General features: G+C 47.5%; 1 protein-coding gene and 1 pseudogene across 1 annotated transcript; one reads left to right on the top strand and one right to left on the bottom strand.

The window, feature by feature from the left end:
* The first annotated feature begins 19897 nt into the window (after window positions 1-19897).
* On the top strand, window positions 19898-23777 carry LOC125517090 (uncharacterized). Its single transcript, XM_087530994.1, has 5 exons — window positions 19898-20834; window positions 20906-21061; window positions 21153-21530; window positions 23583-23619; window positions 23707-23777. Exons 1-5 carry the CDS (start codon window positions 20022-20024, stop codon window positions 23775-23777), a joined length of 1455 nt encoding a protein of 484 aa, XP_087387120.1. The 5' UTR covers window positions 19898-20021.
* Window positions 23778-57620: 33843 nt separating this feature from the next.
* On the bottom strand, window positions 57621-57759 carry LOC125517768 (small nucleolar RNA Z247; annotated as a pseudogene).
* Window positions 57760-72089: the final 14330 nt, after the last annotated feature.

The following is a 72089-nucleotide window of genomic DNA, read 5'->3' as shown; positions in this document are numbered from 1 at the left end:
CCGAACAACATTCGGTCACCAAATCACATAACTCATATAATACTAAATCATCATCGAACCTTAAGTGTGCGGACCCTACGGGTTCGGGAATGATGTAGACATGACCGAGACGACTCTCCGGTCAATAACCAACAACGAAACCTGGATGCCCATATTGGTTCCTACATATTCCATGAAGATCTTTATCGGTTGAACCTCATATGATAACATATGTTGTCCCCTTTGTTCGGCGGTATGTTACTTGCCCGAGATTCGATCGTCAGTATCTCAATACCTAGTTCAATCTTGTTACCGGCAAGTCTCTTTACTCATTCCGTAATACGTCGTCTTGTAACTAACTCTTTAGTCACGGTGCTTGCAAGGCTTCTATGATGTTGTATTACCGAGAGGGCCCAGAGATACCTTTCCGATAGACGGAATGACAAATCCCAATCTTGATCCATGCCAACTCAACAAACACTTTCAGAGATACCTGTAGTGCACCTTTATAATCACCCAGTTACGTTGTGACGTTTGATACACCCAAAGTATTCCTATGGTATCCGGGAGTTGCATGATCTCATGGTCAGAGGAACATGTATTTGACATAGTGAAAGCAGTAGCAATAAACTGAACGATCATATGCTATGCTAACGGTTGGGTCATGTCCATCACATCATTCTCCTAATGATGTGATCCAATTATCAAATGACAACTCATGTCTATGGTTAGGAAACCTTAACTTTCTTTGATCAACGAGCTAGTCTAGTAGAGGCATACTAGGGACAAAGTATTCATTTATCTATTCACACATGTATTTAGTTTCCGGTCAATACAATTATAGCATGAATAATAAACCATTATCATGAACGGAGAAATATGATAATAAACACTTTATTAATTGCCTCTAGGGCATATTTCCAACATCTGGCGGGTTATCAACATTGTCAGTGGGGGCACTTATGTCCTGGCCTGGTGGCGAGTCATTCTGCCCAGGAGCTTCATGAGTCGCCTCAGTTTGGTCCTTGGCGCTATCTCCATGGGGCTCAGTCCGTTCTGAGGATGTGGCAGACCCACCAGTTTTCCTCTTCTTTCCCTGGCTCTACAAGTTTACAAAGATTAACATCAGTGTTAACATATCGTCAACATGGATGAGGTACATAGTTTGCTTACGCATAAACTTACCCTTCCTTGATAATCATTGGGGCTAGCAGACCCCCTGATGAGTCATCAGATGACTGGGTGGACTCCTGATAATCCGAATCAGACGGGTTAAGAGGCTGCTTAAATAAGCCGGCCCGAGGATGAGAAGGAGTTGGACTGAGAAGCACCTCATGGGATCGCTTGTGAGGATTTGGGGCAGCGTCTGAGTCGCCCATGGCTGCGCCAGAGTCGCCACCTTCCACCTGATGAGAAGAGCTGGTGTGTTGTGTCTTCATAGAAAATTTGGGGTCCAAGTAAGCTAGCGGATGGGAGAAAGGGACCTTCCTCACGGTTCTCATTGTTCTCTTACGAACATAAGTATCTGAGTCGGAGGAGATAGAGGTTACCTCAACGTCTTCATCCCGGCTCTCTTCTGCGTCCTCCTGAAGAAAGTTTAAGCAATCACTAGTAGAAGATAGGGCTTTGGTTCGGACCAGCCCAGCCCATTAGTCCCCGTTCAGTCATGAACCGAGACCCATGGGGGGCGTACGTCCCGGTTCATGCGCCCAGGGGGCCGGCCGGGGCCTCGTGGGCATTGGTCCCGGTTCGTCTGGACCCATTTGTCCCGGTTCCTGGCACGAACCGGGACCAATGGGCCTCGCTCCTGGCCCACATCCATTGGTCCCAGTTCATGGCTTGAACCGGGACAAAAGGGGGGCCTTTAGTCCCGGTTCTACGCACGAGCCGGGACCAATGAGGTGGCTATATATACCCCATCGCCGGCGAGCAGAGCACTCCACACTGCTCTGTTTTTTCTGGCCGGCGAGGGGAGAGCTTTGTGGTGCTCTAGCTCACCTCCTATGCACATGAGGTGTTTAATGAAGTGCCCGAGCCACACTAGTTAATCTTTCTCCTCTCGAAGCTCGACCTTCAAGCTCCATTTTCCTCAAGATTTGTCTAGGTTTAGCGGTCCGTCACGTCCCGTCCCCGTCTTCACCTCCATCGATCGCCCGCGCCGATCTCGTCGCCGGCATAACCGTGGTGAGCCTCTTGTTCTTATCTTCTTTCTAAAAGAAAAAAATTCTTACTTGTATGATTTACATAGATACTTGTATAATTTTCTTACTTTTAATATTGTTTGTTATTATATAGTGCGATGGTTTTGGTATCCGCCCCCGTCGGCCCTCGTCCTGTCTATGATTCGGATGTGGTATATATTATATTTTATAACTATTTGGTTCATTTGTTGTTTATGACAATTATGCCAACCAACGTGACATGGATTTTTTTTATCTAGGAGGTATGTGAACCGGAAATTCCAACCGACCCTATTGTCGAGAGGTTAAATTTAGTTGAACAAGAAAACAATTACTTGAAGGAAAAATTAAAAAAAATAGAGGAGGAGAAGACGATATTGGAGTTGCATGTTGCGGATGTCGTCGATGATCACAAGATCAAGATGGATGCAATGCGCTTCAAGATTAGAAAGTATAGAAAATATGTCATTCATATTGAGGCTTGGTATCATTATGCCGTTGGATCAATTGTTACCTTAGTTGCGATTATGATCGCATTTGTTGTTGCATTGAAATGTTTTACATAGTTTCAATAATGTATGGTTTAATTAGATGCTCTGGAGAGCTATATGTTGTTCAATGAGAACTATGTATGTACTTTGGTTTTAATGTGATGATGAACTTTTATTAATTTGGTCACTTATCTATTCATGATGTTTTGTAATGGTTTTTGACACACTTAATTATATATAATGCACGCAGATGAACCGGCAATGGATGTATGGTGACAGACGCACCTCCGAGTACATTAAGGGTGTGCATAATTTTCGCGAAGTGGCTGAGGCAAACAAGCAGAATGGTTTTATGTGTTGTCCATGCCCTATATGTGGGAATATGAAGTCTTACTCTGACTGGAAAATCCTTCAAACCCACCTGCTTTATAAGGGTTTCATGCCACACTATAATGTTTGGACCAGGCACAGAGAAATAGGGGTTATGATGGAAGACGGCGAAGAAGAAGAGGACGATGACAACTATGTGCCCCCTGAATACGATGATGCTGCAACGGGGGAAGCTGAAGATCAAGAGGAACCAGACGATGTGCCCGATGATGATCTCCGCCGGGTCATTGTTGATGCAAGGAGACAGTGCGAAAGTGAAAAGGAGAAGCTGAAATTCGATCGCATGTTAGAGGATCGCCAAAAAGGGTTGTACCCCAATTGCGAAGATGGCAACACAAAGCTCGGTACCGTACTGGAATTGCTGCAGTGGAAGGCAGAGAATGCTGTGCCTGACAAAGGATTTGAGAAGCTACTGAAAATATTGAAGAAGAAGCTTCCAAAGGATAACGAATTGCCCGACAGTACGTACGCAGCAAAGAAGGTCATATGCCCTCTAGGATTGGAGGTGCAGAAGATACATGCATGCCCTAATGACTGCATCATGTACCGCGGTGCGTATGAGGATTCGAATGCATGCCCGGTATGCGGTGCATTGCGGTATAAGATCAGACGAGATGACCCTGGTGATGTTGACGGCGAGCCCCCCAGGAAGAGGGTTCCTGCCAAGGTGATGTGGTATGCTCCTATAATACCACGGTTGAAACGTCTGTTCAGAAACAAAGAGCATGCCAAGTTGATGCGATGGCACAGAGAGGACCGTAAGAAAGACGGGAAGTTGAGAGCACCCGCTGACGGGTCGCAGTGGAGAAAAATCGAGAGAAAGTACCGGACTGAGTTTGCAGGTGACCCAAGGAACGTATGGTTTGGTTTAAGCGCGGATGGCATTAATCCTTTCGGGGAGCAGAGTAGCAATCACAGCACCTGGCCCGTGACTCTATGTATCTATAACCTTCCTCCTTGGTTGTGCATGAAGTGGAAGTTCATTATGATGCCAGTACTCATCCAAGGCCCTAAGCAACCCGGCAACGACATTGATGTGTACATAAGGCCATTAGTTGAAGAACTTTTATAGCTGTGGAATGGAAACGGTGTACGTGTGTGGGATGAGCACAGACAGGAGGAATTTGACCTGCATGCGTTGCTGTTTGTAACCATCAATGATTGGCCTGCTCTCAGTAACCTTTCAGGACAGACAAACAAGGGATACCACGCATGCACGCACTGTTTAGCTGACACCGAAAGTATATACCTAGAAAAATGCAGGAAGAATGTGTACCTGGGGCATCATCGATTTCTTCCGACCAACCATCAATGTCGAAAGAAAGGCAAGCATTTCAAAGGCAAGGCAGATCACCGGAAGAAGCCCGCCATGCGTACCGGTGATCACGTACTTGCTATGGTCAATGATTTACAGGTAATCTTTGGAAAGGGTCCCGGCGGACTATCTGTTCCGAATGACGCTGAGGAACGCACTCCCATGTGGAAGAAGAAATCTATATTTTGGTACCTACCCTACTGGAAAGACCTAGAGGTCCGCTCTTAAATCGACGTGATGCACGTGACAAAGAACCTTTGCGTGAACCTGCTAGGCTTCTTGGGCGTGTATGGAAAGACAAAAAATACACTGGAAGCACGGGAGGACCTGCAACGTTGACACGAAAAAGACGGCATGCCTCCAAAGCAGTATGAAGGTCCTGCCAGCTACGCTCTTACCAAAGAAGAGAAGGAAATCTTCTTTGAATGCCTACTCAGTATGAAGGTCCCGTCTGGCTTCTCGTCGAATATAAAGGGAATAATAAATATGGCAGAGAAAAAGTTTCAGAACCTAAAGTCTCATGACTGCCATGTGATTATGACGCAACTGCTTCCGGTTGCATTGAGGGGGCTTCTACCGGAAAACGTTCGATTAGCCATTGTGAAGCTATGTGCATTCCTCAATGCAATCTCTCAGAAGGTGATCGATCCAGAAATCATACCAAGGCTAAGGAGTGATGTGGCGCAATGTCTTGTCAGTTTCGAGCTGGTGTTCCCACCATCCTTCTTCAATATCATGACGTACGTCCTAGTTCATCTAGTCGACGATATTGTCGTTCTGGGCCCCGTATTTCTACACAATATGTTCCCCTTTGAGAGGTTCATGGGAGTCCTAAAGAAATATGTCCGTAACCGTGCCAGGCCAGAAGGAAGCATCTCCATGGGCCATCAAACAGAGGATGTCATTGAGTTTTGTGTTGACTTCATTCCTGACCTTAAGAAGATTGATCTCCCTCAATCGCAGTATGAGGGGAGACTGACTGGAAAAGGCGCGCTAGGAGGGGACTCAATAATATGCAGGGACGGGCATTCTTGGTCTCAAGCACACTACACAGTTCTACAGAACTCTACCTTGGTGACCCCGTATGTCGATGAACACAAGAACATTCTGCGCTCCAAACACCTGGAGCAGTGTGACGACTGGATTACATGTGAACACATCAGGACTTTCGGCAGTTGGTTGGAAACACGTCTCAGAGGCGACAACACTGTTTCTGATGAGCTGTACTCGTTGTCCAGGGGACCATCTTCGACTATATTGACTTACAAAGGATACGAGATAAATGGGAATACATTTTACATGATTGCCCAAGATCAAAAGAGCACCAACCAAAACAGTGTTGTCCACTTTGATGCAGCAACCAAGAGGGGAAAGGACACATATTATGGTTACATAGTGGACATATGGGAACTTGACTACGGACATGATTTTAAGGTCCCTTTGTTTAAGTGCAAATGGGTCAATCTCTCAGGAGGAGGGGTACAGGTAGAGCCACATTACGGAATGACAACAGTGGATCTGAACAATCTTGGGTACACAGATGAACCATTCATCCTAGCCAATGATGTGGCGCGGGTTTTCTATGTGAAGGATATGTCTACCAAACCGAGAAAAAGAAAAGATAAGGAAGCGAATACATCATACGATGAGCCAAAGCGCCACATAGTTCTTTCAGGGAAAAGAGACATCATGGGAGTGGAGGGTAAGACAGACATGTCTGAAGATTATGAAAAGTTTCATGAAATTCCTCCCTTCAAAGTCAAGGCTGACCCAAGCGCCCTGTTAAGCGATGAAGAATATCCATGGTTACGGTGCAATAAGCAAAGGACAGAAGCAAAGAAAAATTGAAGACAGATGAAGTCAGATGAAGTCAGAAAGGGTTGAAAATTGATGATATGGCTTTGAATGGTTCATTTTGAGCACACAAAAAGTCTGGAGTTCAAATATGTTCAAAAAAATGAAATCCCTTTGTAACAGATGAGTTTTTGTCCGAAACCCTGATACTTCGAAAGAGATTGTCCATTTTGTACATGAAGTGCATCCAGTTTTTGCCGTAACCCTCTCAACTTTTTAGCACATGCTATGTGGGTGAAATGATGATATCATGCCAATTTTCAACCTCTTTAGAGTTCATGTGAAGTGCTTTTCAATTTCAGGGTCATTTAGCTCAAAAAAATCAGGAAATGCATGAAAAATAATAGATGAAGTCAGAAAGGGTTGAAAATTGATGATGTGGCTTTGAATGGTTCATTTTGAACACACAAAAAGTCTGGAGTTCAAATAAGTTCAAAAAAATGAAATCCCTTTGTAACAGATGAGTTTTTGTCCGAAACCCTGATACTTCGAAAGAGATTGTCCATTTTGTACACGAAGTGCATCCAATTTTTGCCGTAACCCTCTCAACTTTTTAGCACATGCTATGTGGGTGAAATGATGATATGATGCCAATTTTCAACCTCTTCAGAGTTCATGTGAAGTGCTTTTCAATTTCAGGGTCATTTAGCTCAAAAAAATCAGGAAATGCATGAAAAATAATAGATGAAGTTGGAAAGGGTTGAAAATTGATGATGTGGCTTTGAATGGTTCACTTTGAACACACACAAAGTCTGGAGTTCAAATAAGTTCAAAAAAATGAAATCCCTTTGTAACAGATGAGTTTTTGTCCGAAACCGTGATACTTCGAAAGAGATTGTCCATTTTGTACACGAAGTGCATCCAGTTTTTGCCGTAACCCTCTCAACTTTTTAGCACATGCTATGTGGGTGAAATGATGATATGATGCCAATTTTCAACCTCTTCAGAGTTCATGTGAAGTGCTTTTCAATTTCAGGGTCATTTAGCTCAAAAAATCAGTAAATGCATGAAAATAACAGATGAAGTCGGAAAGGGTTGAAAATTGATGATGTGGCTTTGAATGGTTCATTTTGAACACACAAAAAGTCTGGAGTTCAAATAAGTTCAAAAAATGAAATCCCTTTGTAACAGATGAGTTTTCGTCTGAAACCCTAATACTTCGAAAGAGATTGTCTATTTTGTACACGAAGTGCATCCAGTTTTTGCCGTAACCCTCTCAACTTTTAGGAAACTCTAATAGCAAAAATAATAAACTAAAAGAATGAACTAGAAAACTTTAATGAAACTCTAATAGAAAAAAGAATGAACTAGAAAACTTTAATGAAACTCTAATAGCAAAAGGAATCAACTAAAATTTATGCAACTAAAATTATTAAGGTATTTTCTGTTCAAAACATTAAAAACAAAAAGAATTTTCATGAAGAACTTTTTTTGTTAGAAACTTTAATAACAAAAGGAATTATCATAAAGATTTTTTTGTTAGAAACTAAAGTAACAAAAACTGTTTTTGAATATAATGATAAAACACAGTAATATTAAATAGCAGGAAAAAGAATCACTCCAAAATCTATTTTTACAGTAAAGTTAATCACAAACTAGTGATTCACACAAATTTCAAAGAATTCAAATTTAAACTATTCAAATTGGAAAACTAATGGCACTAAATGCAAGTTTATAATTTTTATTACCTAAAAGCAAAAGGAATCACTGAAAAACAGTTTATATTTTGTTGTAAGTAGAAACAAAATAAAATAAATAAAGCAGAAAAGAAAACAAAAAAACTAGAAAAAAATGCCACCTACTGGGCAACCACGGCCTGAATACGACTAGAAACCCATGCATGGGCCAGGATTCAGGCCCGCAGAGGCCCAGCAGGCCCATGGGCAAAGAGTAGCAGAGTAGGCCCGAAAGCCTGCAGTTGTGAGGAGCTCGAGAGGGTCGGCGCAGCAGCGCTTATAAACCACTCTCGAGCTCTCTCAACTAGTGAGGTGGGACTAAACATCCCACCGCACTGCGCCAGCGCCAGGCCTTTGGTCCTGGTTGGTAGAACCAACCGGAACAAAAGTGGTGCATTGGTCCCGGTCGGTGGAACAAACCGGGACCAACGCCACACCTTTGGTCCCGGTTCGTGGCACCAACCGGGACCAAAGGTCTCTGTTTCCCGCGTAGTGGGCTGCTGAAAAGAGACCTTTGGTCCCGCTGGTGCCACGAACCAGGACCAAAGGGGGGCATTAGTCCCGGTTGGTGCCACGAACCGGGACTAATGCTCTGTGTATATAAGCAGGACTTAGGAATTTTTCAGTTTTGATCGAACATTTGCCCCCCGACAACGCCGAGCTCATCGACGCCGCCAGGCTGCCCGTGCTCGTCGTCGCCGCCCCGAGGTCGCCGTCGCCGCCCGCTCCTCGTCGTCATCGCCCCGTGCCCCTGCCCTGCCCCGACGCCGACGCCGTGCGCCCCTGCCTCGACCTCGACGCCAACGCCGCCGTGCCCCTGCCCTGCCCCGACACCCCGCCACGCCCCTACCCTTCCGTCAACGCCGCCGCACCAGTGCCCGTCGGCCAGGCCGATACTCCCTGCTCTCTCCCACCCCTCTCCCCTGTCCTTCCTCCATGTATGTGATGATGGTGAAGTTGGTTCAGTGCAAAGTTTCAGCCATGTCCACAAGGTGTTTGATGAAATGCTAGGGCTTGCTAGGGAACTTTGTTTTATGTGAAACTTGGCAGGATGATGTCTCCTTGGATGTTAGTGAAGATGGTTAAGTTGGTTTGATAAAAGGAAAAACTTCTTAGTGCAAGTTTTATTAAAATTTAGTGCTGGACAGAAACTAAATGAATTTTTTTGGTGGACTTGCTAGATGAAATTGGGGCTGCCCTTCTGGACTTAAGGGTTTAGTTGGAAGGACTACAAGATGTAAAACATTCATAATTTTTTTAGCAAGGAAAAATTGGGTTGTAGTTCAATGCCAAGATTGGACCAAAATTGATGTATTTGTTCATAGCATTTTTTTGTTCATGTATGTATGGATGGATATGGATGTATATACAAAATGTTCATATATGATTTTTTTTGTTCATAGCATTTTTTCCATGTATGTATAATTTATGTATGTATGTTCATATATGCAAAGAATATGCAAAAGTTAGAATTTTTATGTTCATAGAATTTTTATGATTTTTTTGTTCATAGATTTTTTATGTATAGGAAAATTGTGCATGATCAAAGTCATTTATGTCAAAGTTTGCGATATACCCCCTCCCCGATAACATTTTTTTTATATGATGAATTTTTTTCATAGCCATATATATGTATGTGGCTATATGTATGTATGGATGTTCATATAATTTTTTTATATGTATGTGGCTATATGTATGTCGTTGTCGATATAGCCCCTCCCCGATAACTTCGACATGAGGGGGGTCGATATACATACCCCCTCCCTGATAACATTTTTTTTCTAAGTTACTAAGGTAAAATGTTCACCCCCCCCCTCTCGATACACCGGGCGACCAACTCTCGAGGCCACCCAAACCCTAGAAAAAAAGCGTAGTCGATCTCCTACCCCATCCCGCCCCTACCCGACAAACTCTCGAGGCCACCCAAACCGCTAGAAGATAACTCCGATAACTTCGACATGAGGGGGGACGTCGATCAACCCCCTCTCGCCCGAACAAGTCTATGTATTATTTTATATCGCGGTGGACATATATCAAAGTTTGATCATATGTCAAAGTTTGAATTTTGACATATATAGATTTATCAAGAATGCCCCCATTATGGATGTGCACAAGTTGATCCAATTTTTTTCTGATCTCATATATATATATATATATATATATATATATATATATATATATATATATATATATATATATTCTTCTATATGTCACGTTGTCTGTCAAAGTATTGAAGAAATCCATGGCTTCATCATTAGTCAGAAGTAACAGGCGTATGATGCTACGAAGCTCTTCAAAGTTGTTTTGGAACGGAGTTCCGGATAGAATAATTCGCCTATTGGTACGAATTTCAGCAAAGGCCTTCCAAATAGCGATATTCGGAAGGCTCTTGCTGAACTTTGTACCAAAAAGCGGTCATTAATGAGAGAGGCGGTCCGGCCCAAACCCTAGAAGCGTTGTCGAGGCCACCCCAAACCCTAGAAGCGTTGCCTAGGCCACCCCAAACCCTAGAAGAGTTGTCGAGGCCACCCCAAACTGTAGAAGCGTTGAGCTAGCTAGGTCTACGTTTGCACTAATATATCCATCTGTCATGTTTGTATATTAATTGCCATGTTGTAATATTTGCAGAAACTATGGAGCACCGAGACATCGAAGCAGAACAGTTCTTGGGGGACATAATCCTCGGCGGAGGTGATATCTTATTGTTTCTCAATGACACCGATGGTCTGGAAGGAGAGGGTGAAGCAGGCTCCGGTGATCGAACAATGGAGGTGGAAGGACATGATTATGATGGCTCCGGTGAGCGAACGGAGGAAGGAGATGTTGCAAAGTCCGGCGAGGTATATATATTAATTAAGCCTGTGCTAACTAGCTAATTGATGCATTAATTGTTTTGGTATGTACACATATTAACTCTCTTCTTTCTTCTTTTCTAGCCCTTCGGATCGAGCCAAACTTCGCTAACAAGACGAGGCCCGAAGAAAAGGTTGCGCCAGGATGAAAGGTTCACGATCACAGCAATCAAGGGCGATGGCCAACCGATTGAACCCAGCCGGACCAAGGAAGCATTCTCTGCTCAGTGCGGGGTTCTTGTTAGGGACATGATCCCGATCAGCATCCACCAACAGAATAAGCCTAAGAGCGAAGACCCTCAAGTGTATTTTGTCAAAGATAGACATAAAGATGATCTTTGGACCGCGCTGAAGGCAAATTTCACCCTACCGCCAGAGGAGGATCCGGATAAGCCAGTTATAGAGCCATTGGTCAAGGCTCATGCTCTTAAGAAGATGGCAGATCTATTCAGGAGGTGGAAGAATGAGTTGAAATCAACATTTGTCGACAAAGGGAAGACTCCAGAATTCACCGGTCGATTTGAGAAGATAAGAGATCACTGGCCCGCATTTGTGGCCCACAAGACATCAGAGAAGAGTAAGAAGATGTCAGCGACAAACAAGAAAGATGCTGCAAAGAAGGTGTATCACCATCGCACGGGGTCAGGTGGCTACCTCAAAGCTCGGCCGTTGTGGGACAAGGCTGAGAAGGACCTGCTTGATAAAGGGGTCGAACCAGAGACACTGAACTAGCCAGACCGTTCAAGGACTTGGTTCTTCGGGGTTGGGGGAACCTTGGACCCTGAAACAGGGAAGTGCCGTTGGACGAAGGAGCAACTTGAAATACCCTTCAAGAAGCTTCAGAAGTATATCGCCGCAGCGCAGGAAGGGACGATCGTTCCCGATAGAGAGAACGACGAGCTCACACAGCCCCTCGGGAATCCTGAGCACCCAGGACGAACACGAGGCACGGCAGGCTTCGTTGCCTGGAAGGTTGGGTTTCCCAGCGCAGGCGGTTACAAAACCCGGGAGAGGAGGAGGAAAGTGGAGCAGACCGAACTGCAGTCGCTGAATGCAAGGGTACGAGCACTAGAGGAACAAGCACTACTAGTTTAGAGCCAGCGACCTGCCGGAGCTACCCCAGAAGCTACCCCTCCATCTCAGCGGAGAAGCAGCGTGGCTTCCACCGAGGTCCTTCAGCAGCCTGACTTCACGGCTCCCAGCTACCCCGTGGATGCTATCACGGAGGCTCAAGATTGCCACCTTATGACGCAATGGCAGCACCTCAAAGTCAAGGCGGCTGTCGGCTCTGTTGCACCTCCTCAACCCGGCGCAACTTTTCACTGCCTTCCGATTCCACAAGACTATGCTATTGTGATGGTCGATGAAATAACGGAGGGATTTGAGGAGCTCCAGCTTGACCACCCTACCGGTGAAGGGGAGACTCAGCTGGGTCTTGCTCTGAAGACTCCATGTCTATGGCGGAAGGAGGTCATCAACCTTCCGAACTAGACGCCTCCGCCTCCTCCTCTGGCGAGTCAGGGCACTCCGCCTTCTCCTCTGGCGAGTGATCAGGGCACTCCGCCTCCTTCTCCGGCTGCTCCGGCGCGTGGCGGCACTCCGCCTCCTTCTCCAGCTGCTCCGGCGCGTGGCGGCACTCCGCCTCCTTCTCCGCCTGCGCCGGCGCGTCCGAGCAGCCCGCCTCCTCCTCCGCCTCGTCAGCAACAACGGAAGACAGCCGCCGCCGCTCCGGCTGCTCCAGCGCGTCGTAGCACTCCGCCTCCTTCTCCGCCTTGTAAGCAATGAAGGAAGACAGCCGTAGCCGCTCCGGCTGCTCCGGCGTCTAGTAGTACAGCCAGAGGCGGGAGGCAATACATATTCGGTCCATCTATCAAGCCTCTAGAGAAGTAACCATACGAGATGACCGAGGAGGAAAACACGCAGATCTGTCAAGCCCAAGTGAAAGACTTTTTTGCAAAGAAAAATCCACCTCCGGAGGAGAAGATAGATCCGGTGAAATTGAAGCGCACTTTGGAGAACCTGAAGCGACCACCACCGCCTCCGTTGGATGACAACCATGTCCGCGCTCTTAAAAAGGCAGTGGGAGGAGCGCGCCGGTCGGGAACTAATTCAACTGACAAAAGGTTAAAAGAACGAAGAAGTGGGAACAAAATTCCCCAGCTCGGAGAACAAGCGAACCAATCGTGCCCCCCGCTCAAGGTGTCTAGCGATATCGTCACAAATCTGCCGGGGATGCTGCCCGGTACCAATCCTGGTGATTACCTGCCCGACGATGCACATTTTGATACAATGGAGGTGGACGAACACAAATACGAGTACGGGAAGCCTCTCGTCAGACCTGGTGATCCTCCTCTAACAACGATGATGCGAAGATTCCATAAGTGGTACATGGACACCTGCAAGTCTGGGAAGGATATTTCGACGCTGAGAGTTAAAGAGGAGCACGACCTCGTTGGAATTGATCTATTGTCTGTTCCATTTGAGGAGTTCTTCCAGTTTTTCAATCAAAAGGACCTCGATAAAATAATCATCACTTGCTACTGTCTGTAAGTACTATACTTCTGTAATTAAGTCTCTATATATAGCTCAGCTCTTTCATTGCATGTATACATAATTATCCTCACTATATTATGCAGATTGAAGATCGTCGAATGTAGAAATGCACAAATCTATGATATTGGGTTCATTAACACAAATCTCATAGAAAAATGGACGGTTAAATATAATCCGAAAGAAACCGAGGCCAACTTGCTACAATCGTTGCTTAAAAATCAAAACAAAGATAAAATACTCTTTCCTTACAACTTCAAGTGAGTGTTACACTGTTACTGTCTTCTACATATTCGGTTTCCCTTATTACTCGAGGTTATAGTAATGTAATTGATGAGTTATGCATGCGTGCGCAGCTTCCACTTTATTCTCCTAAAGATTAAGCTTGAGCAGGGACTAGTAACCGTCTTAGACTCAAAACGAAAAGATGCCAAGGAGTATGTGGCCATGACTGAAATGCTCAAGAAGTAGGTTCAATTGATCATTATCGCACCATATCATCGGCAACTTTGTTCATTTCCTGATATCAAGTAATTATTTTCTTTGTCTCGCAGGGTTTGGAAAGTACTCACCGCAGAAGTTCCGGGACTGCCGGGGGATCTGCGATTTACACACCCGAAAGTAAGTACTACTAGCTAGTTCCGCGCATCTCCCATTGATTCTAACTAGTTTCATCAATACCATTTATAATGCTTGATTATCAGTTTGATTGACCTCTATTTCTCGTAAAGTGGTTGTGGCAGGAAGGCGGGAATATTTTTTGTGGATACTACGTTTGCGAGTACATCTACAACGCAACAACCTCTAAGCGGGGCTACTCTGAAAAACAATATGAAGTGCGTAAGCAATAATATTCACAATTTTATTTTATTACCATCATTTGTGTTGAGTTTCATTCATATATATGTATTGACCCCCTTCTTCAAATTAGATTTGGCAGATGCGGGATGAACTCCTACCACAAGATCGCATAAAAGCAATTCAAGAGGAATTGGCGGGATTCTTTCTTGACCACGTCATCAATCCAGCCGGAGAATACCATGTGAAACTTGACATCAGATGTTAGGGATTGTAAGAGATCTTATATTGTATATATGTAGCTAGTAGCATCGGATAGATATACGAAAACTTGTTGTTTGACCAATCTCTCGGAGAAGGAGGAGGTCGATCACTTCTCTCTGTATATGTTCATGACGATCTTGTGTACTTAATGGTTTCCTTCATTTGCTTACTAGCTAGCGTGTCGAGTCCTCTCTATACATATAGTACGTAGCGTCGACCAAGCACGGAGATAAGAGAAGACACTTCTCTCTATTAGCTAGCTAACACAATATATGAAACCCCTAAATTAACCCTACAAAACCCCTAACCCCCCCCCCCCCCCCCCTTTCAAAAAAAAACCCAGCTCCTGAGCTGCTGACACGTGGATGATCTTTGGTCCCGATTTACCAACCGGGACTAAAGGCCCTCCTCTCTGGGCTCGCCGCAGCGGCCACGTGGAGCCCCATCTGTCCCGGTTCGTATAAGAACCGGGACTAAAGGTGTTGGGCTTTAGTCCCGACCCTTTAGTCCCGGTTCCCGAACCAGGACAAATGGGCCTTATGAACCGGGACAAATGGGCCTTTTTCTATTAGTGAATGATGTTATTTTACACATGTATGAAGAAATCAGAGTCTCCCCTCAAAAAAAATGAAGAAATCAGAGTCAGATTAATCAAAGCTAATACAACTTACCTCTGACGCATCTTCGTCTGACTCGTTGCGGGATGGATCTTCTTCAGGCGTCTCATCATTTAAGGCCTCTGGATCATTGACAGGCTTCTTCTTCTTCTGCTTTGGGTCATCACCCGCCGCGGCCTTGCGCTGTTTAATAGCCGCCGTCTTCTTCATTGTGCTTTTCCAGAAAGGGGAGTTCGCCTGCAACAAGATATCAGAGGATGTTTAATTGACGGATGAAGCAGTAGTAAAAGGTTAAGCAGGATGCTTACGGGTGGTGCCGGGCTACATTTGTAAAATGGTGCTAGCCCGAATTTGCCGACTTCGTCTTCGGGAACTTTAATCAAAGTTTGCACGGCGGCGTCAAGTACGTCTCCCTCAAATTCTTCCGCAGTATGTCTCTGAGGATCAGTGGTCTCCCCAGTGTAAGTACACATCAGACCGCTGCGGCGGCTCAAAGGCAAAATTCGCCAAGAAACCCAGCACCGGGTTAGATCAGCCCCGGTAAGCCCATTGGCTACTAGCGCTCCTACTTTTGAGACAAGCTTCTTTGTCTCAGCTTTTTCAATAAGTGTGAGTTTGCCTGGGTAAACTTTATGATGTGAAAGGCGGGTCGACCTATAACCCGGCAATGGGTGTTCGTCTTCTGGAGCAGTATTCTTGCAGTAGAACCAAGTCCTATTCCAGCCTTTTGGGTGACTTGGCAGCTCAGCTTTGGGAAAAACGGTGCCCCTTCGTCTCTGAAACGAGACTCCTCCCAGCTCCTGACTACGGCCGCCGGCGACTTCTGTCTGCTTATTGACATAAAAGAACTCTCTGAAGAGAGTTACAGACGGTCTACTTGCAGGTACACTTCACATATGACTTGGAATTGGCACAAGTTCACTATGGAGTTAGAGGCAAGATCCTACGGGTGTAGCTCATAAAAATTCAAAATGTCCCTTAAGAATTTTGAGCCGGGCGGAGAGAAGCCCCTCAGCAGGAGATCTTTTACAATACCCCGAAACTAATATGGACCGTCTATTTCTCCCGATCCAATGATGATAGTGATTTGGTACTCCACCACTAGTCATATGGAGTACTAACTCAAAAAGTCACGGAATACCTTGATCCAAGGGGCAAAACTGTAATCATAACAAACCTTTTTTGTGTCTTTTTTCTTCCACCGGTAACCTCCGAGTATTCAGCATCTAAACAAGTCATTCGTTTTTACCAAACCCTATTTTATTCATGGCGGCCGGTGCTTGGATTGCCGGCCACCACCACGGCACCATCACCCTGGGGTTGGAGCGACTTGCATGCCGTCCCAAGGCAGCTCCTGCATGTCCGTAGTGGGCGAGGAGCCGGGGATGAGCCTGAAAAAGACTCACACCGTTCAGGTCCCCATGACTGATCGTTTCCTGGGAGAAATTTAAGTTGGATGTATGAACGAATTAGTAGAAAAATGTCTCGCCTGCTATTTCATCACAGCCATACTCGTTCTACAAATTATTCTAGTTCATCTATACATGAATTAACAACTTCAGTAGTATTCGGGAGCAATCAATTGAGAACGAATCTGCTGCCCCTGATTTCATCCGTACTCCCTAGTTTTCCTGATCCAGACGTCAGCGCGTGAGAAATCAATCTCAAGCAAGCGGCACGAAGACAAATCAATCGGCGTGCCCGGGGCAACACGATATGCCATACGAGCTGCGGAGTTGAGCGATCGGTGCTGGAGGGCAGAGCAGCGTGCGGCGGAGAAGTGTATTCGGCTGAAGGCGGCACCGCCACTTTTCCGGGATTTTCTTGTTCTGATAGCTGAATGACCAGGACGGTAGCCACCAGAGGATGAAAAAAAACAAATTACCATAGAAGAAATGACTAAACAGCCCTCGACCATGGACGGCCAGATATGCTTGGTACTCCGGTGTATGGTTTTGGAGTACCAGGGTACTGTAAAAGAGCTCAGCTTCAAAACCGATAAATCTTAGTTCCTTAATTCTTTAAACCGAATAAGTTTAGTCAGCAAACCCGGTATTGATGCTAACTCAGCATGGTTTTGACCGGTCTTCGCTGACATGGTAATTTTCTCTCTCCTACTCACCCATCTCTTCTTCCTCTCATCTCTCTCTAGTGGGCATTTGCTCGAGCAACTCGTGTGCGCGCCTGCACTTCCGCCCACCGGCACCACTTCGTCATCCAACTAGGCAACACCAGCCAGGAGCACACCGCCGGCACCACCGGCCGGACCTACACGCCTTGGCTGGTCATCGACGATGGCTGTCGGGTCCCGGAGCTTGGAATCTCAACATGTCGACGATGGCTGCCGTTGTAGACGTTGCGGAGGCGCTTGTGTTCACCGGCTTCGTCCTCGTCGTTGATGCTCGATGCTGGCACAGTAATGTTGGCCAAAACAAGAGCCCGGCAGGCTGCTGGTCCCAAGGTGTGTGGGTATGGTGAAGCACACGATGCTGGCACAGTAATGTTCGCCAAAACAAGAGCTCGCTGTTTATAATTTCATAATCACTCAAATTGATGGCCAGAACAAGAATGCTGCCATGTAAAACGACATACATACATAAGTTTTGGAACGAACAGAAGTAGGTTTTTCTTTTTCATCTGAAATTACTGCTGTCCATCCCATGTGTCTGTTGGTTTGTCTGAAAACAACAAGCCCAAAAAAGCTGCACAACTTCAGGCGTCGATCAATGAAAAGGTGGCTCTTGAGTGCAGAAGAGTGCATCATTGAGGTGGAGGGCGGGCTCGGCTGAGGTTTCTCGATGCGGTCGAGCAGGCACTCAATGTGCCCGGCGCGGCGCGGTGCTATGCGTGTGTGGCGTGCTGTCGACGGATGCGCCGCGCCGGTTGCTCCGCCGTCCCGCCGTCGCCGTCGAAGCCTCTATATCTATATATACGTAGATTACATATGGAAGGAGATGGAGCGGCACCGGGGCGCCCCAACCCTAGCAGGCCTCGGCTCCCCACCACCTCCCTCCTCCCCAGCCGCCGCCGGCGTGTGCCGCCAGGCAAGGCCCGCGCAGTGCCGGCGGCGGTGGGATTTCTCTCTGGCGGCGGGCGGCTCCTCGGCGCTCTGGATCTGCGTGTGGCGGCGGCTGCATGGGGAAAGCTCCTCGGTTCATGGCTGCACGGGGCAACGATGCAGCTCCACTTCCTGCATGGGCGTCCTGCTGCGGCGACTTGATGGTCGGGCGGCACAGCTCTCTCACGACAGCAAGACTGCCCTCTGCTGGATGGGCGCCTTCGTGCGACGCCGGCTTGTCTCTTGTTGTGGCTTGGCTCCGGCTTGCTGCAGGGCGTGGAGGCAACAAGGTCGCGGGCTCCAGCGACTCTGGATCATGGTCTGTTCATGACCGATCCGGCGTGGTTGCTCAATTCAGATCTGGACGGCTTGGCGGTGGTTATCCAGATTCGATCGATTGAATGGGGTGTCTGCAGACTGTGTTGCAGTGACCTCTTGCGGCTCCACAGCGATGGTGGTCACCGAGGGATCTTCGGGAGGGTTAATCTCTCTATGTCCAATGGTTGACTTCGGTGGTGAGATGCAAACTATAGACGTCGGTTTGACGCAGAGGAATGGCTGTGCAGTGGCGGCGGTCATCGTATGTAGTTGCTGGGATTACGGAAAAGTGGTGATGACAACACTTGAGTGACTTCGAAGGTGGTGCTGTGAGCACTCGGTCGCGAGATCCGGGGTGAAAGCCTAGGTTGAGCTGAGCTGGTTATACCTGGCAATGGCGATGTTTTTTTTACATCGTTACCTTGTTGAAGGCATTACTCGGATATGCTTGCACTGATTCTTCAGGGTGAAAATCTAAATTCAGGCCTTGGTGGTTGGATCCGGTGACGGCAACACTCAAGTGTTGCTCCCTTCTTAAAGGCGTTACTGTTGAAGAACCTCGTTGTCTGTGTGATGTCATGAGATGATTGGTGCGGATATGGTCGTTGATATAGTTTGCCGATCGTGGATCTGGTCGCTTCGGGTTTTTCTTTTACTCGCCTACACATAGCTTTGGTCTTATATGACTTTGCTATCTGGCATGTTTTTTGGTGTGCGTATCGTGATGTTGGCTGTGTGCATCCTAACTATGTAGAGGCTGGATGTGTGTTCTTTGGGTTTGTATCCTCTTGATGCTTCTCTTTGAGCTAATAAAATCCATCCTTTATCGAAACAAGGAAAGGGATGATAGAATCCTTCTCCTTCTCTGTCTCTTAGTTGAGTTCCACGCGGGAGCCAGGCCACTATAAATCTGATAAGAGTCCGTCTCCACCCAGGCCTTGTACAGATTGCACAGTAGATCGAACCATATTCAGCCTCCACCGGAAGCGGGATCCAATTCCAAGCCGCCGTATATCTGCCCGCTCCGGCGGGCCGGCGGCCACCAGCTCCCAGCCAGGAGAGATGAAGCTCCCGTCGCATCGCAGAACCACTCCCGCGAAAGCGTCGGTGACCAAACCGTTCGTCAAGGGCGCCCCCCGCAGGCGCGGGTCCTCCGTCAACATCCCGGTGACGGTGAGTTCGTCCTCCTCATCATTTTCTCTCCGCTAGAGATTGATCCTCCTACACCATCACTCGCAAAAGAAAAAAAATCTCTAAATATATTTCGTTTCTCATGAAAGTATATATCCTTCCTTAGCAACCAGGTGTCAAATTTCTTTCAGACATCATCGAGATTGGATCTTTGAGTACGTATTATCAAATCTATGTATTTGTTTTGTAAAATAATTATCAAACCTTGTGTTATCTTAATCAGATCAAAGCTGCACCTTTGCGGCACTAAACAAATTGTATCTCTGAGAGTATCAAAAGTTGCGCTTTTGAGACTATCATCAATATACGCATATTCAGTTCACCCTAATAATGTGATGCCAACTCTGATTTGTTTCGGAGCCAAATGCAGAAAGTCAGTGCAGATGATGTGATCAGCAGCTTGCCCGAGGACATCCTGCTCAACATCCAATGTCCGCGATGCTACGAGAACCAGCATCCTCTCAAGACGGTGGAGTCAGCTTTCTGCCATGCTCCCACGGCTTTCAATAACTGCTCAAGACGTCCTGCCCTCGAAATCCAAAACCGGCACGACTAATAAAAAGACAACAACTAAAGCCAGCATATCCAAAGATGTATTGGTTCGGAGGACCGATGCAGCCGTGGTCAAAGCGGCAAGGAGCATACTGGCACGCAGGGATCTGGGCGGGCGCTCCATCCGCCTCTTCAGCGCGACGTTCTACTTGAGAGACGATGCCCCCATGTCCGTTGGGTGTGCCGTTGGCAATGCCATGGCGACATGCAAGATTGACAAGACCGAATTCACAATTCTGACGGAGAAGGAACGCGTAAAGTGCACCGCTAATGATTTGGTGAACTACGCGGCACGGTTCGTGTCATTCTTCCAAGAGTGTCCTCATGCATTTGTTGGTCTGACGCGCCTCTACCTAGAGAATCTGAGATTTGCTGAATCTGACTTTGTCTCCAACATCATCATCACTTGCAAGCAATTAGAATGTTTAAAATTTGTCAATTGCAGCACAAAGAGTTGGATAACGCTCCATGTTGAACACGCACAGCTCAGTGAGCTCAGTATTGTCAATTGTCGATTCGACATGGTGAAGCTCACCTGGCTTCCCAAACTCACCCGATTGGCGTTTGAGTATTGGATGATGTCTTTCCAAGAGCCACCACTGTCAATTGGCTACGCGCCATTGCTTAAGGCTCTAACCCTTTCAAATGTTTATTGTACTTGGCACAAAACGGTCGAGATAAGTAAGTTTCTTTATGAGACCTCTATTCAAGACCTGAGGGACCTGAGGTTGGGGTTTAAATACGAAAAGGTAAGTCAGGATGATTGCTTTGTTCTCTTCACTTGTTCTCTACTCATCCTATTACGTACTTATTGGCGCAGATTTGGGTTCAACCAGAGCGTCTAACCAAAAGGTTGACATCTGTGTTCCAGCAACTAAGGATTGCCAATCTAGTTGACATCCCGGAAGGGTACGATCTCACCTGGACAATGTTCATTTTGGAGGCGGCGCCGTCCCTGGAGGAGCTATATATGAAGGTATGTTCTTACCTAAAGCTTGTTCTTTAATGTACGCCTGTGAAATTAACCTGTTCCATTTACATTTGTCCTATGGGTGGCATGCATGTAGGTAATGCATCATCCATGTGAAATGCAAATGAATCCGGAGATTAGGAGGGAGCACTTGTATAGCAACAATAAGGGTGTTGAGTGGAAATCACCTACATCAAACTTCAAGCATCGCTGTCTCACCAAGTTCATCCTCTTCGGCTTCCAAGTTAATGACTACATGGTGAATCATGTTAGGCGTATCCTGAAAGCAACGGTGAATCTACAGGATATATATCTGTATGACAGACTGATTTGTCCTAAGTGCCCAGCGAAGCAACGTTATGCGCATGTGTATAATACACGGGTATGTGACACGGGCATGATAAGGTTCCCACTGACAAATGAGGAGCGGCGTTTGGTGCAGCAGCGAATGTTCCGGCGCATCGAGTCACTTGCTGTAATCCACTTCCTGAGGGCTGATGAAATAAGGGATGAACACTGGCCAAGGATAGCTGGAGACTCCCTACGTGCTCGAGAAGATAGCTAAAGGTTGTTGAGGCAATTTATTTAGTACCCATCGGTTGGACTATTTGTTCGGTTTTTTTGTTTGATATGCTTTTGTAGTTGCAAAGGCCTTGTATAAGTAAAACCAGTTAAGGTAATTGTGTCACTATTGTCCATGAATTTGAGAATTTGATAATCCAGTTAAATGTCAGACCATGTCTGTAGAGTTATTTTGATCCGATGATCTGGGATGGCGATGAGTGCACTAGTTGATACCATTCTTATCTATAAAAAAGTTCAATGTGTATTTAAATGTTCATCATGTAATAATTTAAAAAGGTTCATAATGTTTTCAGAAAAAATGTTTAGCGTGTATTTAGAAAAGCATGGTGTTTTTTTAATATTCATATTCTAATTTAAATGGTTCATAACATGTTACAAAAAAATGTTCATCTCTATTCAGCATCTATTTAAATGTTCTATCCGTATGAAAAATTGGCATCATGTGTGATAAAAATTGTTCATTGTGTATCTAGAATTATCATGTATCTACAAATTGTTCATTGATTTTTCATAATTGTTCATCAAGTATTCAAAAACTTTCACCGAGTACCTGAACTATCATTGTTTTATTAAAAATTGTTCATCTTGTATCCAGAAATTGTTGACTGTGTATTTAAATAATGTTCATATTCTTTTAAAAGTTGTTCATCATGTATTAAAAATTGTTGGCCATGTATCTAGAAGTTTTTTCGTTGTGGGAACTACGCGTCAATATGTGGGGCTCTTTGTTTGAACCTCTCCTATCATGTACGAACGAGAGCACGCCGAATTCTACAATTCAGGCTTTTGCTGAATTGAGTTAATCACTTCAAGGCAGTCGCTTGTGATTCTTACAATACGAAGTAGCGGATCATTCACAAGTGAAAAGAGCTTCACAACATTCAAGAGCCTTCGAATGTTATGCTCGATTCTCCGAGGGAAGGAGCATTCCTGCCTCTTGCAATTACAGCAACTGAATCATTGTTATTATTTTTCCGTATGGCCACATCAACATTAAGTTTGGCACATACTAAGAAGACTAGGCCCGTAAGGGTTCCTTTTTTCTGGTTTTTTGGAAAAAAAATTACCGTGTTTCTTTGAACGACACGTGTGCAGCCCTTGTCTAGCTCTGCGTCTGCAGCCCATCGTAAGGGAGAGCTCCTTTCTCTTTTTTTAATATTTATTTGACTGGCCCGTTTGCATGGTCAAATTGACGTGCCCGTTTCAGATTTTGTGGGTTTGCTATGTTTCACGTGTCCCTGCATGGGCATGCATGTCGCTGGGCCAGTTCACATGACCCTTCTAGATTTCGTGCGTTGGTTCTGCTCCATGCCGCATGACCATGCATGTTGCCACGTTTGTCTCACGTGCAGTTGACTAGCAGTTTACCCATGGACACGTTGCCTTCTGGACCTTTCTGGTGGGCTTCGTTTTTGTTTTTTCTTTTCTTTTGGCTCCCTATAAGTACTTGTTTGCCTGGTGTTCGTTCACGGCCCTCCTTTTGTGCGTTCTTCCTGTTCGTTTGGTCGTTTGGTCGTTTGATCTGGGCTACGTCTAACCCTATCCGCCGCCGCCGGGCCCGTCCTCATGGCTAGCTCCACCACGTCGCCGACCGACGCTCCTCTCCGGCGCCAGATCCGGCCGTTCCAGGCGCATCCCCGCCGGATCCCGGTGGCATACCCCCACGACACAGTCCCCACAACCAGGCCTGATGCAGGCATGCAGCCTCCTCGCCGGCTGGAAACGCCACCAGCCCCGACGGCATGGACGTCGGTGCTCACCTTGCCGGAGCCCACCTCGTCCTCTAATTTGGGCTGCTTCCAGCCGGTCTACACATGCGCCCATCAGTCCAGGAGTCTCTCTCGCTGGGAGAAGCCAGAAGCCCAGAACGTGCCAAACGCTTATCAAATCGCCAGGTGAGTTCGAAGCTGGCTTTGAGAATCTGAATTTGTGGACTTGGCAGGTTGGGAAAGGTTCAAGTCGATTGGGTTCTGTGCTTGGTGAGTTCTGCTCTTTCTAGACTTTTTTTCAGCCAGGGATGATTTTGGCGATCTTTTTGTTGTATTCATGATGTTGTGCGTTTTTAGATCCGAGGCCGGTGAGGCGGGTCGGCGGTGGCAGGAACGCCAAGAAATTCGTCGTGGGAAACATCCAGTAGATTCATCGTCTGGTGAGTGTTTGGCTTGCTTGGTTTTTTTTTTTACAAAATATTGTTGTCTGTTTGGTTTCTTTTTTCACTCTCTTTTGATTTCATATTTAGCACTTTTTAGATGATCTGTTGACTCATGCAGTTGGAAGGAATGTTCGGCCAGCACTATGCAGATTAATTGATCCTTGTCATGTTGCTGTTAAGAGTTGCATCTGATGTGGATGTTTTGTATCGTTCGTATTTTACTACTGGTTGGTTCTTTATAGGAAGGCAAGAATTTGGTATAGAGATCATAATATATCTTTGTAGACCGTAAAAACATCAATTGTTCTGGAAGGTGACATAGTTGTTTACAGGCATACGAATACAAGCTATTTTGGCCTTGAGTAGTCTGAATTTCTGCAGATGGCATCAAGGTTTGGAGCAACAATAATACCATTTGGATTGGTTGGAGAAGACGATATATGTGGTGTAAGTGGAACCTCGAAAAATATGTTAGCTTATTATGTTATCCCCTTGAGTATCTAATGTCTAGAAATAATGTTTTTCACCTCAAATGTTGTTAGACTACAGTGATATTCTGGGGCTCCAATTTTATGATATCAATGACTACCGGACTTGCGGGCTATGCCTACGGCCCAGGGCCGTCGGCATAGGTCCTTTGCCGTCGGCATAGATCTATGCCTACGGCTGCCGTCGGCATAGCCCTGTCGGCGTAGATCACGTCAGCGTAGATGTGTCAGACCGTCGGCGTAGTATAGCCGTCGGCATAGGTGCATATGCCGACGGCCGTGTGATAGCCGTCGGCATAGTTTAGCCGTCGGCGTTGTTTTCCGTCTGACGGCAACGGGCGGCGCTGTCAACAGCGCTGGCGATTCAGGGGACGACACGTGGCGCAGGTATGCCGACGGCTTGGCCGTCGGCATAGATTTTCCATCTATGCCGACGGCATACCTACGCCACGTGTCGTCCCCCGGCTTCTCCTGGCGGCAGAGATATGCCTACGGCAAAGCCGTCGGCATAGATGTTTGCCGTCGGCATAGATTTCCATCTATGCCGACGGCTTTGCCGTAGGCATATCTCTGCCACGTGGCAGCTCCTGGTAACTCCTGGGCGTATATATGCCTACGGCAAACCATAGTTTTTTTCCCTGTTTTCTCTTTTCCAATTCATTTGATAGCATTTCAAAACAGAACAATATAAAATTATGTAGAAATATGACAATTCATCATGTGAACATACTCAAGTTCATCTAAACATACTCAAGTTCACCATCATCATCTAAACATACTCAAGTTCATCACATCATCTAAAGATCATCACCGACGGAAGTTCATGAACATAAAAGTAGTGCAAGACATGAAACATGATAAAAGTAGGAATATGAAAGGCATGGCACGATGGCCACATGCACGGAATCATCAAGCAAGAGCACCTTCGCCAAAACCACCACCTCCGCCAAAACCACCACCACCTCCGCCAAAAGCACCACCTCCGTCAAAACCACCACCACCACCTCCGCCAAAACCGCCATCGCGACCACCACCACTCTGCCAGATCGGAGTGGCTGGGGTCGACGGAGCAGGAGTCGAGCCACCGGTCCCCTACATGTTTCAGAAAACATTCTAACGGTAAATATGATATGATAGTGTTTCATGAACGAGAACTAGTTTGCTAGTAGTTAGGCAAATGTACTAACCGGACCATCACTGCTTAGTGCCACCCATTCATCGAACGTGGGCACGTGTGGGGGTTCTCCCGCAGGTGGTGGTGGGGGTCCCATTTGTGGTGGATCCGTGCGGTTAGTCCAAGACGCCAACATAGCCTGAATGTTAGTTAAACAAGCAAACTAGAAGATCAGAAGGAATGAAAGTGCAAAAATTTAGGTTGGTTTTAAGAGGGCAAAACTAACCGTCATCATCTGACGGTTGTAATCATCGTTTGCCTTCACTCGTTTCAAGTACTCCCGCACCTCGAGATTCCTATGCTCGACAAACTCCTTATATGCCTACATAATTTAGGTTGTTTTTAAGTGAGCAATGCTGAAAATAAACTGAGAATGCAAGATAGAAAAAGATAAAGAAGAAGTACTTACAGCATGCTGGCGGGCTAAGGGAGTCTGTGAACGCCTCGTACTCTCTAACTGGCTCGGGTTGCTAGCCCGAAGCCGTGTGTACGAGATCGAAGGAGTGATCAAGCCATCGAAACATGGATACCGGCCATTCTTCTTCCCCTGGATGGCCACCACCGCCGTGTCGTCGATCTGAGACTGGGCGACCTCAGCAACAGGAACATCCGGATGCAACTCCTGATAGTGATGAATGTAAGACCCCAGGTGCTCCTCGGTCTTGCCGTAGTACTGGCTCTCGCCCTCCTTGCGATGACTCCGCTCGCGGGCCAGCTTCCACGACTCCATGTCTGAGAGCGGCCTCTTCAACTTGTCCTCCTACAACGTCAAATAGAAGTCAGCCATACATAAGAACATGACGTAAAGAAGAACAAAAATGCATCATGCACATAGATATACCTTCATGGCCTTGAAGCCACAGTGGTTCCTGTTTCCTTGGCCGTGTGTCCCGTCGTCTCCACGGTTAGCCCGGGCCTTGATGCTCTTGGCAGCAAACTCTGCATCGGCGCCGAGCCACCTATCCACCAAACTCGCCCATCCGTCATGCCTTCCATAGCACCAACAAGGAACAACCTATGCAAATTTTGGAAGCATGACATGTGAGCACGAAACATATAGTTGACTGCTTGAAACAATGAAAAGTTAGTAATAGTTACCATCATGAACTGCTCCTTGCTCAAGGTAAGTCGTAGCTTCTGCGCTTGAGTTTTGGTCATCTTTTGGTGCAGGTAGATGTGGTAGTACTGCGAGACGGCAACCCAGTGCACCTCGTACTGCAACTGACGAGCTTTCTTCTTCGTAGCCGCAAGCAAGACCACGTCGGCTCTGGCCTTGTGCTCGTCAAGAACTCTATAGAGTTGCTGCAATCATGCATAAACTAGAAGCAAACAAGGCATGAGTTGAGTGATTCAATGATAAACTATGAACGAAACTGAAGACAAGTGATTCAGAAGAGAACTTACCCAAAATTTGGTGATCACGGCCTTAGCGGTCGTCCCGTACTCCGCGTTGATGCAAGCCTCGTAGTGGGCCCAGCTCGTGGCCAAAACCCGCTGCTGCGGGTCCCTGTCTGGCCGCGGGCAGAATAGGCCAGGCCAAAACTCCTTCAACAGGACAGTGATAAGGCCGTTCGGTTTACGGCCCTTTCCGTGAAGGATCCAGTTTCTGCAAAAGAATCAAATGATTGCCATGTGTACAATAAGAAAATGTTGTCATGTGTTGAAAATATGATTGAGAGGCACTTACTCTGTCCCCACAGGTTCAATGAGCCATTTGTGCTCCTCGATAGAAGGTGGTGTAGGTAGTCCGGCATTACCACGCAGCCACCCCTGCGAAGAACCCGGTGGCAAGTCACCCCACAACGCGGGATCAACCTCCCCTCCACCCTCCTCGGCCTCCTCCTCACCCTCCTCCTCGACCTCCTCCTCCTCACCCTCCTCCTCGGCCTCCTCCTCCTCGCCATCAGGAACATACTCCTCCTCCTCAGACTCAGAAGGTGCCTCTGTATAGGAGGGCATCGAAGAAGACCCTCCTATTTCAGACACGGCCCGGAGTTTTTTGCCCCGGTTGCCTCTCCCCCCACCTCCTCCTCCTCTAGGGGCTCTCCCCCCACCGCCGCCTCCTCTAGGGTCTCCTCTCCCGACCACTCCACCTCCCTGTGAGGTGTCATCCTCGCATAGTCGGGAGGGAACCTTGTGGGCTCGTCCACTCCGAGTAAGTCCTTTAAATTTACTGAGGAAACTAGCGCCGCTGGACTTGCCCATGATTAGCAAACCTGCATTGAGAAGAGAATAAACAATTAGTAAGGATATCAATTAAACAAGCATACAGGAAAAACATTAATACCAGAAGAGCACATTAAGCATACTATTGTAATGATCATTAAAAGAACTTACATTTTCTAGAACCCATATGAATCATCACTATTGTAATCTATTTGTGGACCGGTCTCATCATCACTATCACGCATATCTTCTTCGTTGTCTGACGGAGGTGGAGGCTCTTCCTCATCGTCATCGTCTTCATTTAACTTTTCAAGCATAATTATGTCTCTTTGATTCACAACTGCCTCACCATCAATCCGTGCGTCGTCGTCGTTTGGGTCCAGGTCAACATAACCCAAGTCATCATCCTCATTGTTTCGGACCACGTCATCATGTTCCTCTTGATAGAACACTCCCTCGTATGTCATGGGGTTTATGTTGTAGTAATCATCATCATTCGGGTCCGGTAGCTTACCATGCGGCGACACCTTGAACACAACTTCCCAACCCTTTAGGTACTCTTTCTGGCATGGGTAAGGCAGATAATATACTTGTGTGGCCTGGGTAGCGGCGATAAAGAGATCAGCTCCGGCATAGACGGTTGATGGTTTAACTTCAACTAAACCAACAGAAGGCATATGTCTCAGACCCTTTTTGGGGTCGAACCATCGGCATTTGAACACAGTGAGACTTAGGTGTTCGCGGCCACGTTTGAATGTAAGCTCGTATATTTTTCCTACCCTTCCGTAGTAATCTACTTCATTATCTCCTTCAGTGAAGACTCCGGTATTTATGGTTTTGGGATCAGGCCGACTGTTCTGGTGCTCCTCTGTATGGAAGCGATACCCATTCACATCATACTTTTGGCATGTCATGACGACAGGATCAAAACCCATGGAAACCCATCTCAATTCTTCATCCATTGATTCGGTCGGATCATTCCCCTACAAGTTTAATTAAAATTATAGGGTGCATGAGTTTAATTGAAATTATAGGGTGCATGAGTTTAATTGAAATTATAGGGTGCATGAGTTTAATTGAAAGTGTGAAAAATTACTTTCTCGATGAACCACGCAACGAAATTTTTCCTTCCATCAGCACCCTTTCGGAGAAGAGCAAGTGCCTCCGCTTCAGAAGGAGGCAGCATTCCCGTCCATTCTTCTTCAACGAATCGACTACAATAAGAAAAGCGGTATAAGAACTAGGCAAAGTGAACATAACGAATTGACTAAAAGAATGGTGCAAAGGTATTACCTCATCCACTCATCCTCAACTTCCTTGATGTTGTGCAAGATATAGAACATGACATCTTCCCACTCATCTCGTGGCATGAGATAAGATTTCGAGCATCCAGCCCTACTACCTTGCCCGATGAATAGAGGCAACTTGGGTTTATACTTGGGTTCTTCTATATTGTATCGAGACACCTTATTGTGCAACGTGGGAACATGGTCCGGATAGTAGGCTGTCCTGAGGTCTGCCACCTCCTCTAGGATAACTGCCTCAGCTATGGAAGCTTCAATCTTAGCTTTGTTTCCACATTTCTGTCTCAGATGCTTGTTCTATCTCTCAGGGCCGTACTGCCAACGATTCTGCACAGGGCCCCCCAACAATACCTCGTTCGGGAGGTGCAAAAGGAGATGTGTCATCGGAGTAAAGAAGCCTGGCGGGAAGATCTTCTCTAGCTTGCATATCAACTCCGGTGCCTTCTTATGCATTTCTTTTATCTTCTCAGGACATACTTCTTTAGCACAAAGCGTGCGGAAGAAATGGCTTAACTCCACAAGCACACGCCAGACACGCTCGGGAACATAGCCCCGAACCATCACCGGCATAATCCGCTTAATCCATACATGATAGTCATGACTCTTGAGCCCGGTCACTCTACCCGTTGAAAGATTGACCCCCTTACTTATATTCGACGCATAACCATCAGTGAACTTCACGACGTGTTTCAGCCACTTGAATGTCTCCATCTTATGATCCTTTTTAAGTACGAAGTCAGCATCTGGCTTGAACCAAGATTTTCGACTGCCTGTGGGAGGCTGCATGTGTAGACGTGGTCTATGGCAAATATTCTATTGATCAACTCTAGCATTAACATTATCCTTTGTCTTATCAGGAATGTTGAGGATCGTGTGAAAAAGGGACTCTGCGACATTCTTTTCGGTGTGCATCACGTCTATGTCGTATGGAAGTTTGAGGTCCTTAAAATAGGGAAGCTGCGTGAAGGGGGTAATGTGAGTCCAGTTGTGCGTCTCACCATATCCTTCAAAAAAATTCTCTTTACTTTTTCCTTTGCCCTCGCCCTCGTCTTCGCCTGTGGCTTTGCCTTTGCCTTTGCCTTTGCCTTTGCCTTTTCCCTCACCGGAAGGCTTAAGAGCTTTCAGCTGAGCAAGCACATCCGCATCAGAAAACGTTGGAATCTCGTTTACTTCATGGACAACTTTGCCTTTTGTGAAGTTCTTCTTGTCTTCCCTATCAGGATGGTCTGGAGGGAGGAACTGTCGATGCAGGTCAAATGCAACATACTTGCCACCCTTCTTCAGCCAAATGAAAATCAAGGCCTGCATGCACACTGGGCAAGGCATCTTTCCACTTGTACACCATCCGCGGAACAAGGCATAACCGGGAAAGTCATGCATGCAATATTGTAGCCAAACTTTCATCAAGAAATTTTTCTGCAGATGTCGGTCGTATGTCAACCTTGGGAAGTACCAAGAATGGTGCAAATCATCCACCAACGGCTGCATAAACACACTCAAATTCTTCCCCGGATATTCAGGCCCCGGAATTATAAGCGACAGGAACATGGTCTTGCGTTGCATTATGGTGCCGGGAGGGAGATTCAGCGGAATAACAAATACGGGCCAACAGCTGTATGGATTAGACGACATACCATATGGATTGAACCCATCACCTGTTATAGCAATTCTGACATTCCCAGCCTCGGCTACTTCCTCCGGGTACTCTATATCGAATGACTTCCATGCTTCACCTCCTGATGGATGTACAATTTTTTTTGGATTGTACCTTTTCCCTTCCTTGTGCCACTTCATCATTTTGGCAGACTCCTCGGTGATGAAAAGGCGCTGCAGTCTTTTGATAAAATCAAGATACCGAAGAACCTTCACAGGGATTTTTAGCTGCTGCTTCTGACCATGCTTATCGACCACCTCAATATACCGAGAGGAACCGCACTTCCTACAGTACTTGTCATCCGCATACTCATGCCTAAACAAAAGGCAATTCTTTGGACAAACATGTATTTTCTCATAGTCCATCGAGAGCGCCTTCATGATTTTCTTCGTACCGTACATGGTTTTCGACAGTTCATGGCCCTCAGGCAGGCTGTTAGCCCATACTCCCAGAAATGCTTCGAAGCAACCTTGGTTACAGCCGTACTCACCTTGACTGCCATCAGTTGCGAGATGGCATCCAGCACAGACAGCTTGGCACCCTCATAGAGAGGTTTCTTTGACGAGGCCAAGATTTCCAGGAAGGCCTTTGCGGTTTCCTCCGGCTCCTCCGGTTCATTCGCTGAATGTGACGGAGGTGTCGGCTGTGCAGCAAAGACATCATCTAGCATGTCTCTAACCCCATCGTCCTCATAACCAGCGACGCGTTGTCGTATCACATCCTCTCTACCACGGTCCCGCTGGACAAAGTTTATCGGCATATTAAAGTTGGGCATAAATCCATGCGTGCGAAGGTGCTTAGTCATCTCACTCTTATCTCTGCGGATACGCCTCTTACATCTGGCACACGGGCATTCTGGCACCATCCTCATTGGACTACGGAATATCTCTTTCAAAAACACATCAGTTTTCTCGACCCACTCTGTTGTTACTTGATTCCGACGGAAAAACCCACTATACATCCACTGATTATCTGCCATCTCTGCTTTATTGGAAGCCACACAACAAAATTAAGGATTCATTTAAATTACTCACATCAATATTTTATTTTTTACAAGGTTGACGAGAAACGACATTTAATCCACCTACATCTCTAATAGGTAAAGATGGGTCCTAATCCCACCCGAGAATGTGTAGATTGAGTACGTTGTCCATGCTCTACCCCATTCCGAGACAAAATTTCGGCAGCACCTCCCCGCTGTTCTCCAAATACACGTCTCGGCAAAATGCCGAGAGAATGTGCATCCGGAAAACAACAGGGAGGCACCGCCGAAATCCTGTCTCGGAACGGGGTAGAGCATGAACAACGTACCCAATCTACACATCCTCGGGTTGTCCGTGGAAAGCGCTGGACAATCCGAAAGAGCTGCGGTGATAAATATGCAATTGAATGCATATTTATCGATGCAACCCTTTCGGACGGGAGACCTAGGTTACGCGACTTGATGTGAAAATTTAATCTAGTGACATGGAAAAAAAGTGGACGAGGTCATGGAATTGTTGCTCACCCTCCGATGTAGTCGATCAAAGGAGACGGACGATCGTGGACCAACACCTCCAACGTCGACAATCACTCCACGAAGATGGAACACCACAAATCCTATTAATTACACCGAGTGAAAAAAGTTTAGGTCATCACCTCACATTAAGCATTGATACTTTTAACTATGAAAAAAAATCATGTTTCGTCAAGTGTCAAATTTTGTCCTTCAATTTTTTTAGCAAGATCATCATGATTAAATAACCACTCATCATATCATAATTTTGCAGCACATCTCACATAGCTACTTAACATTAAGCACTGACACTTAAAACTATGAAAAAATCTTATTTTGTCAAGTGTCAAATTTTGTCCGGTTCAATTTTTTTGACAAGATCATCATGATAAAAATAATCACTCATCTTATACCAATTTTAGAGCACATCTCAAATGACAAGATCATCATGATAAAAATAATGCAAACTAACAATCTAACATCCTAACATCCAACATTCAACTATATATCAACCTAACAACCTAACATCTAACATCTAACCTAACAATCTAACATCCAACATCCATCCATGCATTCATTCATCCATCCAACGGTAGAAAAAAATGCAAAAAAATGAAGAAAAAAAACGTAGCTCACCGAGAGGGGCGTGGCAGGGGGCGAGGCGGTGGAGGGGATGGTGAGGCAGGGGCGGTCGGGGACGGGAGGGACGGGGCCGGACGGAGCCGCGGCCGGCGGGGTCGGGAGAGGCCGGGGCGCCGGGGTCGAGGGAGGCCGGCGCAGTGGCGGGGTCGGGGGAGGCCGGTGCAGCGCGTGGTCGGAGGAGGCCGGGGCGACGGCGGGTGGAGACGGCGGCGCCGGCCGGTGTGGAGGCGGGGGCGGCGACGCGGCTGTGGAGGCGGGGAGGGCCGCGGGCGTGGTGGAGGTGGGGAGGGCGGCGGCGGCAGGGGAAGGTGGGGGGTGCGGCGGCGGCGGTAGGTCGGGTGCGGGGTGCGGCGGCGGCGCAGGTCGGGGTCGGGGGGTGCGGCGGCGGCAGCTCGGGGTGTGGGGGAGACAGTGAGTGGATGGGGGAGAACGCAAGTGGATAAGGTCAACTATGCCGACGGCTAAGCCGTCGGCATAGCTCAGGGCGCCACGTGGCACCTATGCCGACGGCTTAGCCGTAGGCATATTTTTTTTTCTTTTTTATTAACCACGTCACCAATCCGCGTATAAGCTTCCCTATGGCCGCAGCTATGCCGACGGCTTTGCCGTCGGCATATTTTTATTTTTACTTTTCTTATTTTGTATAAATTTTGTAATGTTTTCTTATTTTTTATAAATATTTTAATGTTTTCTTATACATATTTTTTACTTGCAGAACATAATTTAAAATGTACCATACATTTTTTTAATGATTTGGAACATTATTTTTAATGACATGATCTTTTTTATATTGTACAACAATTTTCCAAAATATCACGTATATTTTTTTCTATGGTCTCGCGAAAGGTGATACATAGGAGAGCAACTGACTGAGGGGTACCGTTACCGAGTGCCTGATCCGATAACTATGCGAGTGCCTGATCCGTCTACTACCGTGTCATCACCGTTCGTGAGGGGGGCCACGCCCCGAAGACACGTGCCGCCTCTTCGGACATGCCACCACACCACCCCGCATGTATGAGGGGCCGGTGCGATGCTCCGGTGGCATTGCTACCCCCCAGGGCCCCCGTCCCGCTTAACCCTGTAGCGTTTGATCAAGGGATTTAGCCCTTTGACTTTGCACGGACGGGATTTGACCAGCGGACCTCTCCACCCGGTTGTGTTAGGTCAGCCCATAGGAACACTTTGGAGCAACATCCGGGCCAGACCCACAGCAAGATCCCCTCCGTGTAGACCCGACGCGTCCGTTTCCCCCCTCCAAGTGCCGGCGGTGGCGCCGTCCGTGAGGGGGGCCAAACCCCGGAGACGCGTGCCGCCTCTTCGGACATGCCACCACACCACCCGGCATGTATGAGGGCCTGGTGCGACGCTCCGGTGGCATTGCTACCCCCAGGGCCCCTGTCCTCCCTAATCCTAGAGCGGTTGACCACGAGATCTTGCCCTTTGACTTTCCACGGACAGGCTTTAAACAGTGGACCTCTCCACCCGGTTGTGTTAGGTCAGCTCAGAGGGACACCTAGGAGCAACATCCGGGCCAAACCGACAGCTACATCCCCTTCGTGTAGACCCGATGCGTCCGTTTCCCCCCTCCAGGTGCCGGCGGCGACGCCATCCGTGAGGGGGGCACACCCGGACACGCGTGCCGGGCGTTTGCATCCACCACAACACTTCCAAACTCGTGAGAGGCTGCCTACGCAAGATTTGGCGGCATGCTATCCCCGGAGGCCGCCGACCACAGCCGTAGACACGCGAAGAACAATCCACGTAGAGGGGATTTTTTGGATACTTCTCCATCACCAAAAATTATGAAAAAAATATTATCGTTCCTATAACACATGTGCACACGTCATGCAAAAAACTCATGATTTTATCGCGCTCCGAGTATTTAATAATATTCACGCCGCATCGTTACCGCAAAATGGCTACTACCGTGTCATCGCCGTCCGTTAGGGGGGCACGCCCCGGAGACGCGTGCCGCCTCTTCGGACATGCCACCACACCACCCCGCATGTATGAGGGCCCGGTGCGACGCTCCGGTGGCATTGCTACCCCCCCCCCCAGGGCCCCCGACCCGCCTAACCCTGTAGCGTTTGACCACGGGATCTAGCCCTTTGACTTTGCACGGACGGGATTTGACCAGTGGACCTCTCCACACGGTTGTGTTAGGTCAGCCCATAGGAACGCTTTGGAGCAACATCCGGGCCAGACCCACAGCAAGATCCCCTCCGTGTAGACCCGACGCGTCCGTTTCCCCCCTCCAGGTGCCGGCAGTGGCGCCGCCCGTGAGGGGGGCCAAACCCCGGAGACGCGTGCCGCCTCTTCGGACGTGCCACCACACCGCCCCGCATGTATGAGGGCCCGGTGCGACGCTCCGGTGGCATTGCTACCCCCAGGGCCGCCATCCCGCCTAGCCCTGTAGCGTTTGGCCACGGGATCTAGCCCTTTGACTTTGCACGGACGGGCTTTGACCAGCGGACCTCCCCACCCGGTTGTGTTAGGTCAGCCCATAGGAACACTTTGGAGCAACATCCGGGCCAGACCCACAACAAGATCCCCTCCGTGTAGACCCGACGCGTCCGTTTCGCCCCTCCAAGTGCCGGCGGCGGCGCCATCCGTGAGGGGGGGCACACCCCGGACACGCGTGCCGGGCGTTTGCAACCACCACAACACTTCCAAACTCGTGAGAGGTCGCCTACGCAAGATTTGGCGGCATGCTATCTCCCAAAGGCCGCCGGCCACAGCCGTAGACGAGCGACGGGCAATCCACGTAGAGGGAATTTTTCGGATACTTCTCCATCACCAAAAATTATGAACAAAATATTATCGTCCCTATAGCACATGTGCCCACGTCGTGCAAAAAAACTCATGATTTTATCGCGCTCCGAGTATTTAATAATATTCACGCCGCATCGTTACCGCAGAATGGCGACTACCGTGTCATCGCCGTCCGTGAGGGGGGCCACGCCCCGGAGACACGTGCCGCCTCTTCGGACATGGCACCACACCACCCCGCATGTATGAGGGCCCGGTGCGATGCTCCGGTGGCATTGCTACCCCCCCCCCCCCCAGGGCCCCCGTCCCGCCTAATCTTGTAGCGTTTGACCAAGGGATCTAGCCCTTTGACTTTGCACGGACGGGATTTAACCAGTGGACCTCTCCACACGGTTGTGTTAGGTCAGCCCATAGGAACACTTTGGAGCAACATCCGGGCCAGACCCATAGCAAGATCCCCTCCGTGTAGACCCGACGCGTCCGTTTCCCCCCTCCAGGTGCCGGCGGTGGCGCCGTCCGTGAGGGGGGCCAAACCCCGGAGACGCGTGCCGCCTCTTCGGACATGCCACCACACCACCCCGCATGTATGAGGGCCCGGTGCGATGCTCCAGTGGCATTGCTACCCCAGGGCCCCCGTCCCGCCTAGCCCTGTAGCGTTTGACCACGGGATCTAACCCTTTGACTTTGCACGGACGGGTTTTGACCAGCGGACCTCCCCATCCGGTTGTGTTAGGTCAGCCCATAGGAACACTTTGGAGCAACATCCGGGCCAGACCCACAACAAGATCCCCTCCGTGTAGACCCGACGCGTCCGTTTCCCCCCTCCAGGTGCCGGCGACGGCGCCGTCCGTGAGGGGGGCACACCCCGGACACGCGTGCCGGGCGTTTGCAACCACCACAACACTTCCAAACTCGTGAGAGGCCGCCTACGCAAGATTTGGCGGCATGCTAGCCCCCGGAGGCCGCCGGCCACAGCCGTAGACGCGCGAAGGGCAATCCGCGTAGAGGGAATTTTTCGGATACTTCTTCATCACCAAAAATTATGAAAAAAATATTATCGTTCCTATAGCACATGTGCCCACGTCGTGCAAAAAAACTCATGATTTTATCGCGCTCCGAGTATTTAATAATATTCACGCTGCATCGTTACCGCAGAATGGCTACTACCGTGTCATTACCGTCCGTGAGGGGGGCCACGCCCCGGAGACACGTGCCGCCTCTTCGGACATGCCACCACACCACCCCGCATGTATGAGGGCCCGGTGCGACGCTCCGGTGGCATTGCTACCCCCCAGGGCCCGCGTCCCGCCTAACCCTGTAGCGTTTGACCAAGGGATCTAGCCCTTTGACTTTGCACGGACGGGATTTGACCAGTGGACCTCTCCACCCGGTTGTGTTAGGTCAGCCCATAGGAACACTTTGGAGCAACATCCCGGCCAGACCCACAGCAAGATCCCCTCCGTGTAGACCCGACACGTCCGTTTCCCCCCACCAAGTGCCGGCGGTGGCGCCGTCCGTGAGGGGGGCCAAACCCCGGAGACGCGTGCCGCCTCTTCGGACGTGCCACCACACCACCCCGCATGTATGAGGGCCCGATGCGACGCTCCGGTGGCATTGCTACCCCCCAGGGCCCCTGTCCTGCCTAACCCTAGAGCGATTGACCACGAGATCTTGCCCTTTGACTTTCCACGGACAGGCTTTGAACAGTGGACCTCTCCACCCGGTTGTGTTAGGTCAGCCCATAGGAACACTTTGGAGCAACATCCGGGCCAGACCCACAACAAGATCCCCTCCGTGTAGACCCGACGCGTCCATTTCCCCCCGCCAAGTGTCGGCGGCGGCGCCGTCCGTGAGGGGGGGCACACCCCGGACACGCGTGCCGGGCGTTTGCAACCACCACAACACTTCCAAACTCGTGAGAGGCCGCCTACGCAAGATTTGGCGGCATGCTATCCCCCGGAGGCCGCCGGCCACAGCCGTAGACGCGCGAAGGGCAATCCGCGTAGAGGGAATTTTTTGGATACTTCTCCATCACCAAAAATTATGAAAAAAATATTATCGTTCCTATAGCACATGTGCCCACGTCGTGCAAAAAAACTCATGATTTTATCGCGCTCCGAGTATTTAATAATATTCACGCCGCATCGTTACCGTAGAATGGCGACTATCGTGTCATCGCCGTCCGTGAGGGGGGCCACGCCCCGGAGACACGTGCCGCCTCTTCGGACATGCCACCACACAACCCCGCATGTATGAGGGCCCGGTGCGACGCTCCGGTAGCATTGCTACCCCCCCCAGGGCCCCCGTCCCGCCTAACCCTGTAGCGTTTGACCAAGGGATCTAACCCTTTGACTTTGCACGGACGGGATTTAACCAGTGGACCTCTCCACCCGGTTGTGTTAGGTCAGCCCATAGGAACACTTTGGAGCAACATCCGGGCCAGACCCACAGCAAGATCCCCTCCGTGTAGACCCGACGCGTCCGTTTCCCCCCTCCAGGTGCCGGCGGTGGCGCCGTCCGTGAGGGGGGCCAAACCCCGGAGACGCGTGCCGCCTCTTCGGACATGCCACCACACCACCCCGCATGTATGAGGGCCCGGTGCGACGCTCCTGTGGCATTGCTACCCCCAGGGCCCCCGTCCCGCCTAGCCCTGTAGCGTTTGACCACGGGATCTAGCCCTTTGACTTTGCATGGACGGGCTTTGACCAGCGACCTCCCCACCCGGTTGTGTTAGGTCAGCCCATAGGAACACATTGGAGCAACATCCGGGCCAGACCCACAACAAGATCCCCTCCGTGTAGACCCGACGCGTCCGTTTCCCCCCTCCAGGTGCCGGCGGCGGCGCCGTCCGTGAGGGGGGGCACACCCCGGACATGCGTGCCGAGCGTTTGCAACCACCACAACACTTCCAAACTCGTGAGAGGTCGCCTACGCAAGATTTGGCGGCATGCTAGCCCCCGGAGGCCGCCGGCCACAGCCGTAGACGCGCGAAGGGCAATCCGCGTAGAGGGAATTTTTCGGATACTTCTCCATCACCAAAAATTATGAAAAAAAATATTATCGTTCCTATAGCACATGTGCCCACGTCGTGCAAAAAAACTCATGATTTTATCGCGCTCCGAGTATTTAATAATATTCACGCCGCATCGTTACCGCAGAATGGCTACTACCGTGTCATCGCCGTCCGTGAGGGGGGCCACGCCCCGGAGACACGTGCCGCCTCTTCGGACATGCCACCACACCACCCCGCATGTATGAGGGCCCGGTGCGACGCTCCGGTGGCATTGCTACCCCCCCAGGGCCCGCGTCCCGCCTAACCCTATAGCGTTTGACCAAGGGATCTAGCCCTTTGACTTTGCACGGACGGGATTTGACCAGTGGACCTCTCCACCCGGTTGTGTTAGGTCAGCCCATAGGAACACTTTGGAGCAACATCCGGGCCAGACCCATAGCAAGATCCCCTCCGTGTAGACCCGACACGTCCGTTTCCCCCCACCAAGTGACGGCGGTGGCGCCGTCCGTGAGGGGGGCCAAACCCCGGAGACGTGTGCCGCTTCTTCGGACATGCCACCACACCACCCCGCATGTATGATGGCCCGGTGCGACGCTCCGGTGGCATTGCTACCCCCAGGGCCCCTGTCCTGCCTAACCCTAGAGCGGTTGACCACGAGATCTTGCCCTTTGACTTTCCACGGACAGGCTTTGAACAGTGGACCTCTCCACCCGGTTGTGTTAGGTCAGCTCAGAGGGACACCTGGGAGCAACATCCGGGCCAAACCGACAGCTACATCCCCTCCGTGTAGACCCGATGCGTCCGTTTTCCCCTTCCAGGTGCCGGCGGCGGCGCCGTCCGTGAGGGGGGGCACACCCCGGAGACGTGTGCCGCCTCTTCGGACATGCCACCACACCACCCCGCATGTATGAGGGCCCGGTGCGACGCTCCGGTGGCATTGCTACCCCCAGGTCCCCCGTCCCGCCTAACCCTGTAGCGTTTGACCACGGGATCTAGCCCTTTGACTTTGCACGGACGGGCTTTGACCAGTGGACCTCCCCACCCGGTTGTGTTAGGTCAGCCCATAGGAACACTTTGGAGCAACATCCGGGCCAGACCCACAAAAAGATCCCCTCCGTGTAGATCCGACGCGTCCGTGAGGGGGGACACACCCCGGAGACGTGTGCCGCCTCTTCGGACATGCCACCACACCACCCCGCATGTATGAGGGGCCGGTGCGACGCTCCAGTGGCATTGCTACCCCCCAGGGCGCCGTCCCTCCTAACCCTGGAGCGGTTGACCATGAGATCTAGCCCTTTGACTTTCCACAGACGTGCTTTGACCAGTGGGCCTCTCCACCCGGCTGTGTCAGGTCAGCACAGAGGGACACCTGGGAGCAACATTCGGGGCCAAACCGACAGCTACATCCCCTCCGTGTAGACCCGATGCGTCCGTTTCCCCCCTCCAGGTGCCGGCGGCGGCGCCGTCCGTTAGGGGGACCACGCTCCGGAGATGTGTGCCGCCTCTTCGGACATGCCACAACACCACCCGGTTGTGGTAGGTCATCCGATATATATAAACACTTGGAGCAAAGTCCCCTTCGTATAGACCCGATGCGGCTGTTCCCCATTCCAGTTGCCGGCTGGTGGCGGCACCGTTCGTGAGGGGGGTCACACCGCTCTGTACAGAACCGAAAAATAATGTATGTATGCTTATTAACACATACGGTATGTAAGTTAGTTAAATAATAATAATAAAGAAAACAGTGAAGAAAAAGAAAAAAAACTATATGTATGCTTATTAACACATACTATATGCTTATTAACATAGTAGATGCTTATTAACACATACTATATGTATGCTTATTAACACAATCTATATGTATGCTTATTACATACTATATGCTTAATAATAATAATAATACTATATGGAAAAAAAGAAAAAAAAGAAGAAAAAAAACTATGTCGACGGCAAAGCCGTCGGCATAGCTGCTGCAAGTGCAGATGGACAGCGCCGCGGATCGATGACGTGTCAGATATGCCGACGGTAGGTCCTGGTCGGTGCGCTCTGGATCGGTGACGTGTCACCCGTATCTATGCCGACGGCCGCCCGTCACGGCCGTCGGCATAGATTTGACGTCGTTAGCCGGCCGTGATGCCCGTTGTCGGCGGGCCCACATCTATGCCGACGGCCTATGTATGCCGACGGCAGCTGTAGGCGTAGTCTTGGATAAGCCGACGGCTGTTGTGTGCCGACAGCTGCTGTCGGCGTAGACGTGGATAGCCCGACGGCCGTTGTATGCCGACGGCCAGGAGCTAGCTGTCGGCATAGCTCGGACTAGGCCGACGGTAGCCGTCGGCATATATTTGGCTGTCGGCTTAGAGCCCTGTTCCGGTAGTGAATTTTGATTTCATTTTAGAAGCAAAATAATAATAGTTTGTCCATGAGAATCAATGATCTTATTTATCTTATTGTTTCTCAGGACTGATTTTATGGGAGAGATGAAGAATAAAGATATGCATCCTGCAGTGCTGACGCCAAAATGTCATGAAGATTTTACTTCATCTTTGGGGAGCCTACTTAAACAAAAGGTAGCCAGCTGCGCTAGCAAATAGTAATCTGAAAAGATATCTACATGTTCTCATGGCAAGTCAACATACGCTGCCCTGTTATCCTTTTTAGATAATCGAAAAATGAGTCAGAATGCATACGTATTTCGGAGAGCCCATGTCTGATTAGGTTTGCTTCTTTTGTTTCGATTGGTTTACTTGTTTGCATAGGGAGGAAGAAGGAGTTAAGAGACAAAGAGAAGGCCCAGCACCTCTATTTGCATGTCAAATCTGAAGTGGAGAGCTGCATCAAGTATCTGAAGAGGAGAGCGGAGGATCCCTACAGGAGTACACTGTCCAGTTTCTATATCAGGCAGCTCATCGTTCTGATGCAGAAATATCCACATTTGAACCCTTAGTCTGAGATGATCAAGTTTGTCATTAGTTAGGAATCAAACCAATTGTTTACATTTTTCATGTTAATCTTTTATATACATAGTTTTTTTAAATACCTCAAATTAATTGCAGTTCATTCAGATTAGAAGGGTCTATAAATATTTAAAACGAAGTTCAGAATTGTAAATTTCTATGTGAAGTACATTAGTGGATTTACTAAGCTAGGCAGGGGCTCTCATTCCACTAAATGTTATTTTGTTAATTTCTACCAGTATATTGTACTAAAGGTCAATCAAAGAAACTAAGCACACATTTTCTATCCACTTTCAGTATGTGAGGATTGATTTTTTAAGGCATGTTATATTCAGACTTAACTTAAATATATTTTTTCGTTGGCATTCATTGAAGATCTTATTTTCTTTCCCTTTGGGTAAGCCAATGACGGCTGCTGCGACTCGAAGAAATTTTGACAAATAAAAATTTATATATTACCCAAGAAAACACGAACACGCATGAAACCAGCCACCAATTGAAAGCAGATCAACTTGCTCAGGCACACACTGCTGCCCACATAGTCAAAACTTGCAAAAACATAGCCTGCACTGAATAGGAATTGAGCAAAGGCAAAAGCTACTCACCGATGCACCGCGTCTATAGCTCCATGAGGAAGATGTTTCAGCCGGAAGGTCGCCGTCCATCGGGCACGGGACGTCTGCGTGACAGAGGCCTCCCACGTGATCCTCTTGGTCAATACTGTGGCGCGAGAAGAGCAAGACACCGGGTGCACGGGAGCAGACCGTGTTCATCTCCCCGTCCACCTCCAGCTCCAAAATCCCCTGCTCCCCCGCAAGCACCGCCACGTCGACTACCGCGCCTGGGCGCCAGATCCGGCAGAGGTCGCGCTGGTGCGCTCCGCAAATCCCATAACCTCCGCATCCCCCGTCGAGCGGGCGGGCCAGCGCAGGCTCTGTTGCTGCAGTGACGGCCTTGACCGGCCGCCTCCTTCCGCACGAGCCAGGATCTCGTCGAGATCGTAGGCGACGCCTGCGGTCTTGGCTTGGGTCTCTGGGATAGTTCAGTCTCTTGCGGCCGAGAGCACGAATGAGGAGGAGGGCGTCGGCTGCCGGCGGGATTCCTGCAAGTCGGGTCTCAGGCGAGCGTCTGCACCGGCAAGCACGAGCACGCGCGAGGGAGGAGAGTGGGTGATGCGGTCAGCCACTAGAGAAATGATTTGGGGAGGATGTGTTGGATCCCTCTCGTCCACACTCTCTCTCACTTCCCTTGCGACGTGTTCAGCCTCATGCGACGTGGCAACGTACCATGCACCAAGATTCGCACGCGTCCATCCAACGGCAACAGCAACGTTCTCTTGGAACTGGCAAAAATCAGGTACGTTACCAGGGACCGCTGCCGTCACCGTCGACGGAATCACGGCTGTGCTGGAAGGTTCTGCCTTGTTCCTTGCAGTGTATGCCTTGTTATCTTATTTATGATCTTTTATGTGAAGAAGCAGCAACAACCTCATTTGTTCTCTTGTGTAATAGTCATGAGAGTTCACACTTTGATTTTGTTGGACCATGGAAGTACAAAATTTGATGAAGCAATGCAACTGGTAGACTGCTTCAGCAAAGCATATATATTTGTAGTGTTGCTCAGGAACGCAAATAGTGTGATCCTTTTGTATTCAATAAAATTAGTGTTGTATTTGGCCGGCATAAGAAAGATAGTGCAATGTCGATAAATAGTGTTGTATTTGCTTGGTATTAATTTACAGGTGTTGTCGAAAGTAGGCCGAGTAGGGTACAAATGCACGAATTAGCCGATGTCTCGCTCCAATAACAGGAGAAAGGACGGAAAATAGGAGGGAGATAGTGAGATGGGCATTGCACAGTTGTCTGCAAGTGTCTGTCACACCGTATTGGTCGGATTAGGCCCAAGCCGCCTAGCTAATCAATTGTTTTTGGGCAGCATGAAGCAAATGATACATCCAAAAGGATCAAAATTAATTAACCATGTTAAAGGATACATCTTCATATTCACTATTTTAGTGAATGCGTGCAATTGAAACTTTTCATACAATTTTTCTGATTTTTCTATTGAATGTGAAATGTAGCCCAACTAATATTTGAGAGGTAAATTAATATTTGGTCATGCACATTGATATGTACTGCTATTTTTTCTCACTATGTGTTCATGCCTTCCAGTCCAAAAAGACAGCTTGATAACAATTGTTCTTGTTTAGATCTAAATTCGTAATTTCCTTTACAAAATACGATGAAAGTTAAATTGAAAAGATTGCATGAACAAAGGCATGTCCATTTTCTATGTTTCTTCATGCTTTCAAATTCAAAGAGACTATTTTTTCTATGTCTCTTCGTGCCTTCAAATTCAAAGAGACCCACATGAACTAGGGCACATCAACTTTCTTCACCGCTGCAAAGATTTACTCGTACGTATGAACACACAACAGATTCTCAAAAACTCATGAAAAATAAGTCTCGAACCAAGCACCAATGCGCGGCGTGCCGCCGCGCACTACCTGCTAGTCCCTCTAAAGGCGGAATCCAGGTCGCGGCCTGGGTTGGTGTTGTTGCATTAGCAGTCGGCTTGTGATTCTTAGGCATTTCCAACTTCACTACAAATCTTTCTACTCCCTCCGTAAACTAATATAAGAGTGTTTAGAATACTAAAATAGTGATCTAAACGCTCTTATATTAGTTTACAGAGGAAGTACAAAGCAACAAGTTTTTTTTTTGAAAAGGAGGATGTACCTCGGCCCTCTGTATCTGGGCGATGTATGCGGCCACTTTATTAATTATTCACAAAGACTTAACAAAGTAGTACATCTGTAAGCCTGGAGCCACCATCTTAGCAACACCCGTCGCTACTCCTATCCTCATGTATAGCTTTTCTTCTCACGTGCCATTTTCCCCACAAGGTAACAAAGATTTTTATTGACTCGCGATGTGGTAATTTCTCAATCAACGAGAGAATCCAGCCCTTAGCTTGATCTCATGGGTAACCGCTACCTATTTTGACGCTTCATCGGACACTAACACACGAACACATTTTGACATGTTGCGGTATATCATCGAATGTCGTCATGAGTCTGCTTGTCCACACAAAAGGCATATGGCTGTCCTTCTCCATATTTCTACTAGGTAGGACATCACCAGCTCGGATCGAGAGTATTGAGAGACACCACAAGAACACTCTACTCTCTGTTGGGTACCTGAACCTACCATAGTGATGTCCATTCCTTTTCCTTGCTTCTTTGATCAGATATCGTCGCGCCTTCCTCTCCCTGTTTGTTGTCAGCAGCAAACCTCTTATGCCGCATGCATGGAAATCCATCCCTAGTAGCTACAGATGCACCCCAGGGAGATCCTATGTGATGCCCTCTGTGTCAAGTTGTCGATGTTTCACACCGGTCTGTAGCAAACGGTTTATGTTTTTGATTCCTTTTTTATTTTAGGGTATTTTTCCATTTTGTATGGCACTGTAGCGTCACGGAGTATGTGTAGCACGTGTGTTTTTCCATGTTGTATTTTTAACCGTTTTTTGTTTTTAGTAAGTTTTTTCGTAAAATTTAACAAAAACAAGGAAAACAATTATTTTTAAAAAGTGAAAAAATGTAACAAATGCTACCATTTTTTCAAAAATGTGGAATGTTTTTTTAATCCCAATCAAATTTATTTGAAGTTTTTTATAATTTCTAACATTTTAAAGTATTTATACTTTAAAAAATAACAATTTTTAAAATTGTGATTTTTTTTGAAATTCAAAAAAGGAACAAAAACCTGAAATAACTGGAGCAAAACCATCTAGAAGGTTCTCAAGACCTGCAATTGCCAGATTCTTCCCTGGCCCAATCGATCGACCCGGTGCATGATCGGAAAGCGCACGCACACACACTGGTCTGCGTGCCTATTGGCGAATTCACCTATAACGGGTGCCTGGAAACAGGATCGAGTCCTCTAGCGCAAGGCTAGGGTTTTCTGTCCTCCGGCGATTCCCATCGCCGTGAGTTTTTTCTTGGTCCGATCGGATCTCCCCGGGGCGATCGAGATGGAGACAGGCGAAGGCAGTCGTTCTGCTGATCCGGTGGACAAACTCCTTGAACGGCTGCACCTCCATGAAGAAGAAGACGAGGGTTTCATCTGGGAGGAACTAGCGGAGCCGCCGGCGAAGGCCAAGTGGCTGGCGATTGCGAAAGTGCATACGTCCAGGGGCTTTAGCCCAAGTGCGTTGTATGCAGACATGAGATCGGCGTGGAATCCTACAAAGGAGGTGATTTGGAGAGGCGTTGATGATAATCTGTTTCCAGTGCAATTCGGCTGTTTGGGAGACTGGAATAAGGCAATGACAATGGGACCGTGGCTCTTCCATGACCACGCTGTGATGATGGAGGAATACGATGGATTTGCTAACCCTAGATCTTTGGTCTTGAATAAGATCACAGTTTGGGCTCAGGTTCACAAGTTACCGGACAATTACCTCCATGATCAGGTTGTGAGAGGGATGTGTAGGCCGATAGGAGAGGTTAAAGAGGTCCAGATCAAGATACCAGCGGGCTTTGTGGGCAAATTCGTAAGGGTAAAAGTCAGTATGAGGGTGAACAAGAAGATCACACGTTTTGTGTCTATAACAAAGGATGAGAAAAAGGAATGGTATCAAGTAAAATATGAAAAGCTGCCTACCTTCTGTGGCTACTGTGGTCTCATGGGACACTGGCATGAAGAGTGTGGCAATGGCGAACATGATGTGGATACCTTGGAATGGGGAGATTTCATCCTGGCTGATGGTGGACGGGGTAGAGGAAGGGGTAGGGGGGAGGCCGAAGAACTGGGGGACGATCAGCAACTACAGATAACCCTTTTGGGAGGGGGCGAGCAAACAATGGAGTAAATCCTTTCGGCAGGGGGAGTGGGTTTGGCGAAGCAGATGTTGTAGGAGGAAGAGGAAGGGGCGAGTATGAGTTCCCTGCATCGTGGCGTTTCAATGCTGTGGGGAAAGTGAACCCTGGCCACGGTCAGTCCAACCAGACGGTATTGGGGAGCGATGGGGTGCTTGGCAAGAGAATAGCTGCAGATTCAGTATCCACTCCTGTGAGCGAGCCCACGATGGTGGAGTCGAAGCTATCAGGGGCAATTGTGATAGCAAATAAAGGTGTGTCAAGAGCAGAAGATGATGATCCGCGTGGTGGGGAAAGCACACCGGCTAAACCATCGAGCACCCCGCAGAAAAATGCCAACAGAAAGAAATCTAGGGCTGAGGACGGAACTCCAGTGAGGATTGACATGGATGAGACTGTTGATGATGCAGCGGCGGCTCCCCTAGGGGGAGACCGTCGGGTGCAATGAGTATTATATGTTGGAACTGCCGCGGTTTGGGCAACCCCGCGACAGTTCGAGAGGTACGCGATTTAGCGACCAAATTTGCCCCGGCCGTGCTGTGCCTAGTGGAAACCCAACTACAGAGTACACGTGCTGAAATTTTAGCTTCTTCTTTTGGTTATAATAAAACGTTCTCGGTTAGTAGTAGTGGAAGGAGTGGTGGCATTGTAATCTTCTGGAACGATGAAATAAAATTGGAGGTTTCTAGTTATTCGAAATATCATGTTGATGCAAGGGTTTTGGAGCTGGGCGTTGTCCCTTGGAGGCTCTCATGTGTATATGGAGAAGCACAGGTCTCGGAAAGGCACAAGACTTGGACTACCTTATGCAATTTGGCAGCGACAACGGGTGACCCATGGATGGTTATAGGCGATTTCAACGAGGTTCTTAATCACTCAGAATACGAAGGAGTAGGGCAGAGAAGCCAAGCCCAACTGGACAAATTCAGGGATGCACTTGATGTGTGCGGTTTGGCAGATTTGGGTTGTGTGGGGAAACAATGGACTTTCGAGGAAAAGGTGGCGGGTGGGTCGTACACCCGAGTGCGCTTGGATAGAGTGGTTGCAGATCCAAGTTGGTGCTCTTTGTTCCCAATGGCGAGTGTGACGCATGTGACTGCAGCGTGCTCCGACCACACGCCATTATGGTTGCAGTTTTCTGAGGATCTAAAGACAAAGAAGGGGGTGAAACCTTTCAAATATGAGCTGATGTGGGAAACCCACCCCGATTTGAAAAATTGTGTTGAAATTGGGTGGAAGGACCAACCAGCAAGCACGACGGCTTTTGAGCTCCAGGAGAAGCTGAAACAGCTTGCCGGGAACCTTACATCCTGGGATAGGGACACCTTCGGCAATGTTAGAAAGGAGATCAAGCGCATGAAGCAAGAGCTGGAAATCCTTCGGGATGTTCCAGGACGTATGGGACCAAGTGCACAAGAACTAAAAATCACAGAGCAGTTGGTAGAGTTATACCACCGGGAAGAGATACTGTGGAAACAAAGATCAAGGGTGGAATGGTTAGTCGGAGGAGACAAGAACACTCGATTCTTTCATCTGAGGGCCACGATGAGGAGGAGAAAAAACCTTATAAAATCCTTATTAGGAGCCAACAGGGATGTGGTTACAGAGATCGATGAACTTGAAGAGATGGCAAATCAGTTATATACTCGGTTATATACATCGGAAGGAGTTCATAATATGCATGAGGTGTTAGATACTGTCCCAACAAAGGTGACGCCACAGATGAATGAAACACTAAATGCATCTTACACAGGGGAGGAAGTCAAAAAGGCTCTATTCCAAATGTTTCCATCCAAAGCACCTGGTCCGGATGGGTACCCAGCCCATTTTTTTCAGAAGCACTGGGATGTTTGTGGAGAGGAAGTAACAAAAACTGTCATCCGGATTGTGGAAGGGGTAGAGAGTGCTGAGTGCATCAACAAGACATGTCTAGTTCTCATACCAAAGGTGAAGAGCCCGACATCTTTAGCTCAGTTTCGGCCAATAAGTCTTTGTAATGTCCTCTACAAGATTGCATCAAAAGTCGTGGCTAACCGGCTAAAGGAGATATTGCCAGAGATAATATCACCAGAGCAATCTGCCTTTGTCCCTGGGAGGCTTATTACGGACAATATCATCATGGCATATGAATGTTTGCACTTCATGAAAAGAAACAAAGCTCTGAAACATCGTCATTGTGCATTGAAACTAGACATGATGAAGGCATATGATAGAGTTGAATGGGAGTATTTGGAAGCAGTAATGCTCAAACTGGGCTTCTCACAAGGGTGGGTCAACAGAGTTATGGGGATGGTTAGATCGGTATCTTTTTCAGTCCTTTTTAATGGGAGAAAGTTGGAGGAGTTTAAACCCACAAGAGGTATTCGGCAGGGAGACCCAATATCACCCTACCTTTTCTTGATAGCAGCAGAGGGCCTGTCAGGCCTCCTCAAATCCAGAGATCAGTCATCGCATGTTGGTGGAATTCAGGTGGCCCCCTCGGCGCCTCCAGTTAATCATCTTTTATTTGCCGATGATAGCCTGCTGTTCTTCAAGGCGAGCGGTTCGGGGGCGACGGAGGTGTCAAACTTACTGAATTCATATTGCCAAGCATCAGGGCAGAGGATCAATAACAGCAAGTCATCTGTTTTTTTCAGTAAAGGGTGTCCGGAGTTGATCAGAGAAGAGGTAAAAGGCATTCTTGGCGTGCATACTGAAACGTTAAATGAGAAGTATTTGGGGTTGCCGTCTGACATTGGGACATCGAAAACGGGGGCTTTCAAATATCTTAAAGACAGACTTTGGAGCAAGGTGAAAGGTTGGATAGAGAAAGCTATCTCAGCGGCGGGAAAGGAGATTTTGATCAAATCTGTGGCTCAAGCGGTTCCGGTGTTCTCCATGTCATGCTTCAAATTGCCACGGGGTTTATGTGAACATCTAAACAAGCTTATTAGACAATTTTTTTGGGGCAGCAAAGAAGGGCAGCGGAAACCTCATTGGGTTTCATGGGAGGCCATGACACAGCCGAAGAGATGCGGGGGGCTAGGTTTCAAAGACCTGGAGTTATTCAACCTAGCTTTATTGGCACGTCAAGTGTGGAGGATCTTAATGGTTCCAGAATCGCTGTGTGCTCAACTTTTAAAAGCGATTTACTTCCCAGCAGGTGATATCCTAAATGCCGTGTTGGGGCCTCATCCATCACAAGTATGGCGATCGCTCATGGAAGGAAGGGATGCTCTGTCATTGGGCTTGATTAGGAGGATTGGCGACGGCTCTTCAACACGGATCTGGTCGCAGAACTGGATCCTGCGAGATCATGCGATGAGACCAATAGCCAGCATAGGCCAAAACCCACCAGTACTAGTAGCAGAGTTAATTGACACAGCTTCAGTGACCTGGAAGGCTAATGTTCTATCTCAATTCTTTCTCCCAGTGGATGTGACAGCAATTCAAAATATTCCTTTATGCACACGCTCAATGGAAGATTTTTGGTCGTGGAAGTTCGAGAAGAATGGAGTTTTTTCAGTTAGATCAGCTTATCGGATGCTTTGGGAAACAAAGACAAGGGGAGAGGACCTGCTGAGTGGACGAGCGTCATCTTCGGATCATACTCAGGATGAGAAGGGGTGGTCATCACTATGGCGGACAAAAGTGCCATCGAAAATCAGATCGTTCTTGTGGAGGCTTGCAAGGCAATCACTGCCAACAGAGGATGTTCGGAAACACAGAAAAATGAGCATGGCTGACAAATGCCAGTTATGTGGTAATAGTGACTCATGGAGACACTCTTTGATCGAATGTTCTATGGCACGGTGCGTATGGGCTTTAGCGGATGAAACGATGGTGGAATCTGTGATGGAGGTAGTGGAACCGAATGCTAAACAATGGCTTTTTCAGATGCAAAGGTCGCTATCACATGCCCAGTTTGTGGAAGCAGTTGTGACCCTTTGGACAATTTGGACGGCGAGAAGGAAGGTCATTCACGAGGAAGTATTCCAGAGCCCGCTAGCAACGAATGCATTTGTTCAGCGTTTTATCCAGGAGTTAAAAAGTATTGAAGTCTTGTCGAAAACTGCATCGTCATCCAGTGCAAGGAGAACCACTATCCCTGCTGGTACGTGGAATCCACCGCCGGAGGGCCATGCAAAAATCCAGGTGAAGGGGTGTATCGACAAGGAGCATCGGAAAGGTGCGGCAGCTGCAGTATGCCGCGATCACTTGGGACATTATTTGGGCTCCTCTTCATTGGTAATATCCGGGAATGTTGATCAAGACATACTGGAAGCAGTGGCATGCCGGGAAGCTTTGGCCTTAGCTCAAGACTTGCAAATGCAGAGGGTGATTGTGACTTCGGAATGCAAAGGACTTATTTCAGATATCCATGGAGGGACGGGTGGAGATTATCTGTCGGTGATCAAAGAAATTTCTCTTACTAGTTCTATTTTTGATAGCCATAGCTTTATTTCTGAATGTAGATTAGCTAATAGCGAGGCGCTTTGCCTGGCCAGACACTCTCTTTCACTTGATCAGGGACGCCACCTGTGGCTGTTTTACCCTCATGATCAATCTTGTATCCCTCTAGACTATGATCAATAAAGTGTCTGGTTTCCCCTCAAAAAAAAAACACTGGTCTGCATGAATCAATCCATGGAATTTTCGGCACGACGTACTGTACCCGTGCGAGCGTCATTCATTGCCAAACAAACTGACGGCGCAGGAGGGCAGGGTGAAGATGGTGCACGATGCACTGCATTTGATCCTTCCTTGTCAAGATTTGAACAAGGACAGTCACAAATGGCCCTCCTCATAATTGGCTAGTCATGTTTCTTTTACGACTGCAAGCTGGTTTCTGGTCTGAAATACGATTATTCCTAATTATTTTTCATATTTATTTTATTAAACAAGAAAAATAATTATTTTAAAAATTGAACATTCTTAATAAAATGCTAATATTTTAAAAAAATATGGAAGATTTTTCATTAAAACCAAACAGATTTATTTGAAGAATTTGATAATTCCCAACATTTATTGAAAAATTTATGCTTTTCAAAAATGAAACAAAACAATACACATTGAAACAAAACAAAAACCGAACGAAACATTTCAAGCAAGATAAATTTCAGCAGCAACAAGAACTCATAAAACAAGATAAACATTTTGAAACAAGATCAATTGTACCTACTCACTCTAGTATTCTTTCCCAGACAGCTTCTTGTTGCTTCAAGAATAGAATTCATAATCACCCGCAAAAAAAAGAATAGAATTCATAAAAGAGCTTTGTTCATCCTGATGCTCGGCGCCCACGGTGGGGACGGACAACGAGGACCTGACAGGGGTGTCCACCGTCAAGCGGACCCACTGGCAGGTCGTTGAATGAGCATACGTCGCGTGTGTGAGTAGCCTGTGTGCTAGCCATGGCATAGTATATACCCTCTGTATATGTATCTGAAGTTCTGAACCGTGCCTGTTATCTGAAGAAATACAGACTCTTGTGAATCTCACCTACAATACTACTGCTCCTCGTCTCATCCCCATCCAAACTCCTTCCTCCACTGATCAATCTGTGACTCTGAGGGATCCACCTTGGGGCCTCACAGTGAAAGAGATATGCATGCCACACAAGAGGGAAAACAAATAGCGACAGCGTTTATCGGGAACACATCAAGATCCAAATGAATACCACCGGGAGCTGCATATGATTCACATCACTGATGCCAAGGATGATTCTGGCTGCAGCAACCCAATGAAATCAGTCCCGGTCTTGGCCAGTTTGCCCATAGAGACACGGTCGCCAAAGGGCCGTTGAGGGTCTCACCTCTCTGTGATAGACTGTTTCCGTGATGAACCTTGTGGCCTGCTCGAAACCCATCTTGCCAAATGTCTACGTGCAAAACCAGGTGCCGAATCACGAGGCTGTTCATCGGTCGTACGAGCCTCGGGATGGTTCACTTCGTTGGTGATGGTGGCCCTCACAGGCACCACCCGCTATGTCTTCAAGACAGCATGTACTAGTATGCCGTTAGATTTAACCTTTGGGATGTCCAGGTAGTCCTGAGGCCTCCTTTGGTTCATAGGATAGAAATGTTGTAGGAATAGGAAAATCATAGGAAATGAGATGACATGCATCTCAATTCAGAAAGAGATGTCATTTGATGCATAGGATAGGAATTTTTCCATTGAGTCTTAGCTAATGTTTTTTTCCTCCAAAATGTGAAGGATTGATTCCTATCCTATATAGGAATAGGAATCCATTCCGAACCTTTATTTTTCCTCTTGAGCGGCACCTGAGCGGAATCACCTTTCTCTTCTGTTTCAGCAGAATCATCATTCTCCTCTGGCCAAATCCATGTTTTTGTTATGGGATCGAATCCAACTGACAAATAGGTAGCTCGATGTCTTTTAGGCAATCTGGAAAGGCAAAATTAAAATGTATCTTCTATCAGGATTTCTGTTCTTCAAAACTGTACAACATAGTGACAAAAAATGCAAACCACGCTTGTATGGGTCAAAAGGGTGGGCGTCCGTAAAAGCATGCCCAGTAAGATTTTTTTTGTTCTCTCAAATATTAATTTGTATATCCTACAAACAACTTAACCATGATCCTGGCCAATAATAATTCCCCTAGATAATCCTATAGTTTCCATTAGACTGAAAAATGCATCTATCATCTCTAAGACACATAAATAGATTACTGCTATAGTGCAATGCCATCACTCGTTAAAACAAATGTATGACTCAATTGACATAGTGGCAGCGGCAGTTTCTTTGGCTTGACACGATTGAATAGCGTGAGCAACAGTTCAGATAATAAGCACAGGGGGCCCAAGCATTTCAATGGTGAAGAGGATACAGTGGGCGTGATAAAACTTACCCATGAAGCCATCGTATAGTCACTCAGCACATGTTCAGAGAGGAACTATTTTTCGGTTATGCCATATTCAGTTACTAGCTTCTGAAAGAAAAGTAAAACATAGACTGTTCTGTTTATGATAAGGTACCTGGGATAGTAAAAATGTGGTTCCTTGTGCAAGAGCAAGACGTAGTGAACCTCAAAATTTAAATCTGTGCCTTCAACATGAACAGCCCTCTGTAACTTCTTGCTGCGTGTAAACAGGCGGAGAACGTCGTACCTCTCTCGAGACGACGGTTGCATGTTAATATAGGCAGGGGCATATCCCTAGTAAGCATACAATGTGGTTGAGATTACAACTTGAGGACCAAGGAAGGAGGAGATAAGATAGAGATGAAAAAGATTACAACCGAACCCTAACTACTTCTATCTAGCTAGTCCAACCGGACCCGACCAGTGCGCCTCATGTAGATCGGTGCACCTCATTTAGCCTATGTTTAACACCCTCCCATAATCACAACTTGGTCAAGTTGAGATTACGCTTAAACTCTTCAAAGCTTTTTGTAGGTAGTGCCTTGGTAAAACCATCTGCAACTTGATCTTGAGAATGTATGAACCGAATATCAAGCTTCTTGGCAGCAACTCTTTCTCTGACAAAATGGAAATCTATTTCGATGTGTTTGGTCCTTGCATGAAAAACTGGATTAGCAGAGAGATAGGTGGCACCGAGGTTGCCAAGCTCTTTCAGCAAGGATTGAACCCAAATAATCTCTGCAGTAGCATTTGCTTGTGCCTTGTATTCAGCCTCTGTGCTAGACCTGGACACAATAGCTTGTTTCTTCGCACACCAAGAAATCAGATTAGGACCAAAAAATACTGCAAAGCCACCTGTTGAGCGTCTGTCATCTAAACAACCTGCCCAATCAGAATCAGAGAATGCACTGACAAGAGTTGATGGTGACATGCTAAAAGTGAGTCCAATGCTCAAAGTGTTCTTAACATATCTAAGTATACGCTTTGCAACTGTCAGATGGATTGTGGTAGGTGCATGAAGGAATTGACAAACTTTGTTGACAGCAAAGGAAATATCAGTCCTGGTCAAAGTTAAGTATTGTAATGCACCAACTAGACTTCTATACCTAGTATTGTCTTCCTGATTCAGGAGCTCTCCTTCTGACAAAGACAATTTTTCAGAACTTGATAATGGTGTTGGAGCTGGCTTGCAGCCCTGCAACCCTGCTCTGGCTACAAGATCTGTTGCATACTTTTCTTGAGATAGGTGAAGATCACCTCCATCTCTCTTTACTTCAATACCAAGGAAATAATGCAAGTCTCCAGAGCAAACTCAGAGTTTAAATCCTTCAAAAATCCTGTAACAGCCTCATCTGATGAACTTGTGACAATAATATCATCAACATATATAAGCACAAATATTGAGGTATTTGACTTATGATAAATAAATAATGAGGTGTTAGACTTGGAGGGAGTAAATCCAAGTGCTTGGAGCTTGGAGCTCAACCTGAAATACCACGCTCTAGAAGCTTGCTTCAATCCATATAAAGCCTTGTTAAGTTTGCAAATATGGAGGGGCTTGTTTCTGTACTCAAACCCAGGAGGTTGTCTCATGAACACTTCCTCTTCCAGAACACCATGGAGAAATACGTTCTGTACATCTAGCTGGTCCCTCCATCTCCTGGAGACATCAATAGACAAAACCAGACGGATAGTGGCAGCCTTTACAACAGGACTAAATGTGTCCTCATAGTCTATACCATACCTTTGCTTAAAGCCCTTTGCAACTAGTCTAGCTTTATAGCGGTCTATGGTTCCATCAGATTTCTGTTTGATTCTAAATACCCATTTGCAATCAATCACATTTTTACTTTGCCTTGACATGCAGGAACTAAGTGCCAGGTCTTGTTTTTGTGGAGCACCATGTATTCCTGTTCCATAGCCTTCTGCCACTTTGGATCACTCAAGGCTGCTGCAACAGTATTTGGTGTATGCGGTTCATGTGTGTTACAAGCATATCCAAATTTTGCTAAATGTTTGTAATTTTTGGGTTGAAGTACTCCTCTTTGAAGCCTTGTCCGAGGTGGTGAAGCGGCCGGCACAGAAGATCCTGCACCTGCGACAGCCGCAGGCTGAGGAGGGGACCGGTCGGATGGGTCCGCTCAAGCCAGATCTTCTGTGGCCGGGGAACGTGGCGCGGAGGCAGACAGCGGCACAGAAGACCCGCACCTGCGCCTGTGCCAAGGGCCGGCCCGTGATGAGCCAATGATGAGGGGGCCCCAGCGAAGTCAGCGCAGGACTCCGGGCGTGAGACTCGCCGCGTGTAGCAGCGTGGTTCGGCACCAAATCGGTCAGGTGCGGGAGCCTCGTGTTGAAGCCGTGTGGCGTCCAGTGGTTGGCGCGGGGCGACGCTGTCATCTGGTTGGCGCGGCGCGCCACGGGCGACCGGGCCGCTGCTGGCCAGATTCGGTGCGAGAACCGAGGAGGATCCGTCTAGCGCGTTAGTCCTGCGGGAGGGATATCCTGAGGCTGATTCACCCCGATCCCGAGGCTGATCCGCCTCGAGGCTGCTGCTGCTTCGTCCATGAGCCATAAAATGTTGGTTCTGGCCAAATTCTTCACCATTTTCTGCACCGTTTTTTCTGCGGCATCATCACACTCATGTGCAACGTTAGTAAAAGGATTAGTCAATGATTGATCATCAGTATTTAAATCATCCCCATTGTTGATGCTGGTGAGATGAGAAGGTAGAAGGAGAATTTCTTTTTGAAGAAGGGCGCCGGCGTTTGGGTGAAGATGTGCAAAAGGAAAAACAGTCTCATCAAATACCATGTCACGGGAGATGTAGACGCGACCAGTGGTTACATCAAGGCATTTTACACCTTTATGTTGTGGACTATAACCCAGAAAAACACATTGTTTTGACCTGAACATGAGTTTGTGATTATTTGTATGGGCGAAGGTTCGGCCAACATGCGCATCCAAAGACCCGTAGTGAGGTGTAGTCAGGTTTGGTGTGAAAGAGGCGTTCTACCGGAGTTTCATTCTTGATGACACGGCTAGGCAACATATTTATGAGATGAACTGTGGTGAGAAAGGTCTCATCCCATAATTTCAAGGGCATAGATGCGGCAGCAAGTAAGGCTAGACCTACCTCAACAATGTGTCGATGCTTACGTTCAGCAGATCCATTCTGTTGATGAGCATGGGGACACGACACATGATGAGATATGCCAATCTATTGGAAGAAGGAGTTGAGGTTTCTGTACTCCCCTCCCCAATGAGATTGGAGAGCTAGGATTTTGCAATAAAATTTTCTTTCTACTAGTGCTTGGAAGTTGTGAAAAACTTGAAACACATCGGATTTCTTTTTGATGAGATAAATCCAGGTATATTTGCTATAGTCATTTATGAAGCTTACGTAACAAGTGTGCCGACCAACAGATTTGGGGACAGGACCCCAAACATCAAAGAAGATGAGTTCAAGTGGTTTAGTAGAAACACTTGTAGACACAGGATAAGGCAACTGATGACTTTTAGCACGTTGACAGGAATCACAAATTGTTTCACAACTACACTCACCAACAAACGGGAGCTTATTCTTCCTAAGCAATTTTTCAATCAAAGGAAAAGATGCATGCCCTAATCTATCATGCCACCGAGTTGAAGAGACTTTGGTGACACCATAGGCTTGTTTATTCAATCTCCTAAGCTCCGGAATCAACGGGTAGAGCCCTCGAACGCATCTACCTCGATAGTTTTTTCTTCGTGACCTGATCCTTAATAAAAAGAAAAATAGATGAAATTCAAGAAATACATGATTATCAATTGCAATATCAATTGCAATACGATGAACGGAAAGGAGATTTTTCGAAGCACTAGGAACATGCAAAATTTTCCGGAGGCGGATATTTTTATGGGGAGTTTTAAGTACTGAATGACCAACGTGGCTAATGCCCATACCTTCTCCGTTGGCAGTGTGGACTTGATCCTGCCCACGGTACTTTTCACGTACGGTCACCTTTTCCAGCTCGCTTGTGATGTGGTCCGTTGCGCCACTGTTGACGTATCGGTTTGTATCAATGCCATAGGAGCCGTCTGCTGCCCCCGCGACCTTCTCATCTTGGGAAGACTCACCATCATCCTCGTAGAGGTACTAGCAGTCCCGTGTGGTGTGGCCAGGCTTGCCGCAGATTTGGCACCGCTAGACATCCGGACCTGCTCGAGGTTTGGCGCCGCGACGGCCCTTGTTGTTGGTGTTGAAGGGCCGGCTGTCGCTGCTGCTGCTGCCGCGGGGAGGATTACCGCCGCCGCTGTTTCCGCCACCCGACGCCTTGCCCTTGCCGCGCTGCGATCCACGATAGCGGCCGCGAGAGGCCGCGTTAGCAGAGGATTTGAAACCCTTGCCTGATCCCGCCGCGCTATAGAGGGCGAGGCACTGATCGAAGTTACTCATCTGGGCGAAGAGATCGTTGATGCTGATGGGGTCGGTGCGGGCGTCGTTGGCGGAGACGAGAGGTTGATACTCCATGTCGAGGTCGGCGGTGATGTAGGAGACAAGCTCATCGTCATCGATCGGCTTCCCGGCGGCGGCGAGCTCGTCAGCGAGCGACCTCATGTGGGCGAAGTACGCGACCACCGATTGTGTTCCCTTCTGCGCCATGGAGAGAGCGACTCTGTTGTTGTTGACGTGTGCTCTGGATTGCGACGAGAACATGTGGGCGAGTGCCGCCCAGAGCTCGTGCGGCGTGGCGATGGACGTGACCTGCACGAGGACTTCTTTGGTGAGGGTGTTGAGCAAGTATCCGAGTACCTGCTGCCCTTCTCTGAACCAGATCGGATGGAGAGGGTTGAGTGTTTGCTCCTCCTTCCCATCCTTGTCCTTCGTGGCGAGGAACTTGGCGGGTTCCGTCATGGTTCCGTCGACGTACGTAGCCGAAGTAGCCAGCTCCCCTTAGCTGCGGTGTCACCTACGCACGCCACAGGATGTAGTTGGTGCAGGTGAGCTTCTCGGCGACTTGCCCGGGAAGGTTGGGCTGGACGGCGCTGGAGGAGGACGACATGCTGGCGATTGGTTTTTGCTAGATGTGTTGGATAGAGGAGGCTCTGGTTACCATGTAAACAGGCGGAGAACGTCATACCTCTCTCGAGGCGATGGTTGCGTGTTAATATAGGCAGGGTCATATCCCTGATAAGCATACAATGTGGTTGAGATTACAACTTGAGGACCAAGGAAGGAGGAGATAAGATAGAGATGAAAAAGATTACAACCTAACCCTAACTACCTCTATCTAGCTAGTCCAACCGGACCCGACCAGTGCGCCTCATGTAGATCGGTGCACCTCATGTAGCCTACGTTTAACACCGCGTTTCTGGGTTATCTGTGCCTGCTTCTGCACCTCCCAAGTTTTTCACAGTTCACTTCTTTTCCTTCTTGAGTTTACCAGCTGCAAGCATACCTTCTAATTTCCCTGTCTTGTTACCAGAATCTGAGACATGTCCTTCGTCATTCGCTTCTGAATCTCCACCAGGCTCAACTGGATCAACCTCATTATCGAGTTGATATTATGTGCCTTCTTCAGGGTCACTGTTCATACCATGTTCTGCACATCATTCTCTTGCTGTTTCCTCTTCTCTGCATCAGTTCCCAAGTCGTCCTCATTTAGATCGTTGCCATCACTTGCACCAGATTATTCCGCGTCGATAGTTATGCTTTCGGATTCTTCAAGACCTTTTGATAGTGAGCTCTCAGTGTCCGTTATCTTAGTTTCCTGGATTCCACTAACTTGTATCAGAGGCATATCAAGTATAACATTCATGTCACCTGCCAGCACGATGAGAAGTGTTGAGCCTGCAGGACATGAAAAAAATATACTCACGGATCTTAACTAGTTACATCCATTTCAGTGTTAAGTGATTCCAGACGGAGGGAGTATAAACCAAGATCTGCAGAACTGCTCTTACGTCATCTGTGTTGAAGCTTGAAAGTTCTCGTATCGACTGAGCAAGGATCACACCAAGACTAGCCAGGTACTTAACTTTCAGTAACTTCATTAGTTCCTAGTTCTCGATGTCATAACGGCAGCACCTCTTATCTTTTGAGTTGAAAAAATCCATTGTACTTTTAGAGAGTTCTTTAGGCAGTTTAGTGGATTTAAATAGCACGTGATTGCCATTGTAGCTGCCAAGCCTGTCAATGACAGCATCCCTATTCTGTAATTTGGAACAAATTGCAATCAACTATCAGTCTGATCAAACATATGCATAGGGCAAGACATACTGCAAAACTTCAGTCTTACATCAGCAAGTCCTTTAAACTTATTGAGAAAGACATGTTTATGGGCATCAACTGTCTACTCGACATTAAGCACAGTGTTATCATACGAAACAAACAATGATTCAAGACTTTTCACAAGACAGCACTAAGTAGCAGACGCAGCTACATCACCCTAGGCAAGAAGGCGCAAAGTACAACGCCACAAGCGTGGGTATAAGCCTACAACAAAAAAAAACCAGGCAATATAATTATATAAATCCTATCAATACATCTCAGACCACAGCTTAACTTGAATACTTATGTTTTCTTACATGAAGAGACAACACAAAATATCTGAAGAATGTATCAAGATGTGCAGAGAGCATAAGGGCTGAATAATAAGTGGTAAAAATGATAAGCTGGTGTGTGGATGCTTCATTTGCTGTGCAAGAAGCTCAAGCCATTTTTTCAAGCCAGGAACACCGTTTTCTTCGATTGATTTTTTTTTCTTCAAAGGTAATGACATTAAACCCATTAAGCTATGCGTGAAGGGTGGCCAACCAGCTATGCCACGTGGCGCAAGCTGGTTGGCCGCTATGAGAATATTTTGGATTTTTTAGATAAAGGTGTAGATTATTTTTAAAATGTATTTTTATTTTAATTTTAGATGGAGATGAGGACCACTGGTATTTTTTAAATGGGGGGTTATGCAAAGTGACACTCGCTGGTAGGCTGCGGTGATAATTTTTTTCTTTTTTACTTCTTTTCTTAGATGAAGGTGGGGATTTTTTCTAGGATGTTTTTTTAGACAGAAGCGAGAAGTCTATGTATTTTTTTAAATGAAAACATGCACACAACTTCCTCTCAAGCGGCGCCATAGGATAGCGCCCCAACCACTAGTAAGATTTCATTTGAGCGGGAGCCACATATAGGAGCTGCCTGGGCCGCCCATGTGGCTAAAGGCGATGAATAAGACCTCCTGGATAGACGAGCGCTCCTATTCTCTACTTTAAGCAGATAATAAGGAAATCCCTATATGCCGCTTATTGCGGCAAAGTGTCGTGCTTCTGCACACAAGACGGAGCTAGCAACCGTTAATGGGGCGGCCCATGCTCCCGGTGTTAGGAAACCTGCTAGAAGTTCGCTTCAGATATATTCCGGTTTTGGGAACCTCTAGAAGGTTCTTAAATCGATTTGATTTATTAACTGTTTTTAGGTTTTTTTATTGTTATCATTGTTTTTTTTCTTTTTTTTCAGCTTGATTTTCTTTTTTAGTAAAATAAAAATATCCTCATTTGAAATTCCTTTCACCAATTCAACAAATGTTCACAATTTCAAAATTGTTAAGAAATTACAAAAAATCTTGTTCTTTTAAAAAATAGTTTTCAAATTTTAAAAAGATCGCATTTTAAAAAAATTAGGATTTCAAAAATGTCCCCGTTATTTAAACCCAGTTCACAAACTCAAATAGTTCATGTTTAAAGAAAACTGTTTGTTTTGTAAATATAAATTCCAGAAAATGTTTCCTGTTTCAAAATTTTGTTCACAAATTCCAAAAAGTTCGTGTTCCCAAAAAATGTTCAGGATTCTTCATAATTTCCAAAAAATGTTGAATTTTCAAAATTGCATCCAAAATTTCTAAAAAATATATTTTAAAAATGTTCTTCTTTTGTAGTTGGCAGCGTTTTTAAAAGCACTGCTACAGTAACATGTGCTACATTACCAAGTACTGTTCGTGCTTTAGAAAACACCGCCGCAGTGAACCGGCCGCAATCTAGTGGGGCGGCGGCCCAGGCGGGCTACTACTGTGTGTGTTGCGTCACTGGAATGGGTCGGGCCCATATAGCCACATGCGCATTTAGTTATTTCCTCAATATTTTTTCCTTGGTTTATTTCAAATGCTCAAAAATGTTCATACGAAGTTTTTTCCAGACGGCGGTTGTAGAGGAAATGTAAAGTGTATACTCAAAAGATTGTTTATCTTATTGGAAAAATTGCTGATCAAATGGTAGACCATTGTTCATTCGTTGTTCACTTGCCAGGTATGCTTGGGCAATGGAGTGTGTTTTACATATAGAGATGCAGTTCAATTCCACGCAAGAATTGTGTAGCTGGGTTCTAGGATTTCCTACACGAGAAATTTTTTTTTTGAAAAGGGGTTTACCCCAGCCTCTGCATCAGAAAGATGCATACGACTCATATTATTAAAATTATAATCCAGTAACAAAGTCGTTAAGTATCGAGGTGCGAAAATAAACAAAAAGCTCGAAAGAGTTAAAACCCAAAGCCACAACCGGCTGGCAAACACAATAGGAGCACTACATGCCTATCCTATTGCATGACCGTCATCCAAATCGGTTGAAAATATCTCGCGCTACCATCTCCCATCGGGTAGACGCAGTAACCAAACGCTCCCTGGCCTCCGTCGGAGTGAGTAGCGATCACATACGGATGAACGCCATGGCCCTGAAGATAACCTGCAAAAAGTGAATGTTTGTTGATCTGTTAAATACGAAATCATTTCTGCAGTTTCATACTGCCCAAAGTAAAGCACAAACGCCAACACGAATGTGTCTTGCAGTATCGGAATCAACCCCATCAAGCCATGCTCCAAATAACATGTTGATAGAGGTGGACTGATTAATATTAAACGCAATATGAATCGACCGCCACAGAATCTTAGCCAACGGACAATCGAGAAAGAGGTGTTTGATGAAACACGAGAAATGTTGTACCATGCAAATTCACTTAAGGATGTCAATTTTACTCATGGACATAGATACCCGTGGGCATCCGACCCGAAATGGGCAGGGTTCAGATACATACTTTCGCTCATGGGCAGCACCCAAACCCGATCCGGCTAGTCATGGATAGGGTATAGACTTAATTCTATACCGATGGGTATGGCCAAATCCGCCCCAATAGTATGACTTTTTGCACTATGATAACTACTACCTTCGTCCTGTTTATTGATCCCATTTGTAATTTATGCTAAATTTTGACCAAAGATTTAACTTACAAAATATTAGTGCATGTCAATAAAAATTATATCACTGGATTCGAATTTGAACATAGTTTTCAACGATATAATTTTTGGTGACATGCATGAATATTTTGTTTGTTAAATTTATAGTCAAAATTTAACAAAGATTACAATGGGGAAAAATAAACCAAGACGAAGGTAGTACCCAACTATCCTCTACCCATCATAGTTTTCTATAAAAAAAACAAGGGAAAATTCAGCATCATAGCTCGCTAGATCGTGATCTAGAGTTGTGCTATTTTATTTCCTGAGAATCTTTGATGTTGGGTTATGTCACTTTGTGAGGACCATATAGAATGATATTTGATGTATTGCACACGTGTGCTTATTTGATATTGACCAAGTGTTAACCTTAGAATTGGAATGTGCTTTTGTTGCTTCCTGGGATATTACGAGGCTGTTTGGTTGCAACCCTAAGGAGCATGCCTGAGTGTGGCCTAACATTATATCACAAATTGACCGATCAGGCTCTGTACAGGCAGTGTTTGCTTCATAACCTGAAACCACGCCTGAACAGGTAAAACATGCAGGCAGTGTTTGCTTCATAACCTGAAACCACGCCTGAACAAGTACAACATGCAGGCAGTGCTTGGCTTGTCTTTGGCCTGAGTTGCATTCAAAGTAGTATTTTATTTTATTGTAGGTGCACAGGCAGCAAAGGGAGGAGACACAACCATGCTCAGGCGTCCAATTTCATAGGCCTGAGTCAGGCAACTCTGCACAGGCAATAATCTTCAGGCTAAATCTCAGGACACCGACCAAACAGACCTCAAGCAGGTTATAGGCAAGGCCTCCGGCCAGGCAATCGAGCTCAGGGTGGCAACCAAACAGCCCCTGTATAGGTGGTTAGAGGACCCAATCGACATCCATACCCGATGAATATCCATCGGGTTCGGGTTGTACATGCATAATTTTCCTGCCCATAAGCTTTTATATGGATGAGTAGAGAGTGTTTTAATGGATCTGGATATGGATTTACTATTGTTCAACGCGACCCAAACCCGAACCATTGTCATTCTTAAACTCATCCATAGGCATCAAAAAGGCGCGACTCTTCTCAAGAAAAGGAGAAAAAAAAGAGTGTTTGTGTCTTGCACAGGTCGTGGTTATGCAACGCTACTTCCCTTCTTCTCCCCCTGTCGACATTCGAGATGCGAGGCGAAGCGGTTTCCCACCCAACGTTGGCCAGCTTGAAAGCTCCCTTTCCTTTACTTGTCGTTTCGACAATGGCGGGACGATTGGGGAGCACCAACTTCCTTTATGGTATTTTTAGGTTTAGCATTTGTGTGTCAGCGGCGACGCTGGTCACTCGCAGTTTTTGTAAAAATAAATAAATTATGTGTGCTTTCTGTAAGGTTTTGTATGATTTCTCTCTGAATTTCTCGTTGGAAACGTCCTATTTGTTACTCCCTCCGTAAACTAATATAAAAGCGTTTACACTTTTATATTAGTAGCTTACAGAGGGAGTATATATTAACATAGTGTGGCACTTTTCTAAAAAGAAAGTAGAGGCAGGAAAGCTCAGGCCAACTCCACCGCGCGACCCCATCCTGTCCGCGCGCGTCCGTTTGGGGTAAAATGCACGAACCAGACGGCCCAGTGCGCGGGCGCGTCCGCTTTCGGCCCATTTCTGGCCCAAGTTTGCGCCGTTTTTGAGGTGAAACGGACAGCACGCAGACGCACGGGCCGTCCGTGCATGTCCTTCCCTGGCCCACCCGTCGGTGGCACGAGGACGCCTTTTTCTATCCGCCCCCTTCCTCGCACCAGCCGCACGCCCACCACTCTTCCCCTCGCTGCTGCCGTCGCCACTGCCATTGCAGCTGTGCAGCTCGGACGCGCGGTCGCCCAGCCCCTTCCCCTCGGTGCCCCCGAGCTACCCAAGCTCGGCCACCTGATTTGTGCGCCCGCCGGCCGGATTTGGGGCGGATCCGGTCGGTCTTGAGCTCGCCCGGCCGTGGGAGGCCGCGCCGTGCCATGGACTGGCCGGGCACCGGGCCAGAATGCCCTGGCAGGGCCGCAAGGCCACATGCAGGCAGTGGCTCGTCCTCTAGCCGCTCGGATCTACACCGTCGGTGGTCCGCCGGCAGATACCCGAATGGCGGTCGCCCGAGCTCGGTGCTAGCCCAAAAGCTCGTCGGCGCACCGTTGCCACTCATTAAGTGCGACCACTGCCCAAAGAAGGTCGTGCGCCGTGTGTCTACAACGCCGGAATTTCCTAGATGGGTGTTTATCAAGTGCTTAAACGATGGGGTATGTGCTCTTTTGAGCATCGGTTTGTGCTCTAGATTTGACTAGTTGTGCTAACTTCAAATTTTATTGTGTAGCATGGATGCAAGTTTTGGTATTGGGAAGAAGAGTACATCGATATATTGATAGAGCGCAATTTAGTAGATGTCCGTGCACTTTTAGCTAGCAGAGGCTGTAGATGAGACAAGTGCACTTGTTGCTAGATTAGAGGCTAGATACGATACTAGATGCAAGGAAGCAACCTCTACTTCTTTAGACTCGAAAAAAAAAGAAGCACGCAAGATCGAGCCTCCTCCGCAGATCAACAATGAATGCATCGAGAAGGCACTAATCCAACTTACAGGAGCAGTTATGGAAGTTGGATATCTTCTAAAATGTATTCTTATGGTTCTTGTTTTCTTTGCTCTTACTTTTCTAGTCAAAATTTGATGATGTATTCTCATGTATCAAAAATGAATGATAAAAAAGATTTAAGGGCTTGTAAAGAAAAAAGTACGTGGACAGGATGTGGCCGCGCGTTGGGCGCACGACCACTGCATCCCAGAAACACCCCCGACACAACCCCATTGCCCTATCCAAACGAACAGAATTCGGGCAAAACAGACGTTCGTTTTGGATCGCACGGTGAAGTTGGCCCACAGTGTGTGTGGTCTGTCGTGCCTCCCCCAGTCCTTTGATTGTTGTAACAATCACTGGTCACTGGCTGAGGACCCGGCCAGCACGGAGAGATCGATGGATTCCCCTGCTTGTAGGCTGTAGCAACTTGGCAAACTGATTCCCTTGGCAGCTGCCCCCCACACACACTTGCTCCGAACCGACCGCTGCGCTCGACTTTTCGCGCCTCAACCGATCAAATACCATTAGATGGGCGCAACTGAGCCAGGCGTGAGCGTGCTGGCGCACGAAAGGGAAAGTGTTGAGGGAGTATGGGCGCGCCGCTGCCTTTCCGACCAGACCAGATGCACTATCACCATCAGGCTAAATTTCATGTTTTGACCATTTTTTCAAACCTATTTAAGATCTGATTTTAGTTTAAAAAAATTTCGAGATCTGACCCTTTTGCTACCGTCAAGGACCATGGCGGTAGGGTATAATAGCCTACCACCAAGGACCCTGGCGGTAGGGTTGCATACCCTACCGCCAAAAACTACCTAAGTATTAAACACAGTGCGTGCTCGTGGCTACCGCCAAGCACCTTGACGGTAGGGTTGTGCAGGCTACCGTCAGCCCGTTTGTCGGTAGAGATGTTTCCTATCGCCAAAGTGCCTGGTGGTAAGCTGTTAGACCCTACCGTCATGAACTCTGGCGATAATAAAAGGGTTAGATCTTGAAATTTTTTCAACTTAGGGTCAGATCTCGGATAGATTTCAGAAAAAGGTCAAAACACGAAATTTTGCCTCACCATCAACCCACCCATCTATCTCCGGCTGTAGTACTACTTGCTGTAGGGCCTAGCAGCCAGGCTATAACCTCAAACGAGCGTCCATCATCCAACTTACTACTTTCAAAGGAGAAAAAATAATAATTATTCTGAGTTGGAGGCTATTATTATGTGTGCTTTTTATATGGGATGTGTCCAAATGGTCAAAATCCCTGCTGGAGCACATTAATATCGTTGTGAGAACCATGCATATGAACGATGAATGTCAAGTCCATAAGTCCCTTTATGTCACTGCTTCGTGTATGATGATGGCTTCTTTGATATGACCTTAGTACATCCCGTGCAAACCTTTGATCAGTTTTTTCCATTACCAATGCATGAAATCAATTGAGCTGAGCATATCAGAAAAATCTCTTGCCTCTCAAATAGACACCAATCTTTCTGTATCTTGCACCATTGGTTTTTTAAAATACTCTGCTGCAAACACCTACATCACGCTGCAGGATAAATCTCAAAGTGGTATTTAAGCATGTGCACTCCCTCATCCGAACCATCTCACCAACGACAACGACGACACTACCTAATGCAAGCATCATCATAACAGTCGTGCATTCCTAATGAGGAGAGAACAAGAGTTGTCTGCAACAATTCCTATTGATTCAGAAGTAGGGATCATGTGCCTCCTCTCCCTTCACCATGAGCAAGAAAGGCTTTGTGCATACAGAAGCGTCAATGAAGCCATGTATCAGGAAATGTTGGTCCAGACTTAAAATAGTCCTTGTAGAGCAATCGTGATCCAGTGATCCTATCCCGGTTCAAAACTCGGGGCGGCGAGGACTTTTGTGGCAGTGGCGGCGGCATGGTGGGGCCAGGACGACAGAGCTAAGGGAGGGGGCGAGGTGGACAAGCGAAAAGGAAGGAGAAGAAAAGGGTCAGTCTGACGGGCTGGATGAGAGATTTGATGAAATTTTTTGTGGGTCCTGTGGGTCAAATCCGACATGGCGGACGCGTCCAGGCCTCCTCATATTCGACCCAGATATGTGTTGAATATGACTGTGCTATTTAACCCAAATGTATAATGCCGGTTTGAGGAGCCCGACTGGTTCACCAGTTTTTTTATCTGATCAATAACCGAGCTGTCTACCCGGATGTATACGAGGTGTTTGAGGAGCCCGGCCCTAAATGCTTTTAGGGATTTGTTGGAGAGTCCGTCCCAAGAAGCAGAATGGTCTTATTTTTTGTTTGAAGGGTGGGACCAAAAAAGTGTTATTGAGAGCTCCAATAAATTGTACTGTATATATTGAGAAAATCCTTTTTTTAGCTGCTGGACATGCTCACAGGATTTAATTCATGTTTTAGTTGGTTCCGTCATTGGTTACCCATTGGAGCGTAGATTTCCATTGTATTCCCTCTCGCCTCGTCCCCTCCCGGCCACACTGCGGCGTGCACGCGAGAAACCGTTGGTTGATTGATTCAGAGGAGAGAAGTTGACTGTCATTCATCACGGGAGAGAGAGAGAAAATTTACTCTTTTTTTTTAGACAAGAGAGAAAATTTACTGAAATAGACGCTGCCGACGAGGGGAGATGGGCCTTTGCGACCAAACCGGATGGACAGAGCTTTTTTTTTTTGAGGGTGTGCACAGAGCTTTTTACCGTGTCTATCTAGGCGGCATCTATCAATGCCCGGTCCTCAGTTTTTTTTTTTTACTGAAACTCCTTTTTTTAAGAATATTGAAAATGCTTATAGCAGTACAATATCAGGTCGCCATCGAGAATTTCGTCACGTCTTTTGGAAGGGCTACTGGATTTGGAGAATACCAGGTTCCAGAAGAGATGCCATGCGGAATTTCTCAGTAGTCCCTGAATTAGACTTCAATGACAAGGTGTCCAGCGCGTAGATTGTCTTCGGCATTCAAGATGTGTTTCTCTTTTCGAATACTCCAAGATAGTCTTCGAACGCAATGAACGTGTCCGGATCTGAAACACAAGTACCACACACACAACCGCAGAGAGTATAATATTTCACGAGTCCAATCCGCTGACAACTTTTTGCAATGTGACATCACGTCTACCCGGTCATTATTTCGAACCGTTTCGCCTGCCATCCCACGTTTCGAGACGCGGTTTTTATTGGCACGTCTTGTCGAAGTAGAGATCGTGTCCCCTTATTGCGGGATTCTCATCAATACGAGTTTGGATAATCCAACCGTGTCGTTTGCACAACCCTTGGTAACAGGCGAGTTTTAAGGCGAGTGGGGAGGCGCTTGATATTCACTGTCTTTATAAGAAGATAAGGATTCCCTTCTTTCACCCACGCCTTCTCTCTTCCTCTGCCCTTCCATTCTTGAGCTCTAGCGCCCAAATCCACATCTTTTCCGCCTCAAGCAAGCACTCAACCATGTCCGGATCTGGAGGGCAAGGCAAGTGAATGGCCTCCTCCATTAAGGAGAAGGACATCACCGAGCTTCAGGAGGCCGGGTATCTGGCGAAAGAAATCGCTCACTAGCTTCCGGCCAAAGGGCAAGTCGTCCGCACCCCGAAGCCCCAACGAGAGGGTAGTGTTCATCCCCCATTTCGTCCGCAGGCTAGGGTTTCCTCTCCACCCTTCCGTCTGCGGACTTATGTTCTATTACGGGCTAGATTTCCATGATCTAGCCCCAAACTCCTTCCTCAACATCTCGGCATTTATTGTCGTGTGCGAGGCCTTCCTCCGCATTCCTCCCCATTTCGGACTACGGCCCAAGATTTTCAACGTGAAGCCGAAGGTGGTGGATGGCCAACACGCGGAGTGTGGGCTTGCCATGGTGAGCAAGATGCCCAATGTCACATGGCCCAAAGGCACATTTGTGGAGACCGTCAAGGAGTGGCAGAAACTGTGGTTCTATATCACAGAGCCTCGCGACGCTACTTGTGCCACGGCCCCCGAATTCAAGTCTGGAGTTCCAATGCGGCTCACCTCCTGGATAGAGAAGGGCCCAAATTGGTCTTCGTCGGACGATCTGACAGCGCTGCTGTGACGCCCCGAGACCGATGTGCCAGGTGTCCTCCAGTTATTTGCTGTTGTTGCCTTGTCATTCGTTTGCGTGTTGCATCTTGCCATGTCATCATCTGCATTGCATCATCATGTTTTCGAAACTTGCATTAGTCCGGGTCTCCCAGTTCCGTCCGTTATCCGTTCTGAGCCCAGACACACTTGCACGCGCCCGCGGCATGTCCGAAATATTATTTTATAAGTGGCCGGAAAATGTTCTCGGAATGGGATGAGAGTTGGCATGTGGTGTTGTTTTGTTGTCAGTAGACCGCCTGTCAAGTTTCATCGCATTCGGAGTTCGTTTGATAGCCCAACCGTTAAACTATAGCGGCAGTATAGCCGGTCTAACGTCGGACATTTTCGGTCTCCGGAAATAGATGTCGGGCCCTCTCTCTCTCTCTTCTCCCCCTCGCAGTCTCGCCACAGCCCACCTAGTCCCTCCTCCTTCCCCTCTTCTCTTCCGGAGTTGTCCGATGCGACCGCACGGTCCGAAACCCTCCCTGCTCAGTGCATCGAACCCCTCACGTGAGCGTCCGAAAGTTGTCCCGGACCCGACCCGGGCTGTCGCCACCGTTGTGTCCGGATCATCCCCAAACGTCTACAAAACATCACCGTTTTCTTATTTGGACTCCCGAGCCTATTTATTCTCGTCCGTCGGATTTCGATCGGATGATCCAACTTCCCTCTTTTCCTGTATATATAGTCTACCCCTAGTCTATTTTCGGACCAATCCCTAATCCCTAGGGATCCTCCTAGCCGCCGCCACCGCACTGTATCTCATCTATTTCCGTGCCCGACCAACCACCGCGCTCCGTTCCTCGATCCCGAGCCGCCGTCCCGTGTGCTCGCCAGCACCGTCGCTCCGCCACCGCCGGCTGGCTCCGCCGCTGCCGAGCCTCAAGCCAGCTCCGCCGCCCCTCCTCTACATCTCCCTGCCTCTCCCTAACCTCTCTCCTCTCCCCTGCAGTGCTCCTCGCCGCCACCGCCATGGAGTTCGTCGTTGGCTCCCTGCTGCCACCCTGCTCCGGCGACGGATCCGGCGGGATCCGGCCCCCACCGCCCGGATCTTTCCATCCCCGATGGGATCCGCCTCCCTTCTCCGCCGGAGACACGCCAAGCCATCGCCGTCGTCCTGCTCCGCGCGGAGGAGCGCCGCCGAACACTCGCCTCGCCTGCACTCGTTGATCGTTCCTCTGCCTCGCGTGGACTGCTGCCGCCGCACGTTGACCCCGCCTCCTCTCCAGCTACAGCCCAGCAACCGGCCTGCCTTGGCCTCTCCAGCGAACCGGGCCGAAGCCCAAGGGGTGAGCTGCTCCCCAGCGCCTCTCTGTTGGCCCAAGAACAGATTCGGGCCGTTATATATTTTTTTCTGCTATGAACGAATTTTGCTATTTTCAGAAAACTGCATATTTACAGTTTGGACCCCGAGCTTCATGCATATAATAACTCATGATCTGTGCATCATATGGAAAAACTTTATATATGAAATATGCTTAGAATTGCATCTAGTTTCATAATATGTCATTTCCATCCATGTTTAAAATGTTTAAAATGTTGTTTGATTAATTTTTGCTCTATGCCATGCTAAAATGGTTTAATTCATAACTAAATAACCGTAGCTCCAAACCTAACAAACTTTATATGTAAATGTGGTAGAATTTTGCCTAGTTTAACATGGTGGCTTTACTTTGCACGCTTAACAACTGTAAAATTATGTTTAGGGCAAAACAGTACCAAATCTATAATATGTTCATGAGGAGTTTCCGGAATTGTTGTTCGTTGCTTCCGGCCTCATTTAACCTTGACTAGATAGGTAGTTTTCATTTGCTTCACCTCTTGCCATGCTAACAACATTTAATCTTGTTGGGTACATAAACGAGAGAGAACTAAATAAGTCATGTGGTGCTTCGTCAATATGCCACTCGTTGCATAGTGAGCTCCACTTAATTTGTAGAATTGCTTGTGCACTTTGCCATGCCATGCCTCTTCAAACCGGTCATGCATCATACTTGATTGTGCATCATGCCATGTTTATGTGGTGGTTGTTTTACTATGATTGTTTGCTTCTTTCCGGTGTTGCTTCTTCGGGTTGGTTCCGATAACGTCGTGTTGTGAGGATCCGTTCATCTACGTTCGTTTGTCTTCTTCATGGACTCGTTCTTCTTCCTTGCGGGATCTCAGGCAAGATGACCATACCCTCGAAATCACTTCTATCTTTGCTTGCTTAGTTGCTCGCTCTTTTGCCATGCCTATGCTGCGATACCTACCACTTGCTTATCATGCCTCCTATATTGTTGAACCAAGCCCCTAACCCACCTTGTCCTAGCAAATCGTTGTTTGGCTATGTTACCGCTTTGCTCAGCCCCTCTTATAGCGTTGTTAGTTGCAGGTGAAGATTGAAGTTTGTTCCTTGTTGGAACATGGAGATCGTTCCTTGTTGGAACATGTTTAATTGTTGGGATATCACAATATATATTATTTAATTAATGCATCTATATACTTGGTAAAGGGTGGAAGGCTCGGCCTTATGCCTGGTGTTTTGTTCCACTCTTGCCGCCCTAGTTTCTGTCATATCGGTGTTATGTTCCCGGATTTTGTGTTCCTTACGCGGTTGGGCTATTATGGGAACCCCTTGACAGTTCGTCTTAAGTAAAGCTCTTCCAGCAATGCCCAACATTGGTTTTACCATTTGCCACCTAGCCTTTTCTTTCCCTTGGGTTCTGCAGACTCAAGGGTCATCATTATTTTTACCCCCCCCGGGCCAGTGCTCCTCTGAGTGTTAGTCCAACTTGTTAGCCGCCGGTGGCCACCAGGGGCAACTCTGGGCTGGCCTACCGGAAGTTTGGACGATCCGGTGTGCCCTGAGAAAGAGATATGTGCAGCTCCTATCGGGATTTGTCGGCACATTCGGGCGGTGTTGCTGGTTTAGTTTTACCCTGTCGAAATGTCT

Source organism: Triticum urartu, chromosome 6A (genome assembly GCF_056163025.1).
Source record: "Triticum urartu cultivar PI428250 chromosome 6A, HENAU_Tu73, whole genome shotgun sequence".
NCBI classification, from domain to species: domain Eukaryota; kingdom Viridiplantae; phylum Streptophyta; class Magnoliopsida; order Poales; family Poaceae; genus Triticum; species Triticum urartu.
This window is presented reverse-complemented; position numbering and strand designations above follow the sequence as displayed.

Coding starts and splice junctions, on each gene's coding strand:
- LOC125517090 (XM_087530994.1), top strand. CDS start 20,022: ATGCTCCCACGGCTTTCAATAACTGCTCAAGACGTCCTGCCCTCGAAA. Junction 20,835..20,905: donor TGGGGTTTAAATACGAAAAG/GTAAGTCAGGAT, acceptor TTATTGGCGCAG/ATTTGGGTTCAACCAGAGCG. Junction 23,620..23,706: donor TCGATTGGGTTCTGTGCTTG/GTGAGTTCTGCT, acceptor GTGCGTTTTTAG/ATCCGAGGCCGGTGAGGCGG.